We start from the raw sequence: 72,089 nt of genomic DNA on the forward strand, positions 1-72,089 counted from the left end.
ACTGGTGATTTCATTCTAGTTGTTCACTAAGGCTTCTCTTTTAAAAAATAACAATTAAAAAAATAAATCAGATTGGAGATGGCTCTAAAATGCCATTGTGAAAGAAACTTCAAATCTCTTGTCAGATTTAGAAAAGAATCTTATAGCTAGAAACTGTCAGTTACTCTGAAAGAAAATGTTTACTCTCCAGTGACACTGTCATGCCTTAGTATTATGTGATAGGAAGTTCTTCTACAAATATGATCATCATACTAAATTTATAATAAAAATAGATTTCCTTTTCCAAAAAACCCTCTACGTATTTCATTCTCAGAATCATGTTCAATGCCATTGTTCTCTATTACTTTTAAAAACCAGCAAGCCAAAACTTGTCATTTGTAAGGGGGTAGTTATTTACTATTCAGGACAATACTATAAATTATCCTTTAAATTAGTTCTAAAAAATAATATGATGTTTATAATCAAAGTTTTAGACACTTGTCCTAATGCCTAACACTTACTCTGATAATGCCTTTTGGTCCTCTGGGCTTTTCTCATGGAATTCCACCAACTCCATCAGGCTCTGCATATACCTACAAAGCAATAAGTGTGCTTTAAGTTTTAAAATTGAACAGTCAGTTACAGGTGGCTGAAAATATATTGCTTCTTTCAAAAGATTTGAAGAGAGAAAGTATATTTAAAATGAAAACTTTCTTCCAAGACATTTGGAAAACATTATGTCTTAGAAAAACGAAAATGATTTAACCCTCAACTTAATAACTTAAAATTTTAACTATCCTAGATCACTAGTCAGTTTTCTGTTTTGTTTGTCAAGAGTCTTTATTTTTATAGCAAAAGCATTTGGAAACAACTTTTACAGAAAGGCTTCATGCTTTTTTCCTACTGCATTCATGGGAGAAGTCTTGAAGTCTTGAAAGCAAGACTCCAGAAGTCTTGAAAGCAGCAGTAAATACTAAGGATTGAGTGTGTGTTTCAGATTGCCCTGTTTAATGACTGTATAATACATATATTCCTTAAATCAATAAACAAAGAGCTGTGTAGAAGGTAGGTTAGGGTGAAGGTCTGGTATATATCTGCCTCAGTGCATAACCTGGCTCTGTTCTCTGAAAATCTGCTGCTTTGGGTTATCTACTCTCCCTAACCAGAGAAGGCAATGGCACCCCACTCCAGTACTCTTGCCTGGAAAATCCCATGGACAGAGGAGCCTGGTGGGCTGCAGTCCATGGGATCGCAAATTTGGACACAACTGAGCAACTTCACTTTCACTTTTCACTCTCATGCATTGGAAAAGGAAATGGCAACCCACTCCAGTGTTCTTGCCTGGAGAATCCCAGGGACGGAAGAGCCTGGTGGGCTGCCATCTCTGGGGTCGCACAGAGTCGGACACGACTGAAGTGACTTAGCAGCAACAGCAGCAGCAGCACTCTCCCTAACTCAGTCTTTATTTTCAGATAGAGATAATGACTGAACTGAGTGCTGGCCGTGGGCCAGGTACTGTTCTCAGTGCCTTTAAATGGATTACCTCATTTAATTGCACCCAAACATCCCTTTGAGGCATCATCTTCATTCTCTTCCAAAATAGATGGGGGGGTTTGAGGCCTAGAGATAAGAGATACTAACCAAGGATTTTTACAAATAAGAAGGGACAGAGCCGGGATTTGAATCCAGAAGCTGCTTCATTAGTTGGTTTGTAAGCAACAAAGATTAGTGAGTGAGTGAGTGAAAGTTGCGTCTTACTTTTTGCGACCCCATGGACTGTACAGGCCAGAATACTGGAGTAGGTAGCCTTTCCCTTCTCCAGGGGATCTTCCCAACCCAGGGATCGAACCCAGGTCTCCCGCATTGCGGGCAGATTCTTTACCAGCTGAGCCACCAGGGAAGCCCAGGAATACTGGAGTGGGTAGCCTATCCCTTCCCCAGTGGATCTAGCTGGCCCAGGAATTGAACCGGGGTCTCCTGCATTGCAGGCAGATTCTTTACCAACTGAGCTATGAGGGAAGCCCCCATCTTTGATGTCTTCTTTTTTTTTATTCAGAATACTCCCCAATTTTTAATTCTAGCCAGACTTTCCACTTAGTTTCTGAATGGTATAGCCAAATGCCAGCAAGACATTTTAGGCCCTCTCTAAATAGTAGTCATTCCGTATCTATTTCTAGGATAGGATTCTTTTTGCAATATCAAACTCTTTTATGATTTAAAACATAAATATGGTAACTGTTGATTTTTTTCATATTTTATTCTAGAGGTAAAAATTATATTGTGAAAATATCTACTTTATCAGGTTTATAGCTTTATAACTGCCCTTAGGATAGCTTACCCTAGATTAATACAAAATTCTTTACATCTTGCTAAATAGTTAAGGTTCAGACCACCTGTTTTCCAATTAAGATTTTAATACATTGTAAGAATTCATAGTCAGATAACTGTTTTAAAACTAGAGACTGTTTCAGAATGGTTCACCACTTACCAGCTCTTAACTAATTGCACTGAAGAGGTATTTACTAGTCGTTCAGGGAGTATATAAATTTCCTTCAGGATATTGGCTAGCCTCACAGGCAACTCTTGTCGCAAAAATGCAAAAGAGGTTCTTTCACATGCGTTTTCTGAACCTGCAATAAACATTAATTTTTTTCAAAAACATGTACCTAAATTATATATTTGAGTAGCATTAACTATCCACACACACATATATATTACAAAATTTTACTTCACCCTCAGTAGTAAGCATCTACTTATAATTCATTAGTAAGCAAGCATCTTCTTCTTTATCGTCTGTTTCTTTCTTTCAGAAAAAGTGACCAAATATGAGAATTACTGTTTTCTCTTTTTGATGAGGATTCACTTCCAAGAAGTCATACATAATATCCCAAGGCTCTTAGTATTTCTAAAAGAGTGCAGGATTCAATCCAACCACAAGGTCGAGAAGACAACATCATTCAGAGTTCTAGATAGGAAGCTGGATTAAGGACATTGGGGTTGGGGGGGTGGTTGTTGGGAGGGCTGGGGAGGAGGATGTCCTGATGTTTACAGACTAGTGCTAAATAATAATATATTTAAATCCTTGAAATTTTCTTTATAAGATTTTTCTGCCGAAAGTTTGCAAATATTTTCAGCAGTAATGCAAATACAAAGAAAACGATAAAGGTAAAGAAACAAAGAAATTTGTTAGGACTACAGAGAGATGAACCCTGTGGAGGGTGGCTAGAGGTTAAAAAATACCAATTAATTCAAGCCTACTTAATAATACAAGAAATCTTCTCCAAGAAGTAATATGCGATGAAGGAGGGGATAACGTTTCCTCTTTAGGGACAAAGGGAAGTTTCACTATTGTTAAATGATGACTGGAGGCAAAAAGTCTTTTGACTGAAAGGCTAGGACAGGAGGAGGAGGGTGAGCTCATCCGGCAGGCATCAGCGGGGCTGCAAGTGGTCTTGACCTGCAGGCACAGACTGTCAGAAAGCAGGGAGATCTAAGAACGACAAACTGTGCTGGCGTCGAGGTTCCAGGGTTCCGCAGGAAAGCGGCCCCCGGTTGTTTTAAGTTACCGAGTCCTCCCTATACCGGGACTGAAAGCTGAGGCAGCTCCCCAGTCCTTCCCGGGCCCCACTTCCCCTCTCACCGAAGTCCAGCAGCTGCTTCATGGACAGCGGGGACGGGCTGTAGCGCGAGAAATGCTCGACCTCGCGGGGGATCAGGGTGCCGGCGCTGCGCATCACGAAGCGTGCCGCCTTCATCTTGATGCCCACCGTCCCGGGCCGGAGTTGGGGCTGTTTTGTGGGGAGAAGGCTGACCTGGGACAGCAGAAGGGGCGGGACGCGTCCGGGCAGGGAGAGCAGGTGGGCCAGCCGACTCGTGGCCCCGGCCTGGGCTGAGGTTCCGGGGAGGGGGGAGCTTCGCGCTTGAGGAGTCGGCCAGTGAGTTGCAGAGCCGTAGGTGGCTTGAGACAAGTTTGTGTCCTGTCACCTCCCCTCGCCTCCCGAGGTTTTATTTGTTTCCCTGCACGTCCCTCCACTCCCCCCCACCCCGCACCCGCCCCAGAGGGGAGGAGTCACTGGGACTTGGAGAGCTTCCTGAACTTGGGGCTGCGCCAGTCGGCTCAGATAGAGAACTTTGGGTCCCGCCTCCAGGTCGCGGGGGCCTGGCCCCCAGAGGCTGTCAGGTGTAAGGGGATAGCAGGAAGCCCGAGCGGACGTCAGGAGGTACGGGGGCTCAAGATCAGACCCTTGGGACAGGACCCCGGAGAGCGTGGGCTGGTGGCCAACCCAGACCCGTCCTTGTTTACTAGAGACGGCTGTCTCAATGTCACGCATTCCTGGCCAGAAACTATTTCCAAAAATCTGCGTTCGGAGACATCACTGGTCCTTGCTCAGAGCGGGCCTTTTACAGTAGCTAATCAGCTTTGTCCAAAAATATGGGCAGCTCTGCTATTGGACAGCGAAGAGAATCAACAGCCTGGAGTTCTTCCTACGTTTTTTCCATCAGTGAATGGTACAGGTCGGGAACTGAAAGTTCCTTTTGCTGGAACTTGAGGAACAGACCAAAGAACGGGTTATTTTTCCTTGTGCAGATAAAAAAAAAGCCATCAGTCTGTTTCCTTCCAGTAATACATTCCCTCCATTAGGCTTAACGCTTTTAATTAAAAACAAGATTCAGAAGAGATTAACTTGTTAATTTGACTCACTTTTTCCCCTTTCCATCAGAGACTTTGCCACTTTGTCCTTCTGTATGAAATGTCCTTTATCCAAATCTTTGCCTAAGATGTTATTTTATACTAGTGTCTAGCACAACCTATGTGCTACAAGGTATCTTCCCTGATTGCTTCTCCTCACTCCTTCCAAATATAGCTTTTCTCACTTATGACATTATATTGTAGCTATTTATTTTCTTATATTTTCCCCTTTCTGAACCCTCTGCCCTGCAAGGTTTGGGACCATGTCTGATGACTCTTTCTGAGTCCTACATTTGCTTTGTTGATACTCAAGTTCAGTTATGGAAACGTGGGGAAAGTTCCAAATTGCATCTCCACTTGGAGATAAGTTTTGATACCACTATGATTTATGTCTTTGCATTCTGAACCCTTTTTTACGTAATTGCATAGCTCTATGAAACAACAACAGCAACAAAAATGGTCGAGAAGTCAAAAGACTAAATAAAACTTCTCTGATGAAGCAAGTAAATTTAAGGTAAAAAAATCCCTTCTTTTTACTTTAATACATCCTAAGAACAGAAGTAAAAGAAAAGCATCCCTTTGCTTTTCTAACCCTGTGTGTGGGATCTGGAATAGGCAAAGTATTTCAAAGAATTCTACTCTTTAACATTCAGAGGAAAAGCAATGGAAATGATGGTGTTCATTACAAGCAGGTTTAATTTAGGAGAGCCCCATTGAGCACTTGACCTGGCTTCCCCTACAGGACTCCCATATGTGTGGTGGGGTGATTAAAGATCAGGTGAAGTCATATGATGTTCACAGCGATGGCTAAGGGCTAAATGTGAACTGAGGTCATCACACTTTTGTGTGCATGTTATCCCATCCAATAATGTTTACCAGGTTGTTCTCACAGTACATTACATTCTTCTCTGTCATTTCTCTATGACAGGAACAGTTGTTTATTGACAACATCGATGGTAACTAGGCTGGAGTAGACAGGTCAAGTTGCATACCCAGTTGGATGAGATGCCATGTATTACCGTGATTAGAATGTGACCTGGAAAGAAAGCTGCATTTATATTCTCGGGCTGATCTCAGAACTTGGAGGTGATCCCGTTGCTATGACAGCAACGGAAAGGGAATTATTGAGGAGCAATGGGTATGGACAGATCTGCTCATTCATTTGAGTCAAGGTAAACATCAGAGGACTACCAGCGGATTTGGTGTTAATGGGCAGGGGGGAGTACCAGAGCTTCCCCCTTGTACCCTGTGCTGAACACATCCTCCCTGCTGGAGGCAACTGACTCCTGCAATTTTCAGGAGCACACTTATTTTCAGGAGCATCAGATGAATTCTTTCTAGCCTAGCAAAATCTAATAACACAGGACCTGTGATTGAGCTTCAAGAATGCAAGTCACACTTTTGCCAAAGGGCTGGGCATGTCCAATTTAAAGAAGGCATCAAGACTCCAAAGAGAAGCCCATTCAACTTTTCTACCTCTAGGAGCATATTCCAAAGAAGCGATTAAAAATACACATAACAGTAACTTTAGAAGCCATAATGGAAAGATGAACAGATGTGACTACAGAATATTTCAAGTTAAAAAAATGAGCAGCCTACTTGGAGGAAGTATTTTCAGAGTATATAACAAACAAATGATTCTTTAAGAAATGGCTACTTCAACACAGAACAACATAGACATGCCTCTGTTCCCTAATGGAGATTATAGATTTGTGGGGGAAACAGGCATTACAAAGCAAATGGACAGTGAGCGCCATGAAGAAAACTCATTTGAAGAATATAATGGGAGCTGTTGAGGCCTTGTGGGCAGGGAAGGTCTCTCTGAGAAAGCAGCAATTATAGGAGATGGAGCAGGCTTCCACTGCGGGGTGAGAAGGGAATATTGGTGACGAGATTGAGGAAAGCCAGGCCTAAATCACTGTTTGGTCTCTGATAACTTCTTACAGTTGGTACTTTCAGAGAATACTGTGTATCAGGAGTTGGGCTGGGGATGCATTGGTGGGTGCAAAAACATTTTCTCCTGACTAACAGTGGGTGATGGAAAACAATAGTCGATTTTAGAAAATTATGGGATTTAAAAAAATTTAATCCTCAGAGCAAGACAAAGAATACAGTTAGTGCATTATCAAATACTTCATAACAGAGATTTGATCAGTGTGTCACGGTGGTGGTAATAGTAATGGTGGCGATGCTCACATCTCCAAACTCAGGTGATGTTTGCAGGAAGAGCTGTGTTGATTAGGGAATGCTCTCTCTGAGGACTGGATTTTGGGGTAACCTTAGAAGGATGAGGAGGATTTGGGCAAATTATTGGTAGATGATGTAGAAGGATTTCTAAGCCTAGAAAAAGTACAGGTGTACAAGCTAGGGAATATAGCAGAGAAATAATGACTAGTTTACCAAAGTGGGGAGGAAATGGAAGACTGGGTTACATCATGAAAGCCTTAAATGCTGGTATGAGGACTTCGCTATTCCTGGAGTGAGTGAGTGAAGTCGCTCAGTCGTGTCTGACTCTTTGTGACCCCATGGACTGTAGCCTACCAGGCTCCTCAGTCCACGGAATTTAGCAGGCAAGAGTACTGGAGTGGGTTGCCATTTCCTTCTCCAGGGTAGGCATCATGAAACTGTTGAAGCCTCTTAGGCAGCAAGCAATGTGCTCCCTGCTCAAATTTGTTAGCAGCTAAACAATTCAATGTAACTAAACTTCACTGAACACCCATTATGTATCAGGCACTGTGATAGGTGCTGGGGAACATAAAGATGAAAAGGGTAGAGTTCCTTTTTTCAAGGTTTACTACTACTACTAAGTCGCTTCAGTCGTGTCCGCCTCTGTGCGACCCCATTGACGGCAGCCCACCAGGCTCCGCGGTCCCTGGCATTTTCCAGGCAAGACCACTGGAGTGGGTTGCCATTGCCTTCTCCAATGCATGAAAGTGAAAAGTGAAAGTGAAGTCGCTCAGTTGTGTCCGACTCTTCGCGACCCCATGGAGTGCAGCCTACCAGGCTTCTCCATCCATGGGATTTGCCAGGCAAGAGTACTGGAGTGGGGTGCCATTGCCTTCTCCAAGTTCTTCACGGTTTAGAGAATGACATATAAATAAGGAAAAGTAGTGTGATGTATATAAAGTCTGTGCTGGAGTGGAGGGAAGTGCAAGTAGTCTGCAAAGACTTTCTGGAGGAGATGGCACATCTGAGTTATGAAGGTAGAGCAGAAGCTCATGGGCGGACAAAGAGGAAAAGGGCTGGGGCAATGTGGGGAGGAAATGAAAAAGGTAATTTCATTGGCAAAATCTCTACTGCTGCTGCTGCTGCTAAGTCGCTTCAGTCGTGTCCAACTCTGTGCGACCCCATGGACGGAAGCCCAGAAGACTGCCCTGTCCCTGGGATTCTCTAGGCCTTGTCAAATCTGAGAAAGAAGAATATAAAAAATCAGTTCTCTGAACTTCTAAGCCTGTGCTACTGGGAGGGGTGATTCAACAATAGGAGAAAGAAGTGAACAGGGTCGGGAAGAAAGGTTGACTGAGGAGAAGGGAACGCAGATGGTGAGCGGGGACACTTTCAGTTCAGGAGAAGTCACTGGGGAAACAGCCACAGTTGTGATTACTGGTGAGGGACGATGAGAACAAAAAGGCTATTGAGCCTTTGCTGAGAAGTGACAATGAATGGATGAAAGTGGCTCCCTACTTTCTTTACACAAGGCTCCCCTCAAAATCGCCTACAGCTATGTCTCACCTTTTCTCCATGCACATTACTTCCTTCTAGAGTAGTCCTTGCCCTATGCTTACAAGGGCTTCCCTTGTAGCTCAGTCAGTAAAGGATCTGCCTGCAGTGCAGGAGACCCGGGTTCGATCCCTGGGTTGGGAAGATCCTCTGGAGAAGGAGATGGCAACCCACTCCAGTATCCTTGCCTGGAAAATCTCATGGACAGAGGAATCTGGTGGACTGCAGTCCATGGGGTCACAAAGAGTCGGGCACGACTGAGCAACTAACACACGAACACACACTTACCAAAGTCAAAGCCCTCCCTTCACTAAAGCAGCACCAAAGCAAAATTCTTTTCCTTCTTTTTCAGCGGGAGCTCCAATGTTATCATAAAAAAGCAAATGAATCCCGAAGGTAGCACATCTTGCCTTTCCTTGGGGAAGCAAGAATTTTTGCCTCAGCTCCAAATACAGGCTTACAGTTAATTTCCTCCCCCCATCAGAAAATTTTCAACTGTGTTTAATGTTTGCATTTACAAAACAATAAGAGAAGGTAAGCAAGGGAAATTTAAAAGTTAACTAAAGAAAAAAATAACAGACATATGGAAACATTTTGAGACTAATGAATGAGTAGGAAAATAGGAATTAATAAGATAATGAGACATCATTTTTCTACCATCAGATTGGAAAATAATGAAAAAGTCTGATAACATCTGATGTTGGCAAGTCCTGGGGAAATAAGTTGCTCTACCATGTTATTTGTGGAAATGTAAAATTGGTAACATATAAAATTTTAAGGATAGTTACCTCACGTTTCAGCCATCCCACTTCTAGAAACAACCTACAGGTTTGCCAACAGAGAGCATGAAGATTTATATACGAGACTGCTCATGGAGTACTACCTGTAAGAACAAAATTTTGAAGACAAAAGAACTTGTCTACTCATGGGGGAATGAATAAATAAATGACATCCATGCACTATAATCCTGAAAGATGATCCTGTTAAAGCTCTGCACTCAATATGCCAGCAAATTTGGAAAACTCAGCAGTGGCCACAGGACTGGAAAAGATCAGTTTTCATTCCAATCCCAAAGAAAGGCAATGCCAAAGAATATTCAAACTACTGCACAATTGCACACATCTCACATGCTAGCAAAGTAATGCTCAAAAGTCTCCAAGTGAGGCTTCAATACTGTGTGAACCATGAACTTCCAGATATTCTAGCTGAATTTAGAAAAGGCAGAGAAACCAGAGATCAAATCGCCAACACTTGCTGGATTATAGTAAAAGCAAGAGAGTTCCAGAAAACATCTACTTTTTTTTAATTCACCATGTCAAAGCCTTTGACTGTGTGGATTACAATATACTATGAAAAATTCTTAAAGAGATGGGAATACCAGACCGCCTTATTTGCCTCCTGAGAAATCTGTATGCAGGTCAAGAAGCAACTATGTCAGTTAGAACTGGACCTGAACAATGAACTGGTTCCAAATTGGAAAAGGAGTATGTATGTCTAAGCTGTATATTGTCACCCTGCTTATTTAACTTATATGCATCATGTGAAATGCCATGCTGGATGAAGCGCAAGCTGGAATCAAGATTGCCAGGAGAAATATCAATAACCTCAGATACACAGATGACACCACCCTTATGGCAGAAAGTAAAGAGGAACTAAGGAGCCTCTAGATGAAAGTGAAAGTGGAGAGTGAAAAAGCTGGCTTAAAACTCAACATTCAGAAAATGAAGATCATGCATCTGGTTTGATCACTTCATGGCAAATAGATGGGGAAACAATGGAAACAGTGAGAGGCTATTTTTGGGGGCTCCAAAATCACTGCAGATGGTGACTGCAGTCATGAAATTAAAAGACACTTGTTGCTTGAGAGAAAAGTTAGGACAAATCTAGAGAGCACATTAAGAAAGCAGAGACATTACTTTTCTGACAAAGGTCCATCTAGTCAAAGCTATGGTTTTTCCAGTAGTTATGTATGGATGTGAGAATTTTACTATAAAGAAAGTTGAGCACTGAAGAATTGATGCTTTTGAACTGTGGTGTCAGAGATAACTATTGAGAGTCCCTTGGACAGCAAGGAGATTAAACCAGTCCATCCTAAAGGAAATTAGTCCTGAATATTCATTGGAAGGACTGATGCTGAAGCTGAAACTCCAGTACTTTGGCCACCTGATGTGACGAACTGACTCATTGAAAAAGACCCTGATGCTGGGAAAGATTGAAGGTAGGAGGAGAAGGGGATGATAGAGGATGAGATGGTTGGATGGCACCACTGACTCAATGGCCATGAATTTGAGCAAGCTCTGGGAATTGATGATGGACAGGGAAGCCTGATGTACTGCAGTCCGTGGGTTCCAAATAGTCAGACATGACTGAGCAATTGAACCGACGCACTAAAATAATATCTGTTAGTTGCAGGGTGTGCAGTTAGCTGACAGCAAGGCTGCAGCCCCTTTGGGATCCACACGGTGTTGGAACCAGTGCCAGGCTTTTCACATGCAGACCCCTGTGATGGATAAGCGCCTAGGGCTGGCCATTGCTCCTCAGTGTTCACGTGTGCATGCTAAGTCACTTCCGACTCTGAGACCGATTTGAGTCTAACTGCTGTGGACTATAGCCTGCCAGGCTCCTCTGTCCATGGGATTCCCCAGGCAAGAATACCGAAGTGGGTTGCCATGCCCTCCTCTGGGGGATCTTCCCAACCCAGGGTTAGAACTCACATCTCTACGTCTTCCCGTGTTGGCAGGCAGGTTCTTTACCACTGGTACCATCTGAGAAGCCCTCTCCTCAGTGTGGGACTCTGCTAATGGGAATTCTCTGCTCTGAGGCCTTCTCCCTGTTGATTGAAGTTCTGTCAAATTTGCGTTGTGTTCTGAGTCTGTCCCTGCTCAGTTCTGCTTCCCATGTCTCTACAACTACTGATCCACAGTCTGAAAGTTTTCTCTGCTCACCTCTGCTGCCTCTCTGTTAGCTTTCCACAGGCCACCCCTCCGGCAGCCCAGCTGGGGACTCTGGAGCACACATTTCCCATTAGAAGGGGCCTATCCTATATAGGGCAGAGATAGAAATTGGGCAGGATACCCTGGTCCTTGAGGGTATAACTGGAATTTACATGCTTGGTAACTGGCATTTGGAATAATTTCACAGTAAGCCCTTGGCCTATAGGTTTAGCCCTGTCAAAGTGGGGAAAGCCAAGTATAAGCTTCTGAAACAAATACAGAACACAATGAAGACTCTTGCGAGTCCCTTGGACTCCAAGGAGATCCAACCAGTCCATCCTAAAGGAGATCAGTCCTGGGTGTTCTTTGGAAGGAATGATGCTAAAGCTGAAACTCCAGTACTTTGGCCACCTCATGCAAAGAGTTGACTCATTGGAAAAGACTCTGATTCTGGGAGGAGAAGGGGACAACAGAGAATGAGATGGCTGGATGGCATCACTGACTTGATGGACGTGAGTTTGCGTGAAGTCTGGGAGTTGGTGACGGACAAGGAGGCCTGGCGTGCTGCGATTCATGGGGTCGCAAAGAGTCAGACACGACTGAGCGACTAACTGAACTGAACTGAACTGATGACACTCTGGTGGGAATGACGGAGATAACTTCCATTCTTGTATCTCAAAAGTGGTGGTTCCATCCTATTTCTACTGAATTCATCTGTGAAAACAAATGACTCTGTGAGAATGATTGTGGACTACTATCGGAGAAGGCAATGCCACCCCACTCCAGTACTCTTGCCTTGAAAATCCCATGGACGGAGGAGCCTGGTAGCTGCAGTCATAAGGTCCGCGAAGAGTCAGACATGACTGAGCGACTTCACTTTCACTTTTCACTGTCATGCACTGGAGAAGGAAATGGCAACCCACTCCAGTGTTCTTGCCTGGAGAATCCCAGGGACGGGGGAGCCTAGTGGGCTGCCGTCTTGGGGTCACACAGAGTCGGACACGACTGAAGCGACTTAGCAGCAGCAGAAGTGGACTACTATTGTCCGAAGGAGGAACAGTAGCCCTGCTAGAAACTGCTGCTTTCCATGGATATGGTACTTCGCCTAGAGCAGATTAGTATGGTCCAGGTACATGTTGTATTGTTACACATTTGGTGAATGTATGTTTTTATTTCTACATAGACAAACAAAAAACTACAAACCTCTTGCACTTTTGTCTCAGCAACTGCTTACCAGAGGACCTACACCAACATTGTCTCTATGTTAGAACATTGTCCTTTATATTTTGTTAATTGTCAAAAGCTTGTGGCATATGAATATATATACGGTATGGTTCAATTTTTTTTAAGAAAGAAAGAGGACTTCCCCTGTGACTCAGTGGATAAGAATCCACTTGCCAATGCAGAGGACAGTTTCGATCTCTGATTGGGGAAGATCTCACATGCCAAGGAGCAATTAAGCCTGTGTACCACCACTACCGATCCAGCACTCGAGAGCCCAGGAGCTGCAGCTACTGAAGCTCGCAGCTAGAGCCCACGCCACACAACAAGAGATGCCACTGCAAGGAGAAACCTGTGTACCGCAATGAACAGTAACCCCCACTTGCTGCAACTAGAGGAAGTCTGCAGCAACAAAGACCCAGTACAACTGAAATTATTAACTAAAAAAGAAAGAAAAATAACAAAAACTGAATATTTGAATATGAGTTAATATATGGGGGTTTGGGAAGGAATAATACCAAATAGTCATGGTATTGGGGGGTGTATGGAAGGAGACCCCCGCACTTCTTTACACTCCACGTTATATTCTCCATGATACATGACTTTGTATTTCACACACTCAAGCCAGGAATAGTTCTTGACCAAATGAACAGGGTATAAGATAATGCCACTTGGGGAAAAATTGTTCCCTGGACTTGTTTGCCCTTATATTTTTCTTCCTCTATGGGATTCCAAGATGAAGCAACAGTGGATTGAAGCAGCTATGACTAAGTTTGCTACTGCCAATGCCAGGGTCCTCTGTGACTGTGTTTTGCCTGAATGCCAAAAATGGGGCAAGTAAGGTGGAGAGAGCATTTGTAGAAATAAATGCTGTGCAATGGGTGATGATAGTCCAGGCCTGAGTATCTTGGTCTTTGTGTGTACTGTTGTGTCTGAGTGTTTGCAACCCTGTGTAGCGCCTCTTTGTAGCCTGCCAGGCTCCTCTGCCCATGGCATTCTTCACGCAAGAATACTAGAGTGAGTTATCATTTCCTCCTCCAGGGGATCTTGCCAACCCAGATGTCGAACCTGTGTCTCTTGAGTCTCCTGCATTGGCAGACAAATTCTTTACCACTGTGCCACTGTGGTCTATACCACTGAATTGAAAGGTAGAACTGGGGCTCTGGAAAGCATATAATCCTAGACAACTTCAGAGGTCAGGTGGATGAATTATCTAACTTTGTCCTCATCGTTCCTTGAATTCTTTAATCTCAGTGACCTTGACACCTGCTGCTTTTCTTCTTAACATTAATTAATGAATTTGGCCATGTTGGGTCTTAGTGTGGCACAGGGACTCTTCAATCTTCTTTGCAGTATGAGGGATCCTTTTTGGTTGCAGCATCCTGGATCTTTATTTGCGACATGTGGGATCTAGTTCCCTGACCAGGGATCGAACCCAGGCCTCCTGCATTGGGAGCATGGAGTCTTGGCTATTGGATCATGAGGGAAGGCCCCCTACTGCATTTCTGTTGCTTACTCCCATGGCCACTTCACGTGCCTGGTCATTGGTCAGGACTGCCTTGCCTCTGAAAGCATGGAGCCTCCTTTTCCCGACCCTCTGTCTCCTCTTTTTCCATTTGGCTCATTCCCTTGCTCTCTCTAATCCTGTTATGGCGCACATCTTGTGTTTTCCATTTCTTCCCTTTTCACCCCAGATGCCCTGCACGTGATTCATTCTCACCTTCATCCCTTTCTTGTTCTACTGTTGCTTCTGTTTTACTGTCAGCTGCAGAATAGGCATCCTGTTTTGTTTGTGAGATTTTCTTCCCATCTACCACACCGTAGCACCGCAGGGGACCGTCAGCCCCCAGGCCTTCCCTTAGTCTTGTGTTCCAGGTTATATCCTGCTCCCTGAGGCTGTCATAACATATCTCAGTGAAAAAGTGAACCACACAGATAAGCTAAATGAGTCCCTGGACGCCACGTTGTACTGTTGGACCTCAGAGTCGACTTGGACTAGTCCTGCTGTGCCTCACAGCGTGACTTAGCTCAGGTACCACCTGACATTTCTTCCCCTCCATTTATCTATCTTTGACCAGTGTCTTCTCCAGATCATTTTTGGTACCTCCCAATCTGACCTAGCCTCTCATGCTCTTTGTCCTTCTTCCAAATATTTCCATTTTGCCCTCTAGAACTCAGCATTTGTCTACAAACATCATAGATTCCCAACATCCCCAATTTCTTCTCTAAATATGGGTATATTCTTGCCGCAACCTACAGACTTCGTGTCTCATGCAACCTCTTAAGTGGAGATGGATGTTTTCCTTAACTCAATATTTAATGACCTGAAGGTGAGATGAGTGTCTTCATCCTTCCACACCTTGTTTGTTATCCCTCTGCTTTCAAAACATTAATCCTCCATTCTCCTTTAAAATCACAGGACCTTTGAAGACAAGGCGTCAGACAATCCTACCTACTACTTTGATTTTTTTATTTATTTATTGCTGCATTTTATGGCATAGCTGACTACTTCCTTTCCAGTATGCTTTCTGTCATCATTCTTGTTGATTTCAACACTATTAAGAATGATATATCTATCCTTTACACCCCTGAATTCATCAGTCTCTTTACCTGATCAATATCTATGTATAGCTCACCCCAGCTACCCATTCCCATGAACACACCCTAGAACTTATCCTCACAAGTAATGGCACAACATAGAAAACGTCACTAGCTCTCTGTATGCCACCTCCCATACTCCTAGGTGACATCAACTGTCATCTCATGTACAGTATCTCAAACTCATTGAGACTCCAATTTTGCCTTCCTTCCTTCCTCTGTGTCTTCTCTCTCCTCTTGTCCAGTTGGACTCCGTGGTCCAACACCATAATTATACACTTAGGAAAACTCTTCTCTCTCTCTCTTCCTGTTTTACTCATTAGGTGAACCAACCGTAGTTAAGCCATTCTAAATATATACAGTGGGTACAAATTTCAGTTCACAAATACTAAATGTGCGGTTGTTGATATCATCTTGTCTATAAGTCAGCTTTGTGTCTATTACAAGGCTGTTTGATTAATGGGAGATTTTATCATCCTTTCCCCCAGGGTTGCATCTGTGCATTCCCCGAGGTCTCACGGCAGGTGGAGATCTGGTGCTTGGTGTCACCTAGCCAAACTAGCTTCTACGGCAATGTTTCTCATTATATCTGGTCCTAGATTGTTGGTTCATGTGAATTGCTGCAACATCAGCCCTCACTCCCATCTAGAAGACCCACTTGAGTCTGTTTCTCTTTCTCTCTCTCGTATCTGTCTGCCCTTGGCCACATGGGCAGCACTTCATCCTGCTGTTCCTGAAACACATTGGACCGCAGTCTGCTACGCTATTTACTCCAGTGCCTCTGTTGTGATTATACTGTTTGGGGCTGCAGGAAGCTCTAGAAGGCTGCCGCGTGCCTGTCTGCCTGATCTTCCCGCAGCCATTTCTGCTCCCGCTGTCTTCCTAGGGTCTTGGTGCAGAAAATGAGTTGCAAAGGCCTAGGCTTTGAAGGAGTTAGAGCATAGTGTGCGTGCGTGTTAAGTCACTTCAGTCGTGTCTGACTCTTGCAGCCCCGTGGACTATATAGCCTGCCAGGCTCCTCTGTCCATGAAATTCTCAGGCAAGAATACTGGAGTGGGTTGCCGTGCCCTCCTCCAGGAGATCTTCCTGACCCAGGGATAGAACGCACGTCTCTTTAGTCTTCTGCACTGGCAGGTGGGTTCTTTACCACTAGCGCCACCTGGGAAGCCTGAGCATAGTGAATATTCAGTAAATCACATCAGGTTTCCCACTATTGCCTCTCAAACTGGAAGAGATTCTCTGGTCTGAGGGGTACAGAAGAGAATAAAGGGTGAAAGAAGCTTGAAAACAGCTCAAATGAACCTTAAGTAGGAGTTAGTAGATGGATCATAGAAACCACACATAGGTTTTTTAGGAAAAAAGAAAACATGTAACTCCATCTCTCAGATCTCCCAAACTTAGTATTAAGTATTTTGGGCTTCTTCTGTGGGTTATGGCCTAGCTAACCAAATGAGGGAGGAGGGCATTGGAAAATAAGAAATGCTGGCAGAAAACAATTATTGTTTAGTTGCTAAGGCGTGCCTGAAAACATAGCTGGTTAATATTTTGAATATTATATGAACAAACATATGCATAAACATATGTATAAAGAAAACAGCCCAGAAGGTTTGTAGTGATTATTTTGGGGTGGTAAAATTATCATTATTTACATTTGCTTTCTTTTGTAATTTTCCAACGTTAAACAATGGAACATGTGTTACTTCTTAATTATAAGGAATTATAAGTGTTATTTCAAAAGTTGAAATGAAACCACATGTAGCGAAAGAACAGGCCGAAGAATTTGGCAGAGATCTATCAAAATAGGCTTTTGATGAAACTGGAAGGCAGGATCAGGACAGGGAATTGGGTGAATGGCTCCCCTGCCTTCTGCTGCTAACCCCTTGAGCGTAGGAGGCTTGACAACTCCAGACCCGAGGAGCCTGAATTCAGCTCTTCTCTCTTCTCCTCCCTGCCCTTTATCTTCTGTACACGGATACTGAGCGGTTGTCAGCTAAGACTTTGTTTCTGCTTCTGTGACTTGTTCCTTTTCTCTGACTGCTGATCATTGCCCAGATTTCCTGAGATTATCACCAAGGGGGATCTCTTTCTCACTCCTCTCCCCCCATCCCCTGCTGCTGCTGCTAAGTCGCTTCACTCATGTCTGACTCTTTGCGACCCTATGGGCTGTAGCCTATCAATCAGGCTCCTCTGTCCGTGGGGATTCTCCAGGCAAGAATACTGGAGTGGGTTGCCATGCCCTCCTCCAGGGTTTCTTCCCAGCCCAGGGATCGAACCCAGGTCTCCTGCACTGCAGGCAGATTCTTTACCACTGAGACACCAGGGAAGCCCTCCTGCCCCCTACAGATTCCAAATAGAGTCTCTAATTTGGAAAATCCCAAGTATTGCCAAGGCCCAGCTTGGTCTGTGTAGCACTGACTGACTGCCTGAGACAAACTTTTACTGAAAATAAAAGGAACACAATCAGGTATCAGGTCATCTGGAAGACAGGTTTTAGAGGTCACTACTTCTTGTCCTTTCTTTGCTCATCCCAGTGCAGGGGATGGTCAAAACTGAATCAATACCCAACTAAATATCCCCTTAAAAATGGGAAAATTTTGTCAGTTATACAGACATTCCTTTCTACCTGGTTAATTCAATTAATTCATATGCATTGGCCTGTTATTATATGCAGTACATTAGTATAGCATTGCGTGCTATGCTTAGCAGTGAAAAGACAGATACTTAGACATGACATACTAAATTTTTCTGTTTATTTGAGAATACCAATTTAAGCAAGTACATATTGTCCAAGCAGTTAGTCCTGCCCTCTCCAACTATAGCTGACACCACCAATTATAGATCATAATATTCTTTCCTGTTTGGTGTGGTTTGGCCTTAGGATTCTTTCCAACACAGCACTCCAGAGATCAGAGAAGCAGAATCAGATTTGGGAGATTCAACCTCTGCTTATTTCTGGGCTGGGGAATCCGGGCAGCCTTCACATTTCAGCCTGCAACCACACCCCTGCCTCCATCCTCTCCTTTCCACTTGCAAGAGGTGTCCTTCAGTGAGATCGTCAAAGACAAATACCAAAAACATTCACTTAATCCACCACTTTTACTTGCAGAGGAAAAATGGAGGCAGAGAGGATATTAAGTCACCTAAGTCACCTGAGTAGTACAAAGTGTGAATTTTGTAAACCTCAGTTGAAACTGGAATCTTTGCCACGCTCTTCTAGGCTTTGGCAACTTTAGGATTATTTTTTACATGAACCTTTCTGACCTCTTAGAACTGAGAATGCCTGCTTGTCCTCTTGGTCCAGACCAGACAACTGTGTGAAACTGAATTTGAGGGAAAAAAAAGGATGCTGGAAATTCAACAGCTTGTTTCCTTAAGGACACTGGCCACAGGTTAGACTTTGCTGCAGAGGAAATTAAACCGCATTTAGCCTTAACGGTAGTCACACAGACACATACACCTTTCCCCTCTTAATCCCTCCCTTTTGAAAATAAACGTGAGAATTTGACAGTACTGAGTTTGAGGGACCTGGTTATATTATGTTCTCAGTTCATAGGGACCTAGGTGGGTTTCATTAGTCAAGGCTGAGTCCAGAAAGGAAAGGTGTTGGGTTCCCCATTTTTGTTCTTTCTCCGGCCCCTTCCCTCATAGGCTTCTCCCACTTCTGCTTTCTATAAATGGGCACCTCAGTGTACTGTGTACAAAATGTACTGTGTGTTGGAGTAACGGGGCAAGTTTTCCTTTGCTAGGACATGAATTTATAAATGCCTTTGCTGTTTAAAAATAAAGTGACTCTGCCGTGCAGTTTTCACCCACATTGTGTTGGGGGAAACACGCTAGCCTGTTCTGTGGAAGGGAAGCAGATGCCGGCCTCTCGCTGGCAGGCTAACTGGGGGAAAGGTCAGCCCCACACCCGCAGCCTGAGCTGCCCCGCCTGGCGGTGGAGTCAACACGGGAAGTTTAGTAGGTGAAGGGTCACGGCCGCAGCGCTCCAGTCACTTTCCATGCGTCATTCTCTGTGCAGGGAAATAAAGCTCAGTAGAGAAAAGGTCACCCAGAGCAGAGGCAGCTCTGTAATAGCCCACTCCGGCCGAGACGCCATGTCCAAGGCAAGAGGCCAGGCGCTCAGGTGTCCTGCTGCTCAAGTGGAAAAATAGGGATTGTAAAGTGCTTTGAAGAGCATCGTGTACCAAATGGACACACAACCTACTCACTGGCTACTTCATATTATGTAAAATAACTTTATGAGAGTCTTTTAAAAAATGTATTGCCATAAAAGAACTTAGAGATTTTCTTATTAGTTGCTCTAGACCGAGCAGTCGGTACTGATCCTGGCACACATTAGAATTATCCAGAAGGCTTTTACAGATGACTGATGCTTGGTTCTAGTTGAATCAGAATCTGGAGCTGGGGCACTCAGCCATCTTAATTTTTAAAGAGTGTGTCTAAAGTGCACTCGCTTTATAATCTTAAAAACATGGCTGTGTGAAATGACTCCAGACTAGGAACAAAGTTCTCCATGTTCTAGAGAGGTGCATTCTGGATTGTGGGTTATCACAAATTGGTAGGTTATGAAATCAGTTTAGTGGGTCATTTGTTGTTGTTCAGTTGCTAAGTCGTGTGTAACTCATTGCCACCCCATGGACTGCAGCATGTCAGCCCTCATCATCTCCCAGAGTCTGCTCAAACTTACATCCACTGAGTCAGTGATGCCATCCAGCCATCTCATCCTCTGTCCTCCTCTTCTCCTGCACTCAAACTTTCCCAGCATCAGGGTCTTTTCCAGTGAGTCAGCTCTTCGAATCAGGTGGCCAAAGTATTGGAGCTTCAGCTTCAGCATCAGTCCTTCCAATGAATATTCAGGGTTGATTTCCTTTAGGATTGACAGGCTTTATCTCCTTGCTGTCCAAGGGACTCTCAAAAGTCTACTCCAGCACGACAGTTCGAAAGCATCAATTCTTTGGCATTCAGCCTTCTTTATGGTCCAACTCTCACATCCATATTCGACTACTGGAAAAACCATAGTTTGACTATACAGACCTTTGATGGCAAAATGAAGCCTCTGATTTTTAATACACTGTCTAGTTTTGTCACAGCATTTTTTCCAAGGAGCAAGCATCTTTTAATTTTGTGGCTGCAGTCACTGTCCACAGTGATTTTAGAATCCAAGAAAATAAAGTCTGTCACTGTTTCCATTCTTCCCCCATCTATTTGCCATGAACTGATGGGACCAGATGATGCCATGATCTTAGTTTTTTTAATATTGAGATTTAACTTTTTCACTCTCCTCTTTCACCTTCATCAAAAGGCATTTTAGTTCCTCTTTGCTCTCTGCCATTAGGGTGGTAACATCTGCACATCTAAGGTTGTTATATATCTCCTGGCAATCTTGATTCCAGCTTGTGCGTCATCCAACATGGCATTTCGCGTGATATACTTTGCATATAAGTTAAATAAGCAGGGAGACAATATATGGCCTTGATGTACTCCATTCCCAATTTTGAACCAGTCCGTTGTTCCATGTCTGGTTCTAGCTGTTTGTTCGTGACCTGCATACTAGTTTCTCAAGAGGCAGATCAGGTGGCCTGGTATTCCCATCTCCTTAAGAATGTTCCACAGTTTGTTGTGATACAGACAGTCAAAGGCTTTGGCGTAGTCAATAAAGCAGAGGTAGATGTTTTTCTGGAATTCTCTTGCTTTTTCTGTGATCCAGTGGATGTTGGCAATTTGATCTCTGGTTTCTCTGCCTTTTCTAAAACCAGCTTGAACATCTGGAAGTCCATAGTTCACGTACTGTTGAAGCCTGGCTTGGAAAATTTTGAGCAGTACTTTGCTGGTGTGTGAGATGAGTGCAGTTGTGTGGTAGTGTGAACATTCTTTGGCATTGCCTTTCTTTGGGATTGGAATGGAAACTGACCTTTTCCCTCCCTGTGGCCACTGCTGAGTTTTCCAAATTTGCTGGCATATTGAGTGCAGCACTTTCACAGCATCATCTTTTAGGATTTGAAATAGCTCTGCTGGGATTCCATCACTTCCACGAGTTTTGTTTGTAGTGATGCTTCCTAAGCCCCACTTGACTTCACACTCCAGGATATCTTGCCCTAGGTGAGTGATCACACCATCGTGGCTATCTGGGTCATTAACAGCTTTTTTGTATAGTTCTTCTGTGTATTCTTACCACTTTTTCTTAGTCTCTTCTGCTTCTGTTAGGTCCTTAGTGGGTCATAACCAGCATTAAAATGAAATCAAATAAAGAAAGAAGCCTGCTTGTGATTAGTGAGATGGTAGGGAGTGAAACATTTGTTTTAGATCTGTCTAGGTCATGATCTTGCAGAAAGCAATGGCAACCCACTCCAGTACTCTTGCCTGGAAAATCCCATGGGCGGAGGAACCTGGTAGGCTGCAGTCCATAGGGTCACACAGAGTCGGGCACGACTGAGCAACTTCACTTTCACTTTTCACTTTTGTGCATTGGAGAAGGAAATGGCAACCCACTCCAGTGTTCTTGCCTGGAGAATCCCAGGGATGGGGGAGCCTGGTGGGCTGCATTCGATGGGGTCACACAGAGTTGGACACGACTGAAGCGACTTAGCAGCAGCAGCAGCAGCAGCAGGAGGTCATGATCTAAGAAGACCAGTATTCTAGAGTCTAGGAAGAGAAGCTTTGTTGCCCTACGCCGCCACAGAATTGTTCTAATTCAAAGAACAAATGGTAGGATTCATACTCCTAGAGGAAGGGGTGTCTCCACTGGAGATGATGAGTTTGGGGCTTTTTAAATTGCTTTGTTGATTCCACCGGATGTTGTGGCTGTGAGCTGGGAAGCCTGCCATGATATTATTTTGAAAAGTGCTGTGCTTGTCAAGCAGTGTTCCTCCCAGATGGTTCCCATAGTTAGTTCAATATAAGCATTTCCTCTTGAAACATTACGAATGTCAAGGGGAGTCATGACAAACATCTCAAGGTGAATTAACGAGACATTCAAATGAGGAAGAAGATGGTTATTTACAAATCTGGATGGAACCTTACGGCATGAGTTTCACTCTAAGAAAACTGAGCTGGCTAAGACAGAGTCATGATAGTCCTTCTGACCCACGGTGTTCTGCGGTGGGCGCAGGCTGTCACTGACCATGTGTAGAATCAGCCAAATGGTAGGATTCATACTCTGAGAGGACGGGGTGTCTCCACTGGAGGTGATGAGTAACAGGATAGAGTACTATCAAGTTGCTATTCGAGAACAAACCCAGAAATTGCGTGGAAAGTGTAGGAAGAGTGATGAGAGCCTCTAATTTTTGGATGGTCTCTTTTTCCCTGTCCGCTAATGTCTTTTCTTCTTCTTTCTTATTTTTCTTTTGCTTTTCTTAATTTTCTGACCAAAGATCAAACCCAGGCCCGCTGCAGTGGAATTATGGAGTCCTAAGCACTGGACTGCCAAGGAATTGTCTGTTTTCTTTTAAATGAGTGCTTCTGGGTTATACTACATCCTTGGCTGCTAATGGACACCATATTTTCAGGATGATAGCAGTTAGAGATCTATACCCTTTGTCAATTTGAAAGGAAGTGGGAGGCCACAGTTTTATTAGATGTATACCTGAAGTATCTGAATGTCTGAGATGTCCACATTTTATTTCAATATTTTGACACAACATTTAAGGAAACTATTTCTTTTCTTCTGCCTCTGCATTGAGGAGGAAGGGTTAATATAATATACGTTGTCCTTCAAAGAAAGCTGTCTAATGGTTTGATTCACAAGCTTCAGTATTTTGATTTATTAAAGAATTGCTCAAAACCAGTGACTAGTAGTGTTTGCCTTTCTTAAGAAAAGGAGATTTGCTATGGTCCTCCAATCAATGGAGTAATTAAAGCTAATTTCTCCATGGACCTTGGAAAAAGTGGCCACAAATAATCGATTTGTCTGTCAAAAAATGTTTAAAGCAAACATCAGTCACTGATCAGCTACAAATCCATTTAAGGTAAAACCAGACCAGCCATGGGCAATTTTTCTCATTAAAGTAGTGTTTAAACTGTTGTTTCCAGCTGACACAAGAGATATATCAAACAAACAACACCTGCAAGAAGCATTGTTGAAGTATTGCTTTTTTACCATTCAAAAAGTTTACTATGCAGATGAAAAATCACTTGCCGTCACAGTGACATTTTCCTAAAGTCCTGCTGCTAGTCAAAGGCATTGTTTTTCCTTAAACGCTCTAACTTCAATTCCTGGAAAAGGTTAGCATCTAAACCAAATCTAAAGTTGGCGAATTAGAGGTCAGATCAGAAAAATAAACTGAGTTAGATTTGAATGAATTTTTCACCTTGTCTCCACCTCCCTCCTTAACCTTCTCTCCCTTCCCAACATGATCATTCTTTCCTGTGTTCATGTTAATTCTATTAACAACTATGAGTGGCTATTTTGCCACAACAATATTTTGATCTCAGTAAATTTTACAATTCTATCACTAAGTCAGACTGTTCAGTTGAAAATTAGGCAATATTTTATAACAAAGAAGGATGGCTGATGTCATGGGGACCTGGGTTCATTCTTTTTGATGCTCACTGAGAGCTCCTCCAAAAACATCATTTAATCTCTCCAGGTGAGTTTCCATGTTGATAAAGGTCAAGAGTTATTGTAGTTGACCTCTAATGTGCACTGCACTCTTAAAATCTCCTTGTTTGCCCATGGTCACTTTTAAAATTCTCACTGAATGCGTCTGAGTAATTGTTGCCTTTCTCACACTGAGAAAGAATCTTTGCTAAGCATTCAGTGAGCATACCACAGGGGAGCCTGGTGGGCTGCCCTCTATGGGGTCGCACAGAGTCAGACACGACTGAAGCAACTTAGCAGCAGCAGCAGCAGTGAGCATAAACTCTATTTCTAAGCAGGGGCGTTCTTACATTGTCTGGGACCAACAACCATCTCATTGCTACTAGTTCTCTTCTCTGGAATAAAGCAGAATAAACTCAGCCAGGGCTAGGCACATAATTTTGGTCCAACTCATTGAATGTTCTGTAGAGGAGTTTTGAACATTGAGTGAGGCTGCAGCTGCAGGAACACAGGGGCAGGTGCTGGGCATCCAGCATGACAGGTAGGGTCAGTGAGGACCAGCTGTCTCCTGGGTGTAACTTCCACCAGGCTTCCGGCTACCTCATCCCAGAGCTCCCTCCAGTCTTTCCTGAACCTGATCCTCCCATGTCCTGTGGATTTTGTGGACGAATTTTCATGCTGGTTAACATAGTCCTGGTTAGGTACAATTCAGTTCAGTTCAGTTGCTCAGCTGTGTCTGACTCTTTGCGACCCCATGGACTGCAGCACGCCAGGCTTCCCTGTCCATCACTAACTACCAGAGTTTGCTCAAACTCATGTCCATTGAGTCGGTGATGCCATCCAATGATCTCATCCTCTGTCGCCCCCTTCTCCTCCTGCCTTCAGTCTTTCCCAGCATCATGGTCTTAGTTCTTCGCATCAGGTGGCCAAATGAATATTTAGGACTGATTTCCTTTAAGATTAACTGGTTTGATCTCCTTGCAGTCCAAGAGACTTTGAAGACTTTTCTCCAACACCACAGTTCAAAAGCATCAATGCTTCGGTGCTCAGCTTTCTTTTACTCTCACATCCATACACAACTACTGGAAAAACCATAGCTTTAACTACATGGACCTTTGTCAGCAAAGTAATGTCTCTGCTTTTTAATATACTGTCTAGATTTGTCATAGATTTTCTTCCAAGGAACAAGCGTCTTTTAATTTCATGGCTGCAGTCACCATTTGCAGGGATTTTGGAACCCCCCAAAATAAAGTCTGTCACTGTTTCCATTGTTTCCTATCTATTTGCCATGAAGTGATGGGACTGGATGCCATGATCTTAGGTTTTTGAATGTTGAGTTTTAAGCCAACTTCTTCACTCTCCTCTTTCACTTTCATTAAGAGGCTCTTTAGTTCCTCTTCACTTTCTGCCATAAGGGTGGTGTCATCTGCATATCTGAAGTTGATATTTCTCCCAGCAATCTTGATTCCAGCTTATGCTTCATCCAGCTTGGCATTTTGCATGATGTACTCTGCATGTAAGTTAAATAAGCAAGGTGACTATATATAGCCTTGATGTACTCTTTTCCCAATTTTGAAACAGTTCTTTGCCCTATGTCTGGTTCTGACTGTTGCTTCCTGACCTGCATAGAGATTTCTCAGGAGGCAGGTAAGGTGGCCTGTTATTCCCATCTCTTTAAGAATTTTCCACAGTTTGTTGTGATCCAAATCAGAGCTTTTAAAAATAGGTCTAGAAGCTGGCAATCAAGATACTTGAATGACTTTCCATGAAGTTTCTCCTCATATTTGTAGGCAAATACCATTCTACATATACATTCTCTGCTTCCCCCACCAAATCTGAACACTCTTCCTTTGACATTTCTGGTCCTTTGACCATCTTGTAATTCTATAGTTGTACTCACATACAATGGTTCTCTTATTATTGTTGACACCATTCTGTCGTGTAGACTAAGGTTGAATTGGTTTTTGACACAACATTGTAGTTTTGGTTGAGTTTATTGTCAACTAAAACTCCAAAGCCTGCTTCCATCTGTCCCCAAAAACATATATACACTTAATTGAATTTCAAACTCAATAGTTTTAAATTTCATCAATCTTGCCTATTCAGATCTTAATGAATTCAAATTTTATAGTATTGCTTATCCTCTTAAGAAACGCATTTGTGTCATCTGAAAATTTGACAATCCTGTATTTGCCATTCAGCTAAGTTGTTTGTGGGGTTCCCTGGTGGCTCAGATGGTAAAGAATTGCCTTCAATGCAGGAGACCTGGGTTCATCCGATCCCTGGGTTGGGAAGATCCCATGGAGAAGGGAATGGGCTACCCACTCCAGTATTCTTGCCTGGAGATATCCATGGACAAAGAGCCTGCTGGGCTGCACTTCACAGGGTAATAAGAGTTAGACACGACTGAGTAATACTACAGCTACTAAGTTGCTTGTAAGGAGGATAGAGGCGAGGACCAAGCTCTTTGGAGGAAGCCTAGAAAGCTGTTTTTGGAAGAAAATAGAATACCAATTTTTGCAAGGTGCAGTTGAAAATAGAACACTGTGCTCAAATACATGTGGAAAATGCTACATACTAAAACACTCTTTGAGATTTAAAATACGTATTGATAATTAAAAACTCTTAAGAAACTTCCTTCCAGATTGATGCTGGTCAAGTAATTTAACATTTCCAAAGCCATGTCCCACTAGATATTTCTTGATAAAATACGTTTTAAAAGGCTGGTATAATAAATATTTATTCATTTATTCACTTTGGGACTTTCATATTTATGGTAATATTATAATGTGAATCTGTAGAATATTCAGTTTTTCTACAGTTTCCTGGGCCAGAGACTTTTCTTTATGGAGCATCTTTCATGACTGATACAGTAAATTTGATAAAACCATGTCAGGGAATATTTTGGGGCTATGGTTGTTATATTGGCTCCATGTTTGCCTAACTTTCTTTTTTTTTTTTTATTTTATTTTTTTTTTAATTTTAAAATCTTTAATTCTTACATGTGTTCCCAAACATGAAGGGGGGTTCATGTTTGCCTAACTTTCTAACCTCCAATTTTGTGAATTGATCTAATGAATGGTATGCCTCCACCCATGCTATAAGGAAACACTAAAATCACTTTTTGAAAGAACCCATTTTAAAAATCAACTCGAGTCAAAGGCAACTAAATTATTATTCATATACAATAAAATATGATCCTTTTAAGGGTACATTCTTAGAGTTTTGACAGAGGTACACATCCGTGTGACCACAACCACAGTTAAGATGTAGAACATTTCCATCACCACAAAATTGTCCCTCATGCCTTTTGCCTGTCAGTCTGCTATGATCCACAGCCCAGGCAACCAGATCTGCTCTTTACTGCTATAGATTAGGTTTTCTTTTTTCTAGAATTTCATGCAAGTGGCATCATACAGCGTGTGTTTTTGTGCCTGGCTTATTTTACTCAGCATGTTTTTCAGAGTCATCCATGTTATTGGATGTAGTTCATTTTATTGCCGAGTAGTATTCCACTCTGTACGTACAACACAACTTGTTTATCCACCCACCTGTGATGGGTAGTAAGACTGTTCCTTGTTGTTGTTGTGCGTGCGTGTTCAGTCGTGTGTGACTCTTTCTGACTCCATAGAGTGTAGACCACCAAGCTCCTCTGTCCGTGGAATTTTTCAGGCAGAAATACTGGAGTGGGTTGCCATTTCCTTCTCCAAAGACTGTTCCTAGTTATTCACTATTTGAAATAAAACTCTTATGAACATTTTTTGCAAGTTTGTGTGTACCCCAGAAGTGTATGAGTTCATTTTTCCACATTCTTACCGACACTTGGTATGGTTACTCTTTTTCATCTTAGCCATTACAGTGGGTGGTTTTAATTTGTAATTCTCTGATGACTAATGGTGTTGAGCATCTTTTTGAGTGCTATAGGTCATTTTCTATCATTTTTTGTGAAGTACCTGTTTCAATCTTTTCTCCAATTAAAATTTGAGTTATGTTCTAATTATTAACATTTAAGAGTTCATTATATGTTCTTTATGTGTCCTTTCCCAGATATATATGACATATGAAACATACACGTCCTATATGTTATGTGCGCATGCACATATATGTATTTATAGGAGCTTCAGTACTAAAGAATCCACCTGCCAGTGCAAGAGGTATGGATTCGATCTCTGGGTCCAGAAGATCCCCTGGAAAAGAGAATGGCACCCCACTCCATTATTCTTGCCTGAAGAATCCCATGGACAGAGGAGCCTGGCAGGGCTATAGTCTACGGAGTTGCAAAGAGTTGGACATGACCAAGAGACTAAACAACAACATGCATTTATACATATATATATTGAGTATACACACACATAATATTTTTGGTACATATTAATATTTTCTCCCAGTCTGTGGTCTGCTGTTTAATTTGCTAAAAGGTGTCTTTCTAAAAACAAAAGCTTTGAATTTTTTTTTTTAATCCAACTTAAAAAATTTTTTTTCTTTAATATTCTTGGTTTTTTAGTAATTCTGAGGACTTATTTTCCCTAGCCATGGTCATAAAGGAGGAAGCGACTTTTCCCCCTGTATCTTGTATTGGCTAATTCCAGTCATTGTGTTAAGACCTACCCCCATTCCCTTCCTTTCCATAGACTCATGATGAATTGGCTGGAAAAGAACCACTTGTTGGGTGTCTACACTAGCCAATTTGACAGCAGCATGATTATGCCCTATTTAAAAAGAACACAGAGGACATATGTAATACATAAAACTCTTAGACAAATAGCCTGAAGGCCTTTCTTAACCACTTAATTAAACAAGTCTTCTAAAGTTACTCTCTGTCATGTCACCTTGGAAATTTTCTTCAAGGCACGGTTGTATTTGACCATCTTTTTATTTGTGTACCAGTTTTTCACATGACTACCTCATTCGACTGGAAGCTTTTCTGTCTTGTTCATATGTAATGAACAAGCAAATGAACCAGTAGAGACCAGATTGCATTGTGACTGACGGTATTGACATCAACTTGAGCTCTGTGGCTCCCACCACTTCAGCCTCCAGAAGCCCTCCCTCTCTGTCACTCTCACCCACAGCATTTGTAAATACTACACGGAGGGATGGCTTCCCTGGTGGCTCAGAGAGTAAAGAATCTGCCTGCAATGCTGGAGCCCCAGGTTCAATCCCTGGGTCAGGAAGATCCCCTGGAAGAGGGAATGGCTACCCATTCCAGTATTCTTGCTTGGAGAATCCCATGGACAGAAGAGTCTGGCAGACTACAGTCCATGCATGGGGTCACAAAGAGTCGAACATGACTGAGTGACTAACACTTCACCTTTCATACGGAGGATAAGGCGTTTGCATAGAACTGTTAAGCCATTTCTTTCAGGGAGGCAATCTCTCTAATTCTCACTTTAATGAGAGCTGAGATTCTCTGAAACTACCATATTCACCCTTTCATGAGTAAGAGATGATTCAGGGTGGAGTAATTGGGGAATTATTAAGAAGATTGCTTCTTTCTATAATTTCCTCTCTAGCCTTTTATATGGGTAATTAGCAACAGAATATTGGTTTTCTTAGATTGTTGCCTAGTAGCCTAACCTCGGTTAAAGCAGTCCTGCTGGCATTCTAGGAAAAGGTCTCATTTACTGGTGTTTATCATTCAGTTCCTGAAACTCACACTGGGTGAAACCTGGCATGGCAGCTCTCAGCTCAATTGCAACTTAAAAGAAAACAGATTCTGCTTTGCTTAAATTGTTTTCGACTGACTGGGTAAGAATAAATTAAAGGTTCTCGTAGGTAATAGCTTCTGAATTCAATTAAAAATATCATCAGGCAGCTGCTTTCTTTTTTTCTGAAAGTACAGAAATGATTTTGAGCAAGTTAATTGATTTTCTTATGAAGCTTTTTTGACTGACAGATTTAGTTGAATTCTTACTTAACATTTTTCACTTATAGCAATATAGAAATAGAAAATGAGAATCAGACAAAAAATTCTAATTATCCTGCTATGGTAAAAATCTCAGAGTAATAACATCTTAAAGGTCAGTCAGTTCATCTCTTCATTTGTTCATTCATTTGAACATTGATTCATTGGTCAAATATTTATCTCTTAATTTGGGCCAGGTTCACTGAACAAGTGTTTAATACTTCCCACACTTGGGATTTTTGGTTTGTTTGTTTACAAATGACCTTAGTTTGCTAGTCTGTAAATTTCAAGCAAGTTGGGGCCACGTCTGTTTTATTTACTGCTGGATCCTAGGTACCAAGAATAATGGATGGTGTACAGTAGACTTTCAGTAAGCATTTGGTGGAAGAAAGAAGAAAGGACAGAGGGAGGGAAGGAAGGAAGGGAGAAAGCAAGGAAGGAAGAGCAGGAAGTTGGCGGGGATAGGACACTGTGAGATGTCCTGTGCACTGCACTCCCTTGTTGTCTGACTTTTTGTGACCCCTTGAACTGTAGCTCACCAGACTCCTCTGTCCATTGGATTCTCCAAGCAAGAGCACTAGAGTGGGTTGCTGTGTCCTCCTCCAGGGGATCTTCCCAACTCAGGAATCAAACCAGCATCTCATGCATTTCCTGCACTGGCTGGTGAATTCTTTACCACTGAGCCACCTAGGAAGCCCTGGAACCCTCTCCAATTATCTGCATTGCTCTCTGTCTCTTCATTCACATATATACTTAAGTGTCCCATATCTGACCCCTTTCCTGACCATCTTTTTTAAAGCACCATACCTCACTCTTATTACATTAAGTGTTTAGATTTTAGAATATTAGTCAGGGCTTCTTTGTTTTGTTCACCATGTCTGGCACACAGTATATGCTAAATCAATTTTTGTATAATAGATGAAGTGTTCCCCAAATGCAGCACAATAAGTTAATTGCCTCTTTTGCTCCTTCTCTACCTCTAGAAAAATATCTTTGGGAAATGTGAGCAAGAGCAGGAGGTATTATATCACCATAATGATATCGCCGTGGAGCATGTACTTACAAATAATACACAGTTTTGTCCTAATCATGTGATTTTAGAGACACCTTCATCTGTCAATTACCAACTTGTGGCTCATGAGATTAGAAAGGTTCTTGGAAGTCTTTTTAATATTTCAAAAAGTTTAATAAAACCCATGCAGTTATCCTTAATAAGGCTGTGATGAAAAACAAAAATAAATAATCCAGAGGTTGCAAAATTTTCTCAAGTCACAGTGATTTGATTATTTTTTCATAATATTTATAAGCCAAAAAATGTCTTAACCATCTTACTTATTAAATATTTATACCCACACAACTTGTTAGTAATAGTTTGTGTAAGAAATACTGCTATGTCTCCCTAGAAATTTTAAAATATCTTGCAGGGCTCTTGTGAATTTTTTGTGGTACTCTGAAGTGATTTGGAACAGAGTTTAGGAACCATGGAGCTTACCAAAGCTTCTGAACAATGTATGTTCACCATATTAATAAGACCAAATTACTGTAATTCCAGTTTAATTTGGTCATTGACAGTATCATCAGAATTCCTGAGACAAGATTGCCAAGCCAAATGCAACTATCAGAGCACAAGTTGAGTGATTGTAATGTTTCACTTGAATGGGTTAAATTCTGCCCCTGTGACAGCCAGTGTTATGCAACCAAGGGTTCTATGATGCCTGGACTGAACAAGGAAAAAAAGAGAGGACTCAAGCTATTAAAATTAGAAATGAAAGTGAGCATCGCTACCAACTTTACAGAAATAAAAAAGGATTAAACAGAAGTAATATGGACAATTGTATGCCAATAAATTGGATTAATTAGATTAAACAGACCAATTACTACAAAGATACGAACTACCAAAACTGACTCAATAAAAAATACAAAATCTGAATAGACCTGTAAATTTAGTCAAAAGACTAGGCACAAAGATAAGTCTAGGCCTGGATAGTTTTACTGGTTAATTTAAGAAAACATTTAAAGAATTAATACCACTTCTCCATGAATCTTCCAAAAAAACAGAAGAGGAGGGAACAATTTCAACTCATTTTATGGGATCACTTTTATGCTGATGCAAAATCCAGACAAGGACATGATAAGAAAGGAAAACTATGGACCAATATTTTTATGAATATAGATGCAATCCTCAACAAAATATAGCCAGCCAAATATGGGAACCTATTAAAAGAATTATATATATACACCATGACCAAGTGCAATTAATACAAAGTTGGTTTTTACATCTGAAAATCTGTGTAATGTGTGTGTGTGTGTGTGTGTGTGTGTGTGTGTGCTGTATGCTCAGTTGTATCTGACTCTTTGTGATCTCATGGGAGTCCGCCAGGCTCCTCTGTCCGTGGGATTTTTGTAGGCAAGACTACTGGAGTGAGTAACCATTTCCTCCTCCAGGGGATCTTTTTGGCCCAGGGATCGAACCCACATCTCCTGCATTGGTGGGTGAATTCTTTACCACTGAGACACCTGGGGAGCCCAATATGTAATAATAAAGGACAAAATCTCACATTATCATCTGAATAGTGAAGAGTGAAAGTGTTAGTCACTCAGTCATTTCTGACTCTTTGTGACCCTATGGACTGTAGCCCACCAGGATCCTCTGTCCATGGAATTTTCCAGGCAAGAATACTGGAGTGGATTGCCATTCTCTTCTCCAGGGGATTTTCCTGACCCAGGGATATCTGAATAGATGCAGCAAACCTATTTGAAATAATCCAATACCCTTTCATGATAAAGTCACTTTAAAAATTAGGAATAGAGGGGAACTTTCTCAATCCAATAAAGGGTATCAAGTCCGCAGCTAATATCACACTTGCTGATGAAAGACTGAAAACTTCTCCCCCAAAGTCAGGAACAAGACAAAGATGTTTGTTCTCATCACTTCCAGTCTACACTGTGCTGGAGATTCTAGTCAGTGCATTTAACCAAGAAAGTAAAATAAAAGTCTTCAAGATTGGAAAACAAGAAGTAAAACTGTTTCTATTCACAGATGTCATGATTTTGTATTTAGAGAATCCTAAGCAATCCAACCAGTCCATCCTAAAGGAGATCAGTCCTGAGTGTTCATTGGAAGGATTGATGCTGAGGCTGAAACTCCAATACTTTGGCCACCTCATGCGAAGAGTTGACTCACTGGAAAAGACCCTGAGGCTGGGAGGGATTGGGGGCAGGAGGAGAAGGGGATGACAGAGGATGAGATGGCTGGATGGCATCACCGACTTGATGGACATAAGTTTGGGTGAACTCCGGGAGTTGGTGATGGACAGGGAGGCCTGGTGTGCTATGATTCATGGGGTTGCAAAGAGTCGGACATGACTGAGCGACTGAACTGAATTGAACTGAAGCAATCCACTAAAAACTAGTAGAAGTTGTAAGTTCAGAAAAATTATAGGTTATAATATTAATATACAAAAATCAATTGTAGTCAGGGGCTTGGGACTAATAAGTACAAACTACTAAGTATAAAATGAACTGTAAGGATGTATTGTACACCACAGGGAGTTTAGCCAATATTTTTATAATAAAATTGAGTGGAGTATAATCTATGAAAATTTTGAGTCACCATGTTGTACACATGAAACTAATATATGACATTATAAATCTACGTATGTCAGTTTAAAATGACTGATTATAGTTCTGTACACTAGCAATGAGTAATCTTAAAATGAAATTCAGACATTTTTTTACAATAGCTTAAAAAGAATAAAATACTTAGGATAAGTTTTACAAAAGTGTGAAACTTACACTCAATAATCTTTAAAACATTGTTGGAAATGACTAATGAGGACTAAAATAAATAGAAGGACATTTTATGTGCACGTGTCATCTTCTAACAATTGATCTACAGATTGAGTTCTTGAATTCTTCTCCCTCAGTTGATCTAATTCAATGTAATTGTTATCAATCTCAGACTTGGTTTCTTTGCAAAAATTGACAAGCTGTTATAAAATTCATATGGGGATTCAAGGAAATGGAAAGAGTCAAAATAATCTTGGAAAAGAACAAAGTTGTAAGTTGGAGGACTTAAATTTCCCAACTTCAAAACTTGCTGTAAAGCTACACTAATCAGGACAGTGTGGCACTGGCAGAAGGACAAACATCTAGGTCGGGGGGGGAGGGGCGGGTAGAACTAAGAGTCCAGGGTTTATAAATAAACCCTCCATTTATAGGCAATTGAGTTTTGACAAATGTACCAAAAAAATTAAATGGGGGAAAGAATAATCTTTTCAATAAATGATACTGGGGCAACTGAATATCTGCATGCAAAAAGAAAAACAAAGTTGGACCTATACCTCACATCATATACAAAAATTAAGTAAAAGCACATCACAGACCTAAATGTAAGAGCTGAAAATATGGCACTCCTAGAAGAAAACATGGGTGTAGATCTGTTACCTGGAATTTGGCAGTGGTTTTTTAAAATACAAAAACAAAAGTATAAGAAACAAAAGAAAAAATTGACTAATTGGACTTTATCAAAACTAACACATTTGTACTGCAAGGAACGTAATCAAGAAAGTGGAAAGTCAGCCCACTGAATGGGAGAAAATATTTGCAAATCATATATCTAATAAGGGACGTGCATCTAGAGTGTATAAAGAACTCTCAGAACTCAAAAATAAAAAGACAAACTAATTAAAAAATCAGAAAGGATCTGAACAGACATGTCTCCAAAAAATGTATACAAATGGTAAATCAAAACCATAATGGGATATCACTTCATATATGTATAATAAAAAGATGTGTAAGTTCTTGCTTGAGTAGCATGTATACTAAAATTGGAATGTTACAGAGAAGATTAGCATTGCCCCTGTGCAAGGATGACACGAACTCATGAAGAACAAGCACTGGAGAGGAAGTGGAGAAATTAGAACCCTCATACACTGTTATTAGGAATGTTAAAATAGGACACTTTGGAAAACAACCTGGAAACTCCTCAAAAGGTAAACATACTGTCTGTGTGCATGCTCAGTCGTGTCTGACTCTTTGTGACTCTGTGGACTGTAGCCCGCCAAGCTCCTCTCTCCTTGAAATTTCCCAGGCAAGGATACTAGAGTGGGTTACCATTTCCTGCTCCAGGGGATCTTCCCAACCCAGGGATCAAACTTGCGTCTCTGGCATTGGCAGATGGGTTCTTTACCACTGTGTCACCTGGGAAGCCCCCAAGTCATTCTATGACCCAACAATTCGATTCCGACACCCAAGAAAACACATGTCCACCAAAATATGTTGTATGTGAAAGATTACAGTGGCATTCTTCATAATAGTCAAAGAGTAGAAATAATCCAAACACCCACCAACTGATGGATGGATAAATAATAAGTGGTACAGTCACACAAGGAAATATTATTTGGCAATAAAAAGGAATGAAGTATTGGCACATGCTACAACATAGATGAAGCTTGAAAACACTAAATGAAAGAAGCCATTCACAAGAGGCCACATATTGTTTGAGTGATATGAAATGTCCAGAACAGGCAAATCCATAGGAACAGAAGTGTATCAGTTGTTATCTAGCGCTGGAAGAGTTTGGGAAGTGACACCTAAAGAGAACAGAGTTTCTTTAGGAGTGATGAAAATATTCTAAAATTTATTGTGATGATATTCTCACAATTCTGAGAATATGCTAAAAACCATTGAATTGTACAGTTGAAATGAATGAATGGTGTGCCATATGATATTTATATTTTAATAAAATTAAAGTACAAAATACCAAAAAGGTCAATAATGTATTAACCAAAGACTGTACTCATTGTGGGATTTCCCAGGTGACACTAGTGGTAAAGAACCCGCCTGCTAATGCAGGAGATATTAGAGACACAGGTTCAGTCTCTGGGTTGGGAGGATCTCTTGGAGGAGGAAATGGCAACCCACTCCAGTATTCTTGCCTGGGAAATCCCATGGACAGAGGGGCCTGGCGGGCTACAGTTCATAGGGTTGCACAGAGTCAGATACGTCTGAAGCAACTTAGCACACACAGACACATACTCACTGAAGAGGAAACTAATGAATTGGAAGACAGACCTGAGAAAATCATTCTGAATGCAACACAGAAACATCAAGAAATAGAGAACTTGAATGGGATACATGTTTGAGAATCTCTGTCGTATGTCTAGCCGAGAGCCAAAAAAGAGAGAAGAGCATTGAAACATATGTGAAATAGATCGCCAGTCCAGGTTCGATGCATGAGGCAGGGTGCTCAGGGCTGGTGCACTGGGATGACCCTGAGGAATAGGATGGGGAGGGTGGTGGGAGGGGGTTCAGGATGGGGGACACATGTACACCCATGGCTGATTCATGTTAATGTATGGCAAAAACCACCACAATATTATAAAGTAATTAGCCTCCAAGTAAAATAAATAAATTAATTGTTTAAAAAAAGAAAAGCAAAAAAAAAAAAAGAATAAAGGAAATGAAGATATTTTTAAAAATTGATCATGGCTAAGTAGTTTTCATGATTTAAGATAGATCAGAAGTCCAAGTCTGAAGGATTTTATGAAAAAGGAGCTGTTGGATAGTCATGTTTAAAGAAAACTTGAAATCCAATTGAGAGAAAAATAATATTGCTTATAAAGGAATGGTATTTAGCCTGACGAAACAATTCTGTTCGGCAGCCAATGGGTGCCACAAAACAAAGAAACATCTTTAAGGTGCAGAGAAAAAGAAAAATCAGCTTTTACCCAAAACTGTAACTGTTGGGTTGGTCAATAAAAAAATCTCAGGCATCCAAAAAGTAATTGTTACTACTCATAGCTCTCTGCTTTTGAACTTCTGATTGACATAATTCAGCAAGAAGGAAATTAAGCCTGGAAGAAGTCTATGGAGTCAAGAAGCAACACTAAGCAACAAAATTCTAAGTGTGCTGAACAAGGAAGAATGCCACTGAGCCCCATCCAACCATCTTATGTTTCATATCAAGGTATCAGGCAACATGATTAAACTTGGTATTGAACAGATTTGGGGGGAATTAAGCTATTTTGAGAATCTTTTTATCTGGCATGAAAAGGTTGAATTTTTATGGAAGGAACTGCGATTTAAAGTGTTGCTCAGGTAGAGGTGTATGTGTGTGTTTCAGGGAGAGGCATGTCTAGTTTGTTCACAAGTCTCCCCTGTCTCCAGGGAGTTTGCGGTTGGCAAAAGACCAGATTGTTGAAATGCAGGCCTCGGAGCTGTCCCCACGGTTCTTTGCCCCGTCTCTCCACCCTCCGTGTCTTACACTTCACCCTTCTCACTCCCACCTCCCTTCTCTGTTCCTATTGGCAGTGACCCCTTCACCGATTGCTGGACACTGGGTGAGAAGCATAAGAGCTGGTCAGTATATCCATGTCGTGGGACCCTTTTGGCAACTAGTTACATCTAATCTAAAGTCACTGATGACTATTCAACTGGAATTTTTGCTTCTTTTAAAAATCATGGCATGTTCAATATACAGTTTAAGTATGAGATGACCTGACCACTGTTGGCCAGGCCTTGGAGAAGCAAGTCTCCTGTGACTTACACAATGTACCTGGCTCAAAGCCTTAGGAAAGGCATGAATCACTGTTCTTCTGGTATGAAGTAGCTGCTGCTAGGTGCCTCTTCAGACCATTTGTCAATCCCCTTTCAGGAAAGCCCACTCTCCCAGGGTTCCAGCAGGGTATTGCTGGATGGTAGCTTTGGGCAGAGTGAAGTAGTATTCTGTCTCCATGACCTGATGCACTGCCTCAAGCTTTGTCCTCTTTGGGTCCTATTGTTTACTTTTCCCTTTTATCTTGTGAGGGACTGCTGCTTTCACAGCACACCTCGTTCTGAGCCCTGACGTCAACGAGCTGATGGTTTCCATGCAGTTGGCAGAGCTCAGCTCACAGTTCTCTCTCTCATCCGCTCGAACAATCACATGCAGAAAGTCAAGCAGACCCTTTTCCGCACTTGTGCTATATTTATTCTCAGCACTCTGCTGAGACTTGGCAACAGTCAGTGGAGCCAGGAGATACTTTGCTTGGATTAGGTCAACAGTCATCCTCTGAGATTTTCATCTATCTTGTTTGTTATGATGCAGTGATCCCCGTTCCAGCATTCCATCCAAATCGCAAATGGCTTGGGTAAATCCATCTTGATAAATGACATGGAGAGATGAATCACTGGTATTTATTTGCTTTGAAATTCATGTTTAAATCAATCATTATTAATTAAATGACATTGATGTGTGTCTACCAACACTGTTTTCTTAGTTAAAAAAACATGGATGAAAACTCTTAAAGAATTCCAGTTTCTCTAAGCTATCCTACTGCTGCTCTTTAGTTGCTGCTGCTGCTGCTAAGTCGCTTCAGTCGTGTCCGACTCTGTGTGACCCCATAGACGGCAGCCCACCAGGCTCCTCCATCCCTGGGATTCTCCAGGCAAGAACACTGGAGTGGGGTGCCATTTCCTTCTCCAGTTAGTTGCTGAGTTGTGTCCAACTCTTCGACCCTATGGATTGTAGACTTCCAGGCTCCTCTGACATGGGATTTCCTAGGGAAGAATAGAGGAGTGGGTTACCATTTCTTTCTCCAGGGATCTTTCTGACCCTGGGATCGACCATGCATCTCCTGTTTGATGGGTGGGTTCTTTACCCCTGAGCCAGCTGGGAGGCCCTAAACTATCCAGAAGTGTATAAATATGTTGCTGCTTAGAAAGGCCATTGTCACTGCTGTTATAATTTCAGTTATTCTGAAGAAGGTGTTAATATCCTTGCAAATATATATTAAGTTTAGTAGCTTTCTCTTTAAAGGAACAAAATAGAGAAACGAGTACATACTCTGTAGAATGAATCTAGGCTGCTGTTATTACAGTTCCTGTGCAGATTTCTACAAATACAAAGATTTCACACTTTGTATTTTGACCTTCCTAAATTTCTTCTCTTTAGAAATATAGTTTTCCGAATCAGATATCCAGTTCTACTGCCTCTGCAATATGCTTCTCGTTTCGTCATCCCATCACTCACCTCACTGGATTGTATAACACTTCACAGTTTTCAACCTCTGGTGTCTACTTGGATCTTCACAACAGTCTTGTGAGATAGGGTCACCAGATATTGTATGACTTTTCATTTTACCTTAGGTGTGAATTGTTTTTCTTCTTATAATTAGTGTAGTTACAGTAAAATTACTTATGCTGTAAGAATTATACTGCTGCTGCTACTGCTAAGTCGCTTCAGTCGTGTCTGACTCTGTGCGACCCCATGGACTGCAGCCCACCAGGCTCCCCCGTCCCTGGGATTCTCCAGGCAAGAACACTGGAGTGGGTTGCCATTTCCTTCTCCAATACATGAAAGTGAAAAGTGAAAGTGAAGTCGCTCAGTCGTGTCCGACTCTAGCGACCCCATGGACTGCATCCAACCAGGCTGCCCTGTCCATGGGATTTTCCAGGCAAGAGTACTGGAGTGGGGTGCCATTGCCTTCTCCAAGAATTGTACAATGCCCAGTAAAAACCAGAAGAAATGTTAAGATGTTGTAAAAACAGAGGCATTTCTGACTTAGGAGTCAGAGCCTCCTGCATGTACAGGAATAAACCTGGAAGCAAGCTAATGGGAAAAAGATGGTATATAGTAAATGCCAAGAAAAAAAAAAAAAAACCCACAAACCTGGAGCTACATGTAAAACACTGCCATATTTGGCTTCTCATTCCCTTCTTGTTTTTCACGCATGCCTCTCAGGCCACATGTTGATCTTTGAACTACATTTCCTTTCTTCTCCCCCTGCCCCTCCCTCTCCCCAGAAATTGTGTGCCTTATTTTTAAAAAGCTTTACCTACATTACAATTTTAAGATATAGGATGTGGAGGAGTCTAAGTACTGTATAAGTCAGGGCAAGTAACTGCTGGCTGCTATAACAGCCAAACTTTAAACTCTCATTTACTTAACACAACAAAGTATTACTTCTTATTCTTGTCACAGTTAAGTGCGGGCCAGGCAGATTTTCTTTAGTGGGATCTCAGAGGTCCAGGCTGCTTTCATACTGTGACATGGGAAGGCAGAGATTCACACATGCTCATAACTGCCTTGCACCCAGAGAAGAACATCATTTACGTTCACATTTCCGTCATGAGGTTGCAAGTCAAGTACAATGTTGAGAAATGTAGAGGAACATATTAAATATCTGGTGATCACTGCATCTCCTGGGCTTCCCTGGTGGCGCAGCTGGTAAAGAATCCACTTGCAATGCAAGAGACCTGGGTTTGATCCCTGGGTTGGGAAGATCCCCTGGAGAAGAGAACAGCTACCCACTCGAGTATTCTGGACTGAAGAATTCCATGGACTGTACAGTCCATGGGGGTCACAGAGTCGGGCACAACTGAGTGATTTTCACTTTCAACTATATCTCCTGGGCTTCCCTGAATTTTCACTGGAAGGACTGATGCTGGAAGCTGAAGCTCCAATGCTTTGGCCACCTGATGAAAAGAGCTTACTCTTTGGAAAAGACCCTATTGTTGGGAAAGATTGAGGGCAGGAGAAGGGGGCGATAGAGGATGAAATGGTTAGATGGTATGACCGACTCAATGGACATGAGTTTGAATAAACTCTGGAAGATAGTAAAGGATGGGGAAGCCTGGCATGCTGCAGTCCATGGGGTCACAGAGAGCTGGACATGACTGAACAATTGAACTATATCTCCTATGAATGTAGAGTGATTTCGACTCATAGAAAATTAGAGCTGAAAAAGATTTTAGGGAACATCTACTTTAATCTATTTCCTTATAGCATCAGAGGTTAAAGAGGTTGAATGGCTTGGCCAAATTTGCACTAAGTGGCAGAGGAAGGCATGATCATAATAAGTAGTGCTTACTAAGCTGTCATTATGTGCCAGGCAATATGTTAACACATCTATGTGCCTTATCTCCTTGAAGCCTCACATTGACCCCATAAGACAGATGCTGTTCTTATCTTCATTTTAAGGATGACAAATTAAAGCTCAGAGAAGACAGGTAAGCAACTCAGGTCACAGTTAATAAATGGCAGAAGGTAAATTCAAACCCAGACGGCCTAGCATGAAAATGTCAACATGTATCACTCTATGGCCACTATTTTTGTTCTGAGTTCCAAAGCCTTTTTCTGATCATGCCAACAGACTACGTGGGGATCAAATATGGACAGACTATGTGGAGATTAAATATGGACATCTTCATGCAAGAATTTTGCCATAGAAACTTTAAGACCTAAACTGTAGCAGTGTCTCTGCTTGTCTAGAAGATAGGTTGAAGTTATTTGTGAGAGCAGAGAGAAAGCAATGCCATAAACTTAGGCAAATAACACTAGATTATCATGGTGAAACTTGCTCCTAGCTTTGGACATAGTTTTTCCATAAAGCACATGAGTATTTTCTGTCGTGAAAAATAGCCAGTACGTAGGAAATATTAACTTACACCTACAGGGCAAATGAATGGAGAAAGCCGATGTCGCAACATCTGTTTAACAAGCAAATACTAAATTAGATATCATGGTCATTTCTTGTGGTTCTTGTTCTTCAACATGATAGCAATGCTGGAAGTTTTAGTCATAATTGTTCACATCTACTTATTTGATCAAGTAGTAGGCATCAAAGCCTAGATTTTATTTTGGAAAAGTTTGCTAGTTTACCACCCATGCAACATTTATTTCTAGTAAAAAAAAAAAAGGTCAAAAATAGATGTATAAAATGGTTTCTCATTAAGATTAAATTATGATGTGTTTTGCACAGTACCTGGAATATAGTAAGCACTCAATAAATCTCTTGCTATTCTTCTTCTCACTATTATTATTATTACTATTATTGCTGTTACACATCTTACCCTGTAAATCACTACAGAACCAGTTTTTCCTTTCTTTCAACCTTGATTTTATTTTTAAAAATATTTATTTACTTATATTTATTTGGCTGTGCTGGGTCTTAGTTATGGTACATGGGGTCTAGTTCCCTGACCAGGGGTCAAACCTGGGTCACAGGTCAAACCTGTGCTGCCTGAACTAGGAGCACAGAGTCTTAGCCACTGGACCACCAAAGAAGTCTCACGACCATGATGTTTTTGTGAAATTCTTTATACCAGCAGGGAATGAAACTTCACTGGGGAGATGGGGCAGTTATGATAGAATTACCCATCCTGTTTACTTGCTGAAATGATTGCTTGTCTGACTGACTTCACCATATTGCCAGGCTGTTTTAGACCCAGAGTGCAGTTGTGAAAGTGAAGTCGCTCTGTCGTGTCCGACTCTTTGCGACCCCATGGACTGTAGCACACCAGGCTCCTCCGTCCGTGGGATTCTCCAGGCAAGAATACTAGAGTAGGTTGCCATTTCCTTCTTTAGGGGATCTTCCCAATCCAGGGATTGAACTGAGGTCTCCCACATTGCAGGCAGATGCTTTAACCTCTGAGCCACCAGAGGCTTGACAGAGTGCAGTTGGATGCCACCAATTGGTCCAACAGGAAGGCATGAACCTTCAAAGTTTCTAAAACATATGGACAAAGGCCACATAAAACATGAGATAATTAACTGAGTATCATTCCAAATAAGTGTTTTGGAAGAAAAATAAATTTCTGTTATCTGGCCTTGATGAAGTCTCCTGGGGAAGGAAGCATGCGGTCCAAGAAGAATTAGTCTAGTTGCCATTAGAACTGGTGGGAGTCCCAGCTCTTGTTACTGATTTGTTAAGTCCCTTACTTTCTTCAGAGCTGTCTGTTTTTAATTTTTCTTTTCTACTGTTAAATGGGGTAGTTATTTTGAGAGTCTAATAAGATATATAAGGCTTAAAAAATTCCATATTCATATAAAACCCCATCATAATATGAGAAGTCTAAAAATTCAGTTGTGTAAAATAGAAAGTCATTTTATTTCATGAGAAATAAAATGCAGGAAATTCCAGGGTCCAAGTGTGTCATCCCCACTACCCAAGGCCTATTGCAGTTTGGGATTTTGAAGTTTCCTGTTTAATTGGCCAGTTTGGGCCAAGGGAATTGAACGCTGACCCATTCAGGATTCTGAGGACTGTTTTCCTTTCCCCAAATAGTTTGAGATTGTTTACTCCTTCTGCTTCTGATGTCACATTTTTCCCCCTCCCGCCGAAATAAACTTTCGCTTTTCCTGATTGAGACAGGGCAATCTTGTCATATCTAAAATCATTTTATCAGGGGATTTTCACTGTAGGTCTTTAGAATTATAGAGGTGAAGTAAGTTACCCATGGTCAGTGTGTAATGCAATAGAGAGAAATTTGTCCTCCTATTTGTTAATAGGGAAAGCACTGCTGTTTACTGGAAATAATAATTTGATACACTGTAATTCATGCTCTGCATGAACTGAGAGGAGGAATTGGCATTTCTACTGAAGGGATGGTATGGCTGAGGGAGGGGTGGAGGGTGGAGAAAACACAAAAAGGAGAAAGCAAGACAAGAGAGCAGGGAGAAAGTGACCAGAAGAATACTGTGCTCAGAGCTCCTGGTAATCCCTGAATGTTCAGTGTATGTAAAATATCCAGATATATACTTGAGGTCATGGGTATTCCTGTGGAGATCTGGGAAGGGGTTGAATTCTGAATCTGGGTTTCCGTTAAATTGATATGGGAAGAACACAGATGAACACAGGCATTTAGGACCCCTTCTGACATCTGAGCTGTTTGTGAAAGGTCCCAATACTACTTAATAAGATAATTACTCATGGCCAAGTCATTAAAAATGTACACTAGAATCTCGGTGAAATGGTCTCAATTTAACATTAACTTGTGAGTCTGGATCCATATATAGTCTGTAGAAAGCTTAATTTATGTCTTCTGTTTGATCTAATTCCAGAATATGGTTAAGTTTTAAGACTTACAGCTAAAAACACCACTTTTACTTAAATCCTTTTAGATTGGAAACGAAGCCAGAATTCACAACTGGTCCCTTCACTGCAGATCAAATAAGCAGGGCTCTGCTGAGTAGCATATTGAAACCTTTAGAATTCTTTGCACAAAATTGAAACTGCAGAGAATGTCATTTTTTAGGAAATAAATCCATCCCATGGCCATTGCATATAAATTTTCCACTCTGTTCTGAAGCCATAAAGAAAACCTTCATCTATTCATCTACATGTAGTTGATATATAGGAGGAAAAACTCACTTTACTAGCATATAAAATATTTATTGTCTCTGTTACTAAAACATTACCCAAGACCAGTGGTTCCTGCTTTGGCCGAATAGCCCCTGAAAAATATCACACATTCTCATTGGTAACAGTGACTTCCCAAGCCAGGATACTCCCTTAGGAGCTGGGGCAGGAAGGGGAAGAAATGTTTCCATTTTCAAGAAGTGAGTGAAAAGCAGGTCAGAATTTCAGGGTTTGTGTGCACTTATGAAGCCTCATTTTGAGAATCTGACCATTGTCAGTTGAACTGTGTCCTCCTAAATTCATCTGTGAAAGTCTTGACCTCCCTGTTATTTCAGAATGTGACCTTATTTGAAGATACAGTCTTTAAGAGATAATCAAGCTAAAGGAGGCCTTTAGGGTGAAACCTAATCCAGTATGCATATGTGTGTGGGTGTGTGCACGCGCTCAATCACTCAGTCCTGTCCGACCCTTTGCGGCCACATAGACTGTAGCCCATCAGGCTCCTCTGTCCATGGCAAGAATACTGGAGTGGATTGCCATTCCCTTCTGCAGGGCATCTTCCCATCCCAGAGACCAAACCTGCGTCTCTTGAATTCCCTGCATTGGCAGGTAGGTTCTTTACCAGCTGAGCCACCAGGGAAGCCCCAGTCCAATATGACTGGTATCGTCACAAAAAGGAAAAATTAAAGAAAAAATCCCAAGTCTTGATTGTCCTGAGGCATCTCAGATCTTTTTTTTTTTTTTTTTTTAAAGCATAATGAGGACAGGACATGGATTAACAGCCAGAATTTTCAGGAGGACAAGGACAATTCTGGTAAACTTAATATCATGTTCTATCAAAACCATCTCATATAATCTATAAAAACAAGTGCCAAGTATAAAAAAAAGTCAACATACTATATAGGAATAAATGTTAAGCCAGATCTAAAGTAAAATTGAAAGAGAAAGTTGTGTTTACTTTTAATTGTCAGAGACAGAACTAAGTGCAAATATTTCAAACATAGATTACTTTTAATACAAATTAAACCAATTCCTGCCTTGCAGGTGGATTCTTTACCGCCTGAGCTGTCAGGGAAGCCTAAATTAATCCACATGACAGTATTTTATGTCAGGTGATGAAGAGGTGTAAAGGACAATTTGTCATACTGTGTGTTTAAATCCTTTCTGGGCTTCTTGAGGGAGAAACTATAAAAGAAAAGTAACAAAATAAATATCAAATTATTTTGTGTATGAACCTTATTGTTTCAACAGCAAAGGTATAGTTTGCTTAGCATGGTTTTCTCCTCAAAAAACAAGGGCGTGAATGTAGGTTGTTCATTTTGGGAAGTGGCCCCAAGAAACAAGAGCAAAGGGCAGTGGAGAACAAAGGAGGGAAGTGGGAGAGTTGCTGAAGGGTGCCTTCTTGAGCTGGTCACTGCTGCGGGCAGGGGGACTCTGGCGAGCAGTGTAAGCTGTGCATCAGAATGGACCACCGAGAGGCTGGAAAAGCGAGCACTCACGCTCATCCACTGCCTCGTATTCTCATTGGTCGAGAGTTGCCCTGTGAGCCTTAACTCCCCCTGTGTTTCCAGGCTGCACACACGAGGGAATGTGACAGGTACCCTACGGGTTCTTCAGGGTGGTGGCAGAAAACCTAGAGGTGAGAAAGTGACAGATGCGGGGTGAAGCCAGTGTGAGGTGCAGTCGGGAGATGCCTGTGAGCAGAGGCGTGGGCTGCAGCAATGTCTGACGTGAGAGGTGAGCTGAGAGGAAGGGACAGGGCACAGGAGGGATCCGCTGCATCCCACCCGCCAGTTCTGACTCACTCATAGTGGCTGCCACAAGTCTGGAATTGAGAAGAATCTGAAGCCGATTCTGGGTGTATCTGCAAAGAACCCAACGTCTGCGAGGAGGAAATTATGGCAGGTCTTAAGTTCATCCTCATGTTACGTCATCTGGATGTGGAGAGCCATGACTTCGTCTCCTTGCTTCCGTCTTTGAAAAGAATAATGGGAAGGAAGACACTGGCCAGAAACTGACATGATTCAGCTCAGAATGCTCCCTTTCACAGGCATGTTTAGATGTCACCACAAGGAGTAAAACGCCTTGTGTTTGGGGCTTCTCTAGTGGCTCAGATGGTAAAGGATCTGCCTGCAGTGTGGGAGACTCAGATTCGATCCCTGGGTCAGGAAGATCCCCTGGAGATGGGAATGCAACCCACTCCAGTATCCTTGCCTGGAGAATCCCATGGGTGGAGGAGCCTGGCAGGCTACAATCCATGGGCTCATGAAGAGTTGGATATGCCTGAGCAACTAGCAATTTCACTTTCACAAGTGTAAAACAGAACAAATTTTGTTTGTCAGTGTCCAGAAAAGTCTTTCATGGATTGGACTGGCAGAGAATAACCAATTCCTTTGGATTAGTTTGCTTTTGATTAAAGAGAGTAAACCATCAGAAGCACGGCAATGAGTGCTTTCTACTGAATGTCATCAGGAGAAACGATATCGACTTTTTAAAGGAGAGAAAAGCAGATTTTTGTGTTAGACAGTGGAGAAGGAAATGGCAACCCACTCCAGTATTCTTGCCTAGAGAGCTCCGTGGACAGCGGAGCCTGGTGGGCTCTGTCCATGGGCTTGCACAGAGTTGGACACGACTGAAGAGACTTAGCATGCATGCATGCATGCGCTGGACAGAATTCATAGATCTCTGAGTCTTCAAGTATTCTGTGTACAAGTTTCAGCTGCACACTCTTGCCATGTACCTTTGGGAAGTTCACCTCCTTCTTTAGTACTCGTGAGGCTCCTGGGATGGGAGAAGTGTACATTCTTCTGGGTGATGACTGCCGTCTGTCCTTCAGACTTCCTGCCCCCTGCCTTGCCTTGGTCACCCAAGCATGTTTTGTTACCCGTGATGCCTGGCCTCTCCTTTCTTCATCTTTGCTCCTGATATGGAGACTCCACCTTCTCCTCCATTCCTCAAGGCAGCTCCACCACACAGCTGCTGTTGTCACAGTATTTTAATGAAGATTTGGGGATAATAAAAAGATCTGAGGTCAGATGAAGAAGCTAACTGAATGGCTGACTTCACTATTCCTAAAGAACTCAGCCTACTCATCCCTACTCAGGGGAATCCATCAGAGCCCTTTGCTCTTTCCCCGCCCGCAAATGCCTCAGGTTGCTGGGGTCTGCAATTTCCCATCTTCCCTTTTCCTCACTTTCCTGGTGTCCCTGATACTTCCTTCCCCTCTAGTTGCCAAGGACAAGTCGAGAAGCCCTGTGACATTATTATGCAACCTAATTTAGCTCCTGCTTTTTCTCAGTTTCTTTTTACCAGACCAGCCCACAGGCAGCTTTTCAATAGAATAACAATAAGACCCAGAGACAAGTCTTCCCAAATAAAAGTGATATATCCTGCTGCTCATTCAGAACACAGCTCCAGTGTGTTTACTTTTTTTTAAAGGCAATTTTATTTTCTTCATACACAAATAGAAGTCCAATTCTTTAAAATAGGATTGGAGTCCATTTAAGTTTGAAATCCAAGGACTATTCCAGAGAAATGTCAGGATTTTGGATGGCCACAGAGACTGAGGCTGGTGGAAATGTTTTTAATGGAAGTTTTAAACTTATGTCCAAGCTACAACAAGGAAGGATATAAGGATTTTCCCGCAAAGTGCTAGAGAGAAACAAACATCGGAATTTGCAATTATGATGATTTTGCTTACAAATATTGTGGCTTAGAGATGTCATATTTGGTAAAGTAAATAGATATTTTAGAATGAATTGAATAGTTAGCCAGGTAAAAGAAAAGGTGAATAAGAGAACCACAGAACAGAACTGTTAAAAGTCTTGAATTGTACACTAAGACATTAAACTTTTTACACTGGGATTAGAAAATCCAGTTATTTCCCCAAGAGTTTGCTCCCCATTCTAACTTGAAATGGAATAAATCCCCTTGTATGGGAGGTAGAATTTGAGGGGATTTATTTCTTCTCAAGTTGAAGGGCATTTGGAAAAAGCAGACCTTTGTTATTAATGCTCAAAAGCATCCAGATGCTTTTTTTTTTTCTTTTGGGAATGCTAATGATTAAGTAAAGTGATTACAAATGACAGAGGAAAGAACTACCATCCTACTAAGCATAAAATCAAAGCCCTGCAGTTCAAATCACAATGAATGTGCTGAAATTAAAGCAATAGAAAAAATCTAAGCCACTATAAGTGAACAGTTACCGTATTAGAATATTTCTAAGGTCCTCAGTGAGAGGAAACTAGGGAATAAAACCAATCTTGAAAGTTATTCTGAAATTGGATTCGTTTCCCATTCAAGAAATACAATATTCCCTTCAAAATGACTCTCCAAGTCAGCAATACTTATAGAACTCTTCATAGTGCTTTGAAATGACACTCCTGTACAGAGTTCTTTCAGGAAATTGAATTTTTATTCTTCAAAGACCAAACCTGCATCCAGCATAGGTAGGAACTCAGGGGCGGATATCTCCGGAAATAACATTTTGCTCTGTCTTCCCTAAGAACTAACAGAGAACTGGCTCAAGCTAAAGAGTATGAGTTTGGTATTGGGGCAGGCCATGGCCACTCACTCCACTGTGGGCCTTATTGCCAATTCCTGCCATTCTGAAAATGGTGTGTGCTCGGCTCCTTGCAGATAAAATCCCCTCATCTTTGTAACTAGGACTTGTAGACGTTTGCACAGTGCTGTCAAACAACTTCTGTGACTTTGCTTGTTCCTATCCACAGGTTATTTCTCAAGCCCCCACGTCCTATGAAATGCTTGCTTGTAGAAATCTTTGCCAGCACCGGTTCCCATCCTAATGCCTGGGACTCGGCCTGGCCATTCTGGATGGTGTGGCTGGCCAACCTGCTGCCACCCAGAGCTTTTCCCTCTGCTCTGTGTACCGTAGCCCCAGGTTAAGCAATGTCCTATCCCCTTGCCGGCGTGAATTCCCCAGACGTTGTATTCCAGGTCAGCCAAGAGTTCCTGAACATTCCTTTCTCAGAGGAGAAAACAATTACCTTAGCCTGATTGGAACATTTAAGGAGCCAAAGCCACCTCTGCCTCTATCAGCCTCACGATGAACTTGTGGCCTCTTGCTTTGAATCTGTGATTAATGCTTTGACTTACGCCACAGTCTTTCAACTTAGGCTACCATCTAAGTCTTGATCTTAAGTGACTCCCAGCTACATCTGGGTGACTTTTTATTCTGATTACCCATCTGCTGCTCACATGGAGAAGGAAATGGCAACCCACTCCAGTGTTCTTGCCTAGAGAATCCTGTGGGCAGAGGAGCCTGGGGGGCTGCTTTCCATAGGGTCACACAGGGTTGGACATGACTGAAGCAACTTAGCATGCATGCATGCATTGGAGAAGGAAATGGCAACCCACTCCAGTGTTCTTGCCTGGAGAATCCCAGGGATGGGAGAGCCTGGTGGGCTGCCGTCTATGGGGTCGCACAGAGTCGGACACGACTGAAGCGACTCAGCAGCAGCAGCAGCAGCAGCATCTGCTGCTCACTTTTCTCTGGGACTGACTGGCAGTACCGCTTCTTCCTAACCTTCTTTCCAGTGAATAGAGATGTGTCCTTGGGTAGAAGTCTCCATGTCTGAGTCACTGATGCCCACTCCCTCCTTACTCTACCATAGCCAGCGCCAGGTAGCTATAGACTGTGGCTCCTTCTCTGAGCTCATGTCAATGGCCTATCACCGTAACTACTGTAACTCTTTGTGCCCAGAGTCTCTCTGGCTCTCTCTCTCTGTCAGACCATCTCCGATTTCGCTTTTTAAAACAGCAAATCAACGTCCAGAACAATAATACCATATAAGCTGTGATGAACAATTATGAAGTGTCAATATTGGGCTTGTTATCTCTAAGTCTCATGACTTATTACTATTATCTTATCCCCAAGGTAGGTCTCATTACTCCATTTTATTGATGAGAAAAATGAGTCTTTGGAAACTATATTACCAGAAAGTAGTAGAGCTGGAATCAGGCTGAGGTCTGGAATCAAAACTGAAGCACCTTCATTTTACCAGGCTGCCTTCCTTTGACAAAAGCTATACTATATTATCTTTAATCACCACCAATATTGTTGACTCTGTTTACAGATGAATATACGGAGACTTGGAATCATCATGAGTGAGGAGTCCTGTTAATAATAGGACTCAAATTTGACTCTGAAACCTTTTCTCTTTCCACTGCAGGATGCTATGTTCCATGATGGCACTTACTACTTTTCCAGTTATATACTTGCTTTGTAAACACTCAGATTTCAGCCTGCAACCAGTTTAAGTGCCCCTATGATAAAGTCTCTTGTTATTGCATCTGAAACTTGGTTTGGACAACACCTTCTTTCTCCTTCTGCTTCTCTGCCTCCTTCTTAGCTTCCCCTTCCACTTGTTCCTAGAATGATTCATCTTCCCATCTTTCGACAGGCATAGATTGTCCCTGAGAATGCTCACAGAACTTGAAATACCAGCCAGAATGTCAGCTTTAAATTACAGTGAGGAATGGAGCTATCAAGCTTTCCAGTGACTCATGTTTGTTGATCAGTACCCTCTCTCCCTGTGGGCAAATCTATGTGGGATGTTAAATTTGTAATTGGGAGATGGGTTGGCAAAATAAGAATTGGAACAAGAGCAATTAGTTGAGGTGTCTGGGTGTGACGGGGTAGAATGGTTCAATGCATCCATTTCTGCATTTGAGATTTTTCTGTCACTGGTCTGGGCTGCTTGACTCCTTGGCCCAGGGCACTGACTCTCAGGTGGTGCTACTGTAGAGTGTTGAAAAGCTGTTATTGTGCTTGACATAATAAAAACAATTTTTAAGAATTTTAAAACTTCAGTGTTCCACAAATGCAAAAATATTTGTGAAATATGTGTAAGATGTAAAGCACAAAGACAGTGAAAATCCACTTACCCATTCTCCAGGCAAAAAACAGAACATGACCAAGAATGTTGAAGTTTCTTGTGTGTTTCTTTCTCTTCCGTGTCCCATTTTCCTTTCTCAAATAACAATGATCCAAAATTTTGTGTTTATAATTTGATTTTTTTTCATAGTAACATTACTTTTTCCTTGAATCTCTAATTGACTTTAAAGGAATGGAATCATGCAATATATTTTTATCATTTTTTTAAAAATTCATGTTGTTTATATAGCCAAAATTCATTAAATTTCCAGTCCTTAGTAGTTCATTCCAGCAACACACAGCTTATTTATTCTATTGTTAATAGGCATTTGGATTGCTCAGAATTTGTTGAAATAATAAATGGTACTACCAGATACATTTTGGAGTATTTCTGTTGGTGCATACATACATGGATTTTCACGAGTAGAATTCTTGAATCATGGGGTATGCATATTTTCAACTTTACTAGAAACTAAATTTGTGTTCAAAGTGGTTGTAGCAACTATTGACACTTCCATCAGCTGTATAAAATCCGTCTTTTTCCCCACATCCTCACAAGCATATAATGTTACCAGACTTTAATTTCCATTGTGGGTGTGATATTTATCTCACTCTAGTTAGAATTTATACTTCATCATTTCTAATAAAGTTGAGCATCTTTTCCTATGTTTATTTCCATTTAAGATTATTCATCTGTGAAGTTCTTGTTCAAAATGTTGCCTTAATTTTTTTGAATTGTTTGCTTTCTTATCAACTGATTTGTAAGAGAGGTGTTTTGGTCTAGGTCTTTTATTTTTAAAATATATTTTGGAGATTAATCAATCCTTCTTCAGTTTTCCATGTCAAAAAAATCTTTTTCCCAGTTTGTGCATTTTCTTGTAATTATTTTTATATGTTTTGAATGAAACAATAGAATTTAAGTTTTCCTTTATGGTTTGTGTGTTTTAAGAAATCTTTCCCTATGTGGAGGTCATGAAAGCACTTCCTCTGTTGTTAACTTTGCCTTTCTGATCTAAGACTGGTTTAACTAAACTGGTTTTTGAATATAGTGTATGAGAGGGATAGAATTTTATTTTTTCACATGTGAATACTTAAGTGTGCCAAGATAATTTATTGAGAAGTACATTCTTTCTCGTATGACCCGCTACACATTTTTTGTCATATAGCAAAGATCCATGTATGAATAGACTTGTTTTTAAAGTTTCTATTCTGTTTCATTTGACTGTTCCATAACAAGACCCTCTGTCTTAATTATCATGGCCTTATAATAATTCTAGCTATGTGATAAAATAAGTGCCTTTTCTTCCTTTTCTTCACGGCCCTTTGCTCTTTCATATAAACTTGAAAATCAACTTGTCAAGTACAACAAACTGTTGAGATTTTAACGGGAATATCATTGAAATCACCAATCAGTTTGAGAATAATTAATGTTTCTGTGATATCAAGCCTTTTCATCCATATACATGATGTATATATCTATGTTTACTAGGTTTTCTTTACCTTTCAGTGTAGTTTTATAATTTTCTTCATAAAGTTCTTGTATAATTTTGTTATATTTATTCTAGATGTTTTGCAGTTTTGACGTTACTATAGATATATTTTTAAATTTTCATTTATGCTGTTGAAATTTACTATTGTATACTGAGTTTTACATTTTATAACTGTGCCAAATTATCATATTAAGTTTAGTAATTTATCCATAGCTTCTTTTGGATTTCTAACATACAGATTATATTCACAAGCATAAGTTAACAGTTTTGTTTCTTTCTTTCCAATTCTCATATCTTTTATTACTTTTTATTTTCTGATTACTAAGGACTCCAGTACAATATCATTCAAATAAAGCTAGCAGATACCATGTCTTTTTCCTAACCACAAAGGGAAAACTTTAAATATTTCATAATTAAATATAATGCTGCTGCTGCTGCTGCTAAGTCGCGTCAGTCGTGTCCGACTCTGTGCGACCCCATAGACGGCAGCCCACCAGGCTCCCCTGTCCCTGGGATTCTCCAGGGAAGAACACTGGAGTGGGTTGCCATTTCCTTCTCCAATGCATGAAAGTGAAAAGTGAAAGTGAAGTCGCTCAGTCGTGTCCAGCTCTCAGCGACCTCATGGACTGCAGCCTTCCAGGCTCCTCCGTCCATGGGATTTTCCAGGCAAGAGTACTGGAGTGGGGTGCCACTGCCTTCTCTGAAATATAATGCTAGCTGTAGGTTTTCTGTAGCTATCATTTATTGGTTTAAGGAAGTTCTCTTTTATTTCTAGTTTATTTTCATTTAATTCAGAAAAGGATGTGGAATTCTATCAGTTGCTTTTTCTATAATCATTTACTTGAGATGATTATATTATTTCTCCTCTCTTCAGTTAATATAATGATATATATTAATTCATTTCTTAGGTGAAATCAAACTTTAACTCCTGGGATCAACCAGCTAATGCATTATCTTGATAAACACACATGCATACTTCTGGATCATGTTGCTAATATTCTTATTTTTGTACCTGTGTCTATGAGCAAGACTGGGCTGTAATTTTATTCTCAGGCTTCATTGGATTTTGTATCAAAGCTACAGTAACCTGATAAAGTGACCTAGGGATATTCCCAATTTTCTATACACTGATAGTCTCTGTGAGAATGGAACTTTTTTCCTTAACGATTTGCCAAGTTATTTTGTCCTTGACTATTTACTTGAAATTACTGGCTCCCCTGACTAGACCTTGTTTTTCTGAAGGAAGATTTTAACTTCTGATCAACTTCCTTTGCGGTCATGTGACTGTTTACATTTCACATTTCTTTCTAAGTAAATTTTAGTATGTCGTCTTTTTTTTCCTAGGGGTCTAATCATTTTATCTGAGTTCTCAAAGGTGTCACATGGAGTAGGCTCTTAACCTACTTTCTGTTCAGTTCAGTTCAGTTGCTCAGTCGTGTCCAACTCTTTGCAACCCCATGGACTGCAGCACACCAAGCTTCCCTGTCCATCACCAGCTCCTACAGCATACTCAAACTCATGTCCATCACATTGGTGATGCCATCCAAACATCTCATTCTCTGTCGTCCCCTTCCCCTCCTGCCTTCAATCTTGCCCAGAATCAGGGTTTTTTCCAATAGGTCGGGTCTTCCCATCAGCTGGCCAAAGTATTGGAGTTTCAGCTTCAGCATCTGTCCTTCCAATGAATATTCAGGACTGATTTTCTTTAGGATGGACTGATTGGGTCTCCTTGTAGTCCAAGGGATTCTCAAGAGTCTTCTCTAACACCACAGTTCGAAAGCATCAGTTCTTCAGTGCTCAGCTCTCTTTATAGTCCAACTCTCATATCCATACATGACTACTGGAAAAATGATAGCTTTGCCCAGACAGACCTTTGTTGGCAAAGTAATGTCTCTGCTTTTAATATGCTGTCTAGGTTGGTCATAACTTTTCTTCCAAGGAGCAAGCGTCTTTTAATTTCATGGCTGCAGTCACCATCAGCAGTGATTTTGGAGCCCCCAAAATAAAGTCTATAACTGTTTCCATTGTTTTCCTATCTGTTTGCCATGAAGTGAAGAGACCAGATACCATGGTCTTAGTTTTCTGAATGTTGAGTTTTAAGCCAGCTTTTTCCCTGTCCTCTTTCACTTTCATCAAGAGGCTCTTTAGTTCTTCTCTGCTTTCTGCCATAAGGGTGGTGTCATCTGTGTATCTAAGGTTGTTGATATTTCTCCCAGCAATCTTGACTTCAGCTTGTGTTTCATCCAGCCTGGCATTTCTCATTTTGTATTTTGCATATAAGTTAAATAAGCAGGGTGACAATATACAGCCATGATGTACTCCTTTCCCAATTTGAAACAAGTCTGTTGTTCCATGTCCGGTTCTAACTGTTGTTTCCTGACCTGAATACAGATTTCTCAGGAGGCAGGTAAGGTGGTCTGACATTCCCTTCTCTTGTAGAATTTTCCACAGTTTTTTGTGATCCACACAGTCAAAGGCTTTGGCTTGTCAATAAAGAAAAAGTCTGGAATTCTCTTGCTTTCTCGATGATCCAGTGGATGTTGGTAATTTGATCTATGGTTTCTCTGCCTTTTCTAAATTCAGCTTGAACATCTGGAGGTTCACATACTGTTGAAGCCTGGCTTGGAGAATGTAGAGCATTGCTTTGCTAGCATGTGAGATGAGTGCAATTGTGCAGTAGTTTGAACATTGTTTGGCATTTCCTTTCTTTGGGATTGAAATGAAAACTGACCTTTTCCAGTCCTGTGGCCACTGTTGAGTTTTCCAGATTTGCTTGCATATTGAGTGCAGCACTTTCATAGCATCATCTTTTAGAATTTGAAATAGCTCAATTGGAATTCCATCACCTCCACTGGCTGGGTTCGTAGTGTTGCTTCCTAAGGCCCACTTGACTTCGCATTCCAGGATGTCTGGTTCTAGGTGAGGGATCACACCATCGTGGCTATCTGCATCATGAAGATCTTTTTTGTGTAGTTCTTCTGTGTATTCTTGCCACCTCTTCTTAATATCTTCTGCTTCTGTTAGGTCCATACCATTTCTGTCCTTTATCAAGCCCATCTTTGCATGAAATGTTCCCTTGGTATCTCTAATTTTCTTGAAGAGAACTCTAGTCTTTCCCATTCTATTGTTTTCCTCTGTTTCTTTGTACTGATTGCTGTGGAAGGCTTTCTCATCTCTCCTTATTATTCTTTGGAACTCTGCATTCAGATGGGTATATCTTTCCTTTTCTCCTTTGCCTTTAGCTTTTGTTTCCTCAGCTGTTTGTAAGGCCTTGCCAGACAACCATTTTGCCTTTTTGCATTTCTTTTCTTGGGGATGCTCTTGATCACTGCCTCTTGTACAATGTCACAAACCTTCGTCCATAGTTCTTAAGGAACTCTGTCTATCAGATCTAATCCCTTGAATCTATTTGTGATTTCCACTGTATAATAATAAGGGATTTGATTTAGGTCATACCTGAATAGTCTAGTGGTTTTCCCTACTTTCTTCAAGTTAAGTCTGAATTTGGCAATAAGGAGTTCATGATCTGAGCCACAGTCACCTCCCAGTCTTGTTTTTGCTGATTGCATAGAGCTTCTTCACCTTTGGCTCCAAAGAATATAATCAATCTAATATCGGTATTTTCCATCTGATGATGTTCATGTATAGAGTTTTCTCTTGTGTTTTTGGAAGAGGATGTTTGCTATGATCAGTGCATTCTCTTGGCAAAACTCTGTTAGCCTTTGCCCTGCTTCATTTTGTACTCCAAGGCCAAAGTTGCCAGTTACTCCAGGTATCTCTTGAATTCCTACTTTTGCATTCGAGTCCCATATAATGAAGAGGACATTTTTTAGGGTGTTAGTTCTAGAAGGTCTTGTAGGTCCTCATAGAACCTTTCAACTTTAGCTTCTTCAGAATTACTGGTTGGGGCATAGACTTGGATTACTGTGATATTGACTGGCTTGCCTTGGAAACAAACAGAGATCATTCTGTCATTTTTGAGATTGCATCCAAGTACTGCATTTTGAACTCTTTTGTTGACTATGATAGCTACTCCATTTCTTCTAAAGGATTCTTAACCTATTTCAGTTCAGTTCAGTTCATTCGCTCAGTCGTGTCAGACTCTTTGCGACCCCATGAATCACAGCACGCCAGGCCTCCCTGTCCATCACCAACTCCCGGAGTTCACCCAAACTCACATCCATCGAGTCAGTGGTGCCATCCAACCATCTCATCCTCTGTCGTCCCCTTCTCCTCCTGTCCCCAATCCCTCCCAGCATCAGGGTCTTTTCCAATGAGTCAACTCTTTGCATCAGCTGGCCAAAGTACTGGAGTTTCAGCTTCAGCATCATAACTTCCAATGAACACCCAGGACTGATGTCCTTTAGGATGGACTGGTTGGATCTCCTTGCAGTCCAAGGGACTCTCAAGAGTCTTCTCCAACACCACAGTTCAAAAGCATCAATTCTTTGGCGCTCAGCTTTCTTCACAGTCCAACTCTCACATCCATATAGGACCACAGGAAAAACCATAGCCTTGACGAGACAGACCTTTGTTGGCAAAGTAATATCTCTGCTTTTTCAATATACTATTTAGGTTGGTTATAACTTTCCTTCCAAGAAGTAAGCATCTTTTAATTTCATGGCTGCAGTCACCATCTGCAGTGATTTTGGAGCCCAAAAAATAAAGTCTGACACTGTTTCTGCTGTTTCCCCATCTATTTGCCATGAAGTGATGGGACCAGATGCCATGATCTTTATTTTCTGAATGTTGAGCTTTAAGCCAACTTTTTCACTCTCCTCTTTCACTTTCATCAAGAGGCTTTTGAGTTCCTCTTCACTTTCTGCCATAAGGGTGGTGTCATCTGCATATCTGAGGTTATTGATATTTCTCCCAGAAATCTTGATTCCAGCTTGTGGTTCTTCCAGTCCAGCGTTTCTCATGATGTACTCTGCATATAAGTTAAATAAGCAGGGTGACAATATACAGCCTTGACGTACTCCTTTCCCTAATTGGAACCAGTCTGTTGTTCCATGTCCAGTTCTAACTGTTGCTTCCTGACCTGCATATAGGTTTCTCAAGAGGCAGGTCAGGTGGTCTGGTACTCCCATCTCTTTCAGAATTTTCCATAGTTTATTTTGATCCACACAGTCAAAGGCTTTGGCATAGTCAATAAAGCAGAAATAGATGTTTTTCTGGAACTCTCTTGCTTTTTCCATGATCCAGCAGATGTTGGCAATTTGATCTCTGGTTCCTCTGCCTTTTCTAAAACCAGCTTGATTTACATCTATTTAATTTTTTGAAGCAGCATAATATTGTTATTAGCATCTTTTAATCTTTTCAAAAATTTATCTTCAGATATCTTTGCCCATTTTATTTATTATGTTAAAGAATATTATATATATTTTTACTCTGGTAGTCTTCCAGGCAATTTTCTACTCTCTTATAAAGTTATTTTCTCTATCAAGCAATGGCATTCTGGATTTGATATTATACTAGATACTTGAAAAATCACTTTTTCTTTCACAAGTACTTTAAATGCTTCTTAAGTATAAGTGTGGGTAGAACTCCAGTTGAAAAATAATTATGAAACCAGTTTGTGGAGTTAGGATATTAAATGTTCCCTTGTAAGTCTTAACAGGAGGTAAACTGGGTGTTTATACAAACTTCCCACTTCTTTACCTCCATAAGCTTTTGCAGACAGGTCTGAACAGGTTGATTTTCAAATCCTATAAGCAATCTGCCAGCACAGAACACAGCAACCATCAGGAAAGGACAAACAGAACCCTGGCTGCTTCAAGTTGGGGAGGGTGGGGTGCAAAATGGAGAGCAGGATTAGGACTAAAGGTCAGAGAACCTATGTTTCCAAACTTATTTTACACTGCATTCCCTCGCTTCCTCTTGCTGGCTAAGCAGAGCCATGAACCCATGTATTGGTATCCAGACAGGACTGCACTTGTGTGCTTTGCTTCACTTCTTCCCTCTGCCTGGAATTCTTTTCTCATATCTCTTTTGCCTAAAACTTGTCTCTCCTAAAAATATATGGTATTCGCCTGTTAGGGTTCGCCTAGCTTACGCCCCTCCTTCTTTGAGTTCCTTCCCTTCTCTGCCCGCAGGACTGGCTCCTCCTGCTCTGCTTGCTGTATGCAACCTCTCTAGTCTTACCGCTGTTAGTATGACCAGAATTGGCATCTGACCAAAGTGAGACACACACATCCCTACTTTTAGAGTTTGGAACTGGGATTCAGAAGTTTTAGTGAGTCTCCAGTGGTCCCTCTTGGACCTGGATGTTGTGGCCTTTAAGGCTGAGGATGTCTTTCTGCAGCAACCATTCTCAGAAGTAGAGAAAGCCATTCCATAAATAGAAATGAAGGTAGGTACACAGAGAAAAGCACAGATTTTGAAATTGATGCTGATGGGCTAGATGTAGTAACTCTGTTTTATTTGGCGCCAGATTCCTGGTTCCAGTTTCTCATTAGGCTCAGCTGTACTTTCCACACTTAAGTTCCAAGAACTACCCTTGTATCCTTATATAGTAAAAACAGCCCCCCAACTTTTTTAACTTTGACAAGTCAGGTAAGATTCTGTTTCTCGCAACCAAAAGAAATTTAACAAAAACATCTCCTTCATGAAGCCCTTCTTTATTCCCCCTATTGAAAGAAAAATTTTTCTATAGATGACTACCCAACTTTATTCCTTCACTCACTTAGAATATATCCTATTTATAAAAAGCACTCCTATATGCTACTTTCTATTTTTCAATTTTAGACTTACAAATTGACTTCACAGGGCTTCCCTGGTAGCTCAGCTGGTAAAGAATCTGCCTGCAATGCAGGAGACATTGGTTCAGTTCCTAGGTCGGGAAGATCCCCTGAAGAAGGGATAGGCTAAGGCTACCCATTCCAGTATTCTTGAGCTGCCCTGATGGCTCAGATGGTAAAGAATCTTCCTGCAATGTGAGAGACCTGGCTTCAATCCCTGGGTTAGGAAGATCCCCTGGAGAAGGGCATGGCCACCCACTGCAGTATTCTGGCCTGGAGAATCCCCATGAACAGAGGGGTCTGGTGCCATGGGATTGCAAGAGTCAGACACGACTAAGCGACTAAGCCCAGTGCAGCACACTGACTTCCTAATAAGGAAAAAGAGGACTTGCTTCTGTTCCTGTCCTCTCTTTTTCTTTCTTTTTTTAAATTTTAATTTTTTTGACTTGTATCAAAATGTGATATTTTCAGACTTGTCAAACTAAGCAACTCTTAGCAACTCCTAAGCAAACTCTTTCCATTCTGTCTGCAGTTTCTGTCTTCTGGAATTTATATTCAGGGAATTCTGAGGAGGCCTGAACCTCGTCAGCTAATTTTTAAGGCAACTTCAAGGGTCAGACTTTTTTGTGTTTCAAAACCATAGATACTGGTTACCTAGGTTACTGATCTACACAGGCCACATAGAAGAGGTGAAGTGGTATGCCATCAGTGAGACAAGAAACATTGATAAATAAGTCAGAGAAAATTAGTAATGATAAGATTTTCTTCCATTGTTTAAAGCATTTGACCCCATTCTTAATAATTACCTGTTTTCCCAGTTTTTTAAATTGTGGTAAGAACACACAGGGTCTTCCCAGGTGGCACTAGTGGTAAAGAACCCGCCTGCCAATGCAGACATGGCAACCCATTGCAGTCTTCCTGCCTGGAGAATCCCACGGACAGAGGAGCCTGGCAGGCTACAGTCCATGAGGCCACAAAGAGTCAGACACGACTGAAGTGAGTTAACACACACGTGCACATGCAGGAACACACAACATGAGATCTACTCTCTTGACAGATTTTCAAGTGTACAGTACACTGTTGCTAACTATAAGCACAATGCTGTACAGCAGTTCAGTTATCTAGAACTTTTTCATCTTGAATGACTGAAACCTCCTAATTATTGAACAGTAACTGCACATATACCCCTCCTTCCAGACCCTGTCAACCAGTTTATTCTCTGCTTGTACAAATCTGACTATTTTAGATGCCTCTTACATGTGGAATCTGGAGAAGGCAATGGCACCCCACTCCAGTACTCTTGCCTGGAAAATCCCATGGGCGGAGGAGCCTCGTAGGCTGCAGTCCATGGGGTCGCGAAGAGTCAGACACGACTGAGCAACTTGACTTCCACTTTTCACTTGCATGCATTGGAGAAGGAAATGGCAACCCACTCCAGTGTTCTTGCCTGGAGAATCCCAGGGACGGGAGAGCTTGGTTGGCTTCCGTCTATGGGGTCGCACAGAGTCAGACACGACTGAAGCGACTCAGCAGCACATGTGGAATCCTGCAGCATTTGTCCTTATGTAACTAACTTATTTCACGTAGTATAATGTCTTCCAGGTTCATCCATGTTGTCACAAATGGCAGGATATCCTTATTTTTTAAGGCCGAATAATATTTCATCAGATATATTTGCCACATTTTCTTTACCCATTCATCTGTCAACAGACACTTGGGTTGTTTCCACATTTTGGCCCTTGTGAATAATCCTACGATTTGTCCTGTGTGTCCTCCCGCTTCATTTTCCTCTCATCCTACTTTGATTGTGTCATAATATTGGTTAAATCAGTGTTCAATATTTACCTTTGAATATATATGCAAATATCATAACAGCTGAACCATATGCTATGATGTGATTACTTTCTGTTTTATTTCACTGAGATTAATCATTGTCTTTTTTAATTTTTTTCTTAGTTTTCTATGTGAAAGTGAAAAGTGAAAGTCACTCAGTCTTGTCCAGATCTGTGACCCCATGAACTGTACCGTCCATGGAATTCTCCAGGCAAGAATACTGGAGTGGGTAGCCTTTCCCTTCTCCAAGGGATCTTCCCAACCTAGGGACTGAACCCAGGTTTCCCACATTGCAGGCGGATTCTTTACCAGCTAAGCCACAGGGGAAGCCCAGTTTTCTATGTACTTGTTATTCATTCAGCCACAAATTTTCACTGACAGAATTTTTAAACTCTTCTAAATATTGCAAACACATCAGCTGCTCCGTAGGTTCATTTTACTTTCTTGGAGATGTCCCAATGAAGCCTCTTCTTTCCCTCTTCCAGCATGGACCAGTTGCCATCTGCACAGTTATCATCCTGAAGCTTTCTCTCACCACTCTCCTCTATGCAGTTCTTCTGTTTCCTGGGTCTCAATTTCTTCCTTCTTGGTTTTACCTCTGATGGCTTAGAGACTGTTCTCTCTAACCAGTGGTCTAAAATTTCATGGGGATTTGCCTGAATGTGAATCTTTTTCCATTCATTGTGCAGGATGAGTCTTTTAAATCTCCTAAACCATGACCTTAGTATTGGCAATTTTTCTTATTATTTCTTTGATAGTGTCTTCTTTTTTCCTTTTTCTTTGTTCTGTAGAACTCCTAGTAATTAAAGTTTGAACTTTGTGAGGTAGACATCTAGTTTTTTTATTTTCCACCTCTTTCTCTTGTAAATGTTACCTTCTAGGAAACCTCCTCATCTTTATCCTCCAAGATTTCTACTGAATTTTGGAAACTTTTTTCTCCTCATCTTTTTTGAACTTCCATGAACTTTTTTATTTGTTTACTGTTCCTTTCATGGCATCACGATCTTATTTCATAGATTAATCTTTTCTCTTACATCTCAAAGCTTATTAGTTATGGTTGAGTTACTGTGTATGTTATTGTTCAGTTGCTCAGCCATGTCTGACTCTTTATGACCCAATGGACTGCAGCATGCCAGGCTTCCCTGTCCTTCACTATCTCCCTGAGTGTGCTCAAACTCATGTCTCTTGAGTTGGTGATGTCATACAACCATCTTATCCTCTGTCTACTTCCTCTCCTCCTGCCATCAATTTCCCAGCATCAGCGTCTATACCAATGAGTTGATCTTCACATCAGGTGGCCAAAGTATTGGAGTTCCAGCTTCAGCATCAATCCTTCCAATGAATATTCAGGGTTGATTTCCTTTAGGACCAACTAGTTTAATCTTGCTGTGCAAGGGACTCTCAAAATGGCTCAGCAGGGAAAGAATCTGCCTGCAATGCAAGAGACACAGGTTTGATCCCTGGGTCAGGAAGATCTGAAGGAGGTCATGACAGCACTCCAGTTTTCTTGCCTGAAATCCCACGGATAGAGGAGCTTGGCAGGTTACAGACCAAAGAGTCCGACATATCATGTATAGGTGTGAAGTATAAATGTGAAAGGTTTTGTATATAATTCATAATGGAGATTTCCTTCAAATATCATGTGATTCTGATGATCCAGTTTTTATACATTGCAGTTCAGTTCAGTCACTCAGTCTGGTCTGACTCTTTGCGACCCCATGGACTGCAGCACGTCAGGCTTCTCTCTCCATCACCAACTCCCGGAGCTTCTCGTGTCCATTGAGTCGGTGCTGCCATCCAATCATCTTATCCTCTGTCATCCCCTTCTCCTCCTGCCTTCAATCTTGCCCAGCATCATAATTTTTTCCAATGAGTCTGGTCTTCCCATCAGGTGGCCAAAGTATTGGAGTTTCAGCTTCAGCATCTGTCCTTCCAATGAATATTCAGGACTGATTTCCTTTAGGATGGACTGATTGGACCTCCTTGCAGTCCAAGGGACTCTCAAGAGTTTTCTCCAACACCACAATTTAAAAGTGTCAATTCTTCAGTGCTCAAATCTCTTTATAGTCCAACTCTCACATCCATACATGACTACTGGAAAAACGATAAGCTTTGCCTAGACAGACCTTTGTTGGCAAAGTAATGTCTCTGCTTTTAATATGCTTTCTAGGTTGGTCATAACTTTTCTTCCAAGGAGCAAACGTCTTTTAATTTCGTGGCTGCAGTTACCATCGGCAGTGATTTTAATACCCCCCAAATAAAGTCTGTCATTGTTTCCATTGTTTCCCCATCTATTTGCCATGAAGTGAAGGGGCCAGATGACATGATATTTGTTTTCTTAATGTTGAGTTTTAAGCCAGCTTTTTTACTCTCCTCTTTCACTTTCATCAAGAGCCTCTCTAGTTCTTCTCTGCTTTCTGCCATAAGGGTGGAGTCATCTGTGTATCTCAGGTTGTTGGTATTTCTCCCAGCAATCTTGATTCCAGCTTGTGCTTCATCTAGCCTGGCATTTCTAATGATGTACTCTGCATATAAGTTAAATAAGCAGGGTGACAATATACAGCCTTGACGTACTCCTTTCCCAATTTGGAACCAGTCTGTTGTTACATGTCCAATTGTAACTGTTGCTTCCTGGTCTGCATACAGATTTCTCAGGAGGCAGGTAAGGTGGTCTGGCATTCCCATCTCTTTCAGAATTTCCCAGAGTTTATTGCGATTCACCCAGTCAAAGGCTTTGGCGTAGTCAATAAAGAAGAAATAGATGTTTTTCTGGAACTCTCTTGCTTTTTCAGTGCTCCAGCGGATGTTGGCAATTTGATCTCTGGTTCCTCTGCCTTTTCTAAAACCAGCTTGAACATCTGGAAGTTCATGTTTCATGTATTGCTGAAGCCTGGCTTGGAGAATTTTGAGCATTACTTTGCTAGTGTGTGAGATGAGTGCAATTGTGCAGTAGTTTGAATATTCTTTGGCATTGCCTTTCTTTGGGATTGGAATGAAAACTGCCCTTTTCCAGTCCTGTGGCCACTGCTGAGTTTTCCAGATTTTCTGGCATATTGAGTGCAGCACTTTCACAGCATCATCCTTTAGCATTTGAAACAGCTCAACTGGAATTCCATCACCTCCACTAGCTTTTTTCGTAGTGATGCTTCCTAAGGCCCACTTGACTTTGCATTCCAGGATGTCTGGTTCTAGGTGAGTGATCATAACACCATCGTGGCTATCTGGATCATGAAGATCTTTTTTGTATAGTTCTGTGTATTCTTGCCACCTTTTCTTAATATCTTCAGCTTCTCTTAGGTCCATACCGGTTCTATTCTTTACTGTACCCATCTTTGCATGAAACGTTTTCTTAGTATCTCTAATTTTCTTGAAGAGATTTCTGGTCTTTCACATTCTATTGTTTTCCTCTATTTCTTTGCATTGATCACTGAGGAAGGCTTTCTTATCTCTCCTTGCTATTCTTTGGAACTCTGCATTCAAATGGATATATCTTTTCTTTTTTTCTTTGCCTTTAACTTCTCTTCTTTTCTCAGCTATTTGTAAGGCCTCATCAGACAACCATTTTGCCTTTTTGTATTTCTTTTTCTTGGGGATGCTCTTGATCACTGCCTCTTGTACAATGTCACAAACCTCCATCCATATTTCTTCACGCACTTTGTCTATCAGATCTAATCCCTTGAATCTATTTGTCATTTCCACTGTATAATCATAAGGGATTTGATTTAGGTCATACCTGAATGGTCTAGTGGTTTTCCCTACTTTCTGCAATCTAAGTCTGAATTTGGCAATAAGAAGTTCATGATGTGAGCCACAGTCAGCTCCTGGTCTTGTTTTTGCTGACTGTATAGAGCTTCTCCATCTTTGGCTGCAAGGAATATAATCAATCTGATTTCACTGTTGACCATCTGGTGATGTCCATGTATAGAGTCTTCTCTTGTGTTGTTCAAAGAGGGTGTTTGCTATGACCAGTGCTTTCTCTTGGCAAAACTCTGTTAGCCTTTGCCCTTTATACTCCAAGGCCAAATTTGTCAGTTACTCCAGTATCTCTTGAATTCCTACCCTTGCATTCCAGTCCTCTATAATGAAGAGACATCTTTTTTGGGTCTTACTTCTAGAAAGTCTTGTAATTTATCATAGAACCTTTCAACTTCAGTTCTTCAGCATTACTGATTGGGGCATAGAGTTGGATTGCTGTGATATTGACTGGCTTGCCTTGGAAACAAACAGAGATCATTTTGTCATGTTTGAGATTGCATCCAGGTACTGCATTTGGGACTCTTTTGTTGACTGTGATGGCTACTCCATTTCTTCTAAAGGATTCTTGTCCACGCTTGTAGATGTAATGTTCATCTGAGTTAAATTCACCGATTCCAGTTCATTTTAGGTTATTGGTTCCTAAAATGTCAGTGTTCACTCTTGCCATCTCCTGTTTGACCACTTCCGATTTGCCTTGATTCATGGACCTAACATTCCTGGTTCCTATGCAATATTGCTCTTTCCAGCATCAGACTTTACTTCCATCACCAGTCACATCCACGGCTGGGTGTTGTTTTCACTTTGACTCTGTCTTTTAATTCTTTCAGGAGTTATTTCTCCACTGAATATCCTGTAGCATATGGGGCACCTACTGACCTGGGGAGTACATGTTTCAGTGTCCTATCTTTTTGCCTTTTCATGCTGTTCATGGGGTTCTCCAGGCAAGAATACTGGCGTGGTTTGCCATTCCCTTCTCCAGTGGACCACGTTTTGTCGAAACTCTCCACCATGGCCCTTCCACTTGAGTGGCCCTACAAGGTATGGCTCATAGTTTCATTGAGTTGGATTAGGCTGTGGTCCATGTGATCCGTTTGGTTAGTTTTCTGGGATTGTGGTATTCATTCTGTCTGCCCTCTGATGGGTAAGGATAAGAGGCTTATGGAAGCTTCGTGATGGGAGAGACTGATTGAGGGAGGAACTGCGTATTATTCTGCTGTATAAATGTTTAAACATTTAGGAGCAAGTTACTGTAAAGCTGATTAATGATTAGGAGGTCTGTATGAAGGGAAGGGCTTGCTTACTAGTGGGACTCCACTTACAGCAATGAAGCAGAAAGTTGGCTCTATTTTGAGAGCCTACTTCAAATTTTCTCTTGGGCTGCTCAGTTTTTCCAGGGAGAATCTTCTAATTTCCTGCTTGGGATATAAACATGATTGTCAGTATTCTGGGAGTCTATCAAGCTTTCCCTGAAAACTGCTGTTTTTGTTTCAGAGCCTTATCTTGCCTACAGTTATACCTGGAGTTCCGCATTCGTAGTCTTCTGGTGCTTCTTACCAGAGTTTGTGTGTCTGATCTGCTGCTGCTGTTGGGGATGAGGGAATACAGGCTTTGGAAGCAAATCTAGGGGTCTGACTGTTTCTCGTGCAAGCCTTCAACCAGTTCTGTTTGCAGTCTGCCACACCCAGGCTTACTTTTTATTTGTTACCTTTTTATTATTGAGCTGTAAGTGTTCTTTGTATATTCTAGATATGAATCCTTTATCAGATATATAATTTGCAAAGTATTTTCTCCCATTCTGTGGGTTGTTTTTTTTCATTTTCTTGATGACGTTCTTTCAGCACAAATGTTTTAACTTTGATGAAGTCCAACTGGTTATGTTTTTCTTTTTCTTATTGAGCTTTTAGTGTCATGAATAAGAATCTATTGCCAAACCCAAGGTCACAAAGATTTACACTTAACATTTATGCTTTCTTCTAAGATTTTTGTAGTTTTGGCTCTTATATTTATGTCTTTGATCCATTTTATGTAAATATTTTATATACTATGAGGTAGAGGTTAAAGTTCATTTTTTTGCATATGGCTACATAGGTGTGTCTGTACCATTTGTTGAAAAACAACACCATTCTTTTCTCATTGAATTATTGTGATATCCTAATTGGTAATCTGTTGACCCAGATAAATGAGTTTATTCCTGAACTCTTAATTCTATTCTATTGACCTTTACATCTATTCTTATGCTATTGCTACACTGTTTTGATTATTGTTGCTATGTAGTAAGTTTTGAAATCAAGAATTGTAGATCCTCCAATTTTTTTCCTTTATTATTTTGGCTATTTTAAGTTCCTTGAATTTCATATGAATTTCATCAACTTCTGCAGAGAACCCAGGTGGAATTCTTACAGATTGCATTGAACTTGTAGATCAATTTAAGGAGTTTCTCAGCTCTTTTTCTGTTTCCTCCATGAAATATTTCTTGTCTAGAGTGAAATTTTGTCTTCTTTCTTGAAATATCTTAGAATGAGAGTAAAGACTATATAGAGTAGAAAATTGTAGAAATAGAGAAATCTATGTTTTTTTAAATCTCATATTTTAAATTAAAGATTTGTCATTACAAGATATTTTTCTAGAACCTTCAAATTGTCTTAGGGGCCAGAATATGGAGCACAGAATGTGAAACAGGAAAAAGACCATATTTAATATATTCAAATCCTCTACTTTGGGGGGAAATAAAAGCCCTATAGAAGAAAGAATATATATATATATATATATAATTTTTAATTGAGTTTTTACTGTGAAGATGAAATAAACTTTTAAAATGTTTTTCTCACTGGAGTGGAATTCTAGAAACTTCATAAACCTAGGCAAAAAGAATTATTTTCAGGAGGCAGTAAATATTATTATTCACCTGTAGCTATTGTTAATACTAATATTAATAACAATAACATCATTATCTAAATAACTTTTTATGGCTTGTAAACTAAGTTTATGTACAGTATATCTCTTCTGTATCTATTTTAAATCATTTTGCCATCACCACAAATAGGCCCTTTTGTGTCTACATTACTAAATTTCTGTAAAAGTGCATTTTGGAGTTGTTACCTTCTGCCTGACCTATAACATTTCAGCATATGGAACAAGAATTATTAACCTACTTTGTACTACGGGCCCTTTGACATTGTGACAGGCTTCTAAATCAGGAAAATATACTTAAAAACATACAGTAGGATAAATAGGATTACAAAGGAAACAAGCTATACTAAAATGCTGCTATTAGAACATTTAAAACCACATTTGCGGTATGTGTGTGTGCTAAGTCGCTCAATCATGTCTGACTTTTTGCAGCCCTATGGACTGTAGCCCACCAGGCTCCTCTGTCCATGGGACTTTCCAGGCAAGAATATTGGAGTGGATTGCCATGCCCTCCTCCAGGGGATCATCCCAACCCAGGGATCTAACCCCCTTTTCTTGTGTTTTCTCTTTGGGAGGAGGATTCTTTACCACTAGCACCACCTGGGGAGAGTAATGTATGTGTCTTTAAATAAATATTTTAAGTAATAAGAACTTATGACAGGTCTAATAACTTCTGTGGTTTTAAGGTAGAAAAGAATACAGTATTTTAAGATACCTTCAAAAAGTTAGTACAATATAAGAATAATTATGATTTCTAATGGTGAAAAAGAGATAGATTTTGTACCTACTTTCAAAATTGAAGAAAATGCTAAATTTCAGTTAGAAGTTAGTGAAAATAATAATAGAACTTTTTTCCCATTCAAATTCATGGACCCCTGAACTACATCCATAGACCCTTGAAGAAGAAAGAGATATAGGAAGTGAAATCTATTTTGTTACAAATAAAATTCAAGAAAACTACATGCATCACTACATTTCTCTGTGTGTGTCTATGTTTTGATTGAACTTTGATATTTAGTTCACCCTCACAAGGTGAGAGTGATCAGCCGTAGGGAATACTCAGGCTGCTCTGCTTGATCTCTGTGAAAATGAGATGCTGGCAAAGACATATTAAGATCCAGTATGATGGACGGTTTCCCTGGTGGCCTCCCTGATGGCTCAGACAGTAAAGAGTCTGCCTACAATGCAGGAGACCCGGGTTCGATCCCTGGGTCGGGAAGATCCCCTGGAGAAGGCAATGGCACCCTACTCCAGTGCTTTTGCCTGGAAAATCCCATGGACGGAGGAGCCTGGTGGGCTGCAGTCCATGGGGTCGCTGAGTGACTTCACTTTCACTTTTCACTTTCATGCATTGGAGAAGGAAATGGCAACCCACTCCAGTGTTCTTTCCTGGAGAATCCCAGGGATGGGGGAGCCTGGTAGGCTGCCGTCTATGGGGTCACACAGAGGCAGACACGACTGAAGTGAGTTAGCAGTAGCAGCAACCAACCTTCAGCAAATGATTACCAAGCTCCTATCCAATGCCAGGTGTGGAAAGAGTAGAGACTCAGGAAAAATCTGTCATACCCCTACCAGCTTGGTCTAGTTGTAGGAGTCCCAGAGTTATGGATCTTATTATACTTACCCATTGGGTTTTCTTCCATTCAGCACTTTGAAACCACCGTTGCCCAAAATGTTCCGGCCCCAGTGGAATTAGGCCTTCTCTGTCAGAAAACCTAAGGTTTCCTGAAGCCAAGCAGGAGGTAGTTTTTGTGAAAGAACCTAGAAAATTATCTGAAAAATTGTAAATCCTTAACACATGCATGGGCGTGTTTATTAGTTATTTATTTGGTGGTAGTGGTGTGGAAAGTAGCTTGAGTGTCTGACATATGGAAGGATACATGGTTTAGTGGTAGCAGGCATCCAGACTGAGAAATCATTAAAAACAAGCAACTGGTCATTTTTAGTTAAGGTGCCTACACAGAGGTTACAGTAAAATTATCAATTAAATTCATTTTAATTGCAGGAAAAATATGCAGAGGATACCACACATTGATCGTAGGTAGCTTTGCAAAACCGAATGTGTGAATACAATGCGCTAGTTTGCAGGTCACTGTTTTAGTGTTTTCTTCATTGTCTGTCCTTTCACGTCACATTACCTTCACCTAGTCACATATTTCATTGGAGAAGGTAAGACACAAAATATTAATAAAGCGACATAATCAGTGGAATTTTTTGTGCCTGCCTTTTGCATAATCAGAAATACTACAAAGAAAACTGTAATAGGAATCAGGCAACTTCTGTGAGCTTGAGCAAGACACTTAATTCCTCTGAATATCTGTCAAAATGGTGTAACTTGCTTACTGACCTCATGAGGTGGTTGTGAAAATCAAATAAAAGTATTCACAAGGAGGTTCTTTTTTTTAAATCAAAAACGTATAAGTGGTGGGTATTATTTTATTATTACTTCTGTATCGTCTGTGCTTCTCAGTCTAATATTTTGTTCACTGTATAGCCTCATCATGGTACCCCTTCTATTAATAAAAGCTGCCCATGGAGTAGAGTAGATTTCCTTCTGTTGATCGGTGTATCTAACTGTCTAGCAGAAATGGAGTACCACGTATGCTGGAGCCACCACCGTCATGCCCAGGATGGAGTGGTGCCACCTTATTATAAAGAGTATGCTGTTCACAGGTTACCTGAGGCTCCAGCCCTGTGTCCTGTCTGTGGGATGATTTACAGTGCCTGCTGAATGGGAGATTATAGTGCTGCAATCAGAGAACAGAGCTCCTGCTGTGGCCAGCACAGCAGGTAGGAATCGAAAGTGGTCGACACACAGTTTGGGAAAAAGAAAGTAGGGACAGAATGAAAGTTTGAAAGATGGGACCTGGGGACTCAAGCCCTCTTGGGTCAAGAGCCCTGTTCCTCGGAGCCACATCACTGTTACTTAGTGTCTTGGCAAGCAGAAAGGATCTGTTTCGTTGTGATGAAGTCAGCCTGCTGTGTCCTAGGTCATGTCTTCTATTTTATTGATTACTTTAAGCTATCTTTGTTATTTTCTTGTACGAGGGCTCTCACCTTGCTGGAGGTCATCGACCTGCATATGCCTTGGAAAAACACCTTAGTGTGTGCACAAGCAGCGTCCTGGACTTGCACTGACCCGGCGTTCCAAGGTCCACACTGTGTTTCTTCTTAGCTTAGCAGGGCATGACAACCCCAACTGATCAGCCCAGTGTACTTCTATTTGGGTTATGCTGTATTGCTATATTTTGCTTTTATTCTTTTCCCATGGGGATTTTCTCATGGCTTAGCCAGAGTAGCAGGTGGCTGACTATTAACCCCTGTAAGCTTCCACTTGCATTAGAGAATGGCCATACCTAATTCTGTTCACAGGATACACCATCTTCCCTGAATGGTCGGAATAACGTAGTAGCAGAAGAGCAAAAGAAAGTAATTTGGGAAATAAAACTAACCTGTTGGTGATGCATAGCACTGCTAGTTCCCAAAGTGTTCTTTGTTCTCATTACGCTTTTATCTTTCTAGGAGAGAAATTAACAGCAGTAATACCTCACATGTGCATGCTATATTGCACCCTATAAAGAGTTTTTATGAAATATACTTTAATCCTTAACACCTCTTAATAAAGTGGGAAGAGCATGATCTCATTTTAATTTTATAGAAAGGGAGATAAGTTTTAAAACTAGGTTAAAAACCTTGCTCAAGATTACATACCTCTTTAGTAGTAATGTGAACCAGACTCGGGCCTTTGCATCTGCGTTTCTGTTTTTAAATATTTTATATTTTTATCTATTTACTCTAAAAGTGTAAACAACTGTGAACACTTGGGATGGTCATTAACTATATATCAGAGAATTTTTCTGATTTGAAATAGACTTTCTCCACCTATGGTACAATCTTGAGTAAATAAAAGCAAAAAACTACAATATCATACAAAAATAAAGACATCACTATAATTATTTTTAAAAAGATTCTGTCAAAGGCATTTTGACTGATTTTCTAGTTGGGTATATATCAGTTCCTTGAGTAAAGTATCAGCGTTCTTATCATCTTTTTCAGTTATTGCTTAATTGTTCCTGTTCTGCAGGTGGTACAAAATGTACTCATTTTAAGAGGGAGAGTTCCAGAAAATCTGCACTAAGGTCAAAGTACATTGTTTAGTTTTCCCCCGTGATTAAAGAGCCTCAGGCCTAAGGACTGATCTGCCGGCTGAAGTAGCCAACTCAGCAAAAGGAGGAGGACTTTGCTTTCCAGTTGAGAGTCTCTACTATGGGTACTACTAAGGGAATCTTGGCAGAGCCCCATTCATATTTACCTATGAACTCTGTCCTTCATTACATAAGAGGGCAAAACAGAAACACTTCCTTTATGACATCAGAGAAGTCTTTGCTGATGGCCATGCTCCATGCTTATGTAATATGAAGTAGTGCTAACAGTAAAGACAAGGCAGAAAGGATTGCCTTAAAAGAAGTTTATGTGGAAAGAGTGTTTTGTGCATCATGATACATTGCCCTTACTTTTATGCTGCATTTACACAACGTAAGTAAGATGGAGATTTGGCACTTATCTAGCTAATGTGATCAATGTTAATGGACAATCTGGTTAATTTGGCTTTTAAAAGTAGATTCTTAGCAACAAGAAGTGAAATGCCCAGAGAGCTCTTAAAGGAAATTTGTTTAATTTTTAAGGTAAATTGCAGTTCCTGATTTTATTTTTCAGTTACCTCCTGATGTTTTCAATGGTATTGCTGCAATAATAAC

General features: G+C 41.1%; 1 protein-coding gene and 1 pseudogene across 1 annotated transcript in view; one reads left to right on the top strand and one right to left on the bottom strand.

The window, feature by feature from the left end:
- PDK4 (pyruvate dehydrogenase kinase 4) overlaps window positions 1-3,936 on the bottom strand; it is a 13,903-nt gene extending 9,967 nt beyond the window's left edge. Inside the window, exons 1-3 of the mRNA XM_068973477.1 lie at window positions 3,620-3,936; window positions 2,468-2,609; window positions 501-572 (exon numbers count right to left, since the gene is read on the bottom strand). Of these exons, the coding sequence (XP_068829578.1) occupies window positions 501-572; window positions 2,468-2,609; window positions 3,620-3,734 (329 nt within the window). The 5' untranslated portion in view covers window positions 3,735-3,936. The remainder of the gene's footprint in view (window positions 1-500; window positions 573-2,467; window positions 2,610-3,619) is intronic.
- A 30,452-nt stretch (window positions 3,937-34,388) lies between these two features.
- On the top strand, window positions 34,389-34,489 carry LOC138080520 (U6 spliceosomal RNA; annotated as a pseudogene).
- Window positions 34,490-72,089: the final 37,600 nt, after the last annotated feature.

This window comes from Capricornis sumatraensis, chromosome 5 (assembly GCF_032405125.1).
Source record: "Capricornis sumatraensis isolate serow.1 chromosome 5, serow.2, whole genome shotgun sequence".
Classification (NCBI taxonomy): Eukaryota; Metazoa; Chordata; class Mammalia; order Artiodactyla; family Bovidae; genus Capricornis; species Capricornis sumatraensis.